General features: G+C 33.6%; 6 protein-coding genes across 13 annotated transcripts in view; 4 read left to right on the forward strand and 2 right to left on the reverse strand.

The window, feature by feature from the left end:
* Positions 1–4,853, forward strand: part of LOC107911885 (uncharacterized) — a 5,767-nt gene extending 914 nt beyond the window's left edge. The window contains exons 3-6 of the mRNA XM_016839855.2: positions 375–481; positions 684–951; positions 1,270–1,414; positions 4,366–4,853. Coding sequence (XP_016695344.1) covers positions 398–481; positions 684–951; positions 1,270–1,414; position 4,366 — 498 coding nt within the window. The 5' untranslated portion in view covers positions 375–397 and the 3' untranslated portion in view covers positions 4,367–4,853. The remainder of the gene's footprint in view (positions 1–374; positions 482–683; positions 952–1,269; positions 1,415–4,365) is intronic.
* Positions 4,854–4,972: 119 nt separating this feature from the next.
* On the reverse strand, positions 4,973–7,693 carry LOC107911883 (squamosa promoter-binding-like protein 7). Of its 2 annotated transcripts, none has more exons than XM_041080880.1 (3): positions 6,563–7,693; positions 6,103–6,176; positions 4,973–5,637 (listed from the first exon to the last, which is right to left on the reverse strand). In XM_041080880.1, the coding sequence occupies exons 1-3, from the start codon at positions 7,258–7,260 to the stop codon at positions 5,192–5,194; spliced, it is 1,218 nt and encodes a 405-aa protein (XP_040936814.1). In that variant the 5' UTR covers positions 7,261–7,693; the 3' UTR covers positions 4,973–5,191. The 2 variants fall into 2 exon arrangements, with proteins under 2 accessions (XP_040936814.1, XP_040936813.1); XM_041080879.1 differs by having other exon boundaries at positions 6,103–6,221; positions 6,563–7,688.
* An 8,799-nt stretch (positions 7,694–16,492) lies between these two features.
* On the forward strand, positions 16,493–18,007 carry LOC107911886 (metalloendoproteinase 4-MMP). The gene has a single exon (XM_016839857.2). It carries the CDS (start codon positions 16,570–16,572, stop codon positions 17,635–17,637), a length of 1,068 nt encoding a protein of 355 aa, XP_016695346.2. The 5' UTR covers positions 16,493–16,569; the 3' UTR covers positions 17,638–18,007.
* A 14,917-nt stretch (positions 18,008–32,924) lies between these two features.
* Positions 32,925–50,055, forward strand: LOC107911887 (CCR4-NOT transcription complex subunit 1). 5 transcript variants are annotated; one of them, XM_041080884.1, is made up of 52 exons: positions 33,104–33,232; positions 33,493–33,538; positions 33,649–33,946; positions 34,069–34,297; positions 34,414–34,753; positions 34,866–34,979; positions 35,055–35,183; positions 35,259–35,450; positions 35,548–35,742; positions 35,972–36,109; positions 36,201–36,323; positions 36,417–36,670; positions 36,954–37,057; positions 37,446–37,540; positions 37,662–37,898; positions 38,427–38,618; positions 38,697–38,778; positions 38,884–38,951; positions 39,681–39,826; positions 39,967–40,075; positions 40,161–40,307; positions 40,448–40,495; positions 40,575–40,703; positions 40,836–41,075; positions 41,153–41,293; positions 41,385–41,470; positions 41,558–41,663; positions 42,082–42,177; positions 42,264–42,416; positions 42,805–42,978; positions 43,078–43,292; positions 43,365–43,500; positions 43,579–43,704; positions 44,000–44,044; positions 44,174–44,251; positions 44,344–44,460; positions 44,838–44,964; positions 45,040–45,140; positions 45,238–45,375; positions 45,564–45,647; positions 46,052–46,198; positions 46,303–46,434; positions 46,531–46,578; positions 46,659–46,805; positions 46,881–46,942; positions 47,805–47,958; positions 48,056–48,247; positions 48,351–48,455; positions 48,691–48,828; positions 49,069–49,305; positions 49,457–49,558; positions 49,659–50,055. In XM_041080884.1, the coding sequence occupies exons 3-52, from the start codon at positions 33,778–33,780 to the stop codon at positions 49,806–49,808; spliced, it is 7,017 nt and encodes a 2,338-aa protein (XP_040936818.1). In that variant the 5' UTR covers positions 33,104–33,232; positions 33,493–33,538; positions 33,649–33,777; the 3' UTR covers positions 49,809–50,055. The 5 variants fall into 5 exon arrangements, with proteins under 5 accessions (XP_016695348.2, XP_016695352.2, XP_040936816.1 ...); XM_016839859.2 differs by lacking the exon at positions 33,493–33,538 and having other exon boundaries at positions 32,925–33,232; XM_016839863.2 differs by lacking the exon at positions 33,493–33,538 and having other exon boundaries at positions 32,925–33,232; positions 38,427–38,615.
* Positions 50,056–51,038: 983 nt separating this feature from the next.
* On the reverse strand, positions 51,039–52,123 carry LOC107911888 (protein transport protein Sec61 subunit beta). 2 transcript variants are annotated; one of them, XM_016839864.2, is made up of 2 exons: positions 51,972–52,123; positions 51,039–51,375 (listed from the first exon to the last, which is right to left on the reverse strand). In XM_016839864.2, the coding sequence occupies exon 2, from the start codon at positions 51,371–51,373 to the stop codon at positions 51,134–51,136; it is 240 nt and encodes a 79-aa protein (XP_016695353.1). In that variant the 5' UTR covers positions 51,374–51,375; positions 51,972–52,123; the 3' UTR covers positions 51,039–51,133. The 2 variants fall into 2 exon arrangements, with proteins under 2 accessions (XP_016695353.1, XP_040936820.1); XM_041080886.1 differs by having other exon boundaries at positions 52,020–52,065.
* Positions 52,124–56,168: 4,045 nt separating this feature from the next.
* LOC107911889 (transcription factor UNE10) lies at positions 56,169–60,324 on the forward strand. 2 transcript variants are annotated; one of them, XM_016839866.2, is made up of 6 exons: positions 56,169–56,835; positions 56,933–57,626; positions 57,756–57,851; positions 57,972–58,037; positions 59,495–59,869; positions 59,949–60,324. In XM_016839866.2, the coding sequence occupies exons 1-6, from the start codon at positions 56,735–56,737 to the stop codon at positions 60,030–60,032; spliced, it is 1,416 nt and encodes a 471-aa protein (XP_016695355.1). In that variant the 5' UTR covers positions 56,169–56,734; the 3' UTR covers positions 60,033–60,324. The 2 variants fall into 2 exon arrangements, with proteins under 2 accessions (XP_016695355.1, XP_040936821.1); XM_041080887.1 differs by having other exon boundaries at positions 56,202–56,835; positions 56,933–57,650.
* Positions 60,325–60,948: the final 624 nt, after the last annotated feature.

Genomic DNA, 60,948 nt, shown 5'->3' on the forward strand with positions numbered 1-60,948 from the left:
TTGGCATGCTATTTTGATTTTTATTAGATTAAAGTAAGTAATTTTGAATTTTCGGTTATTGGATTAGAGTAAGTTGTTTTTTATTTTTCTTGCTTTAATATATTACTGTTCACGTATTTATGTTTTATCACTCTTTTTACGAAAAAACCTGATGTAATTACCAAACCAGAGAGTATTCAATCTAAGCTGGTTCCTCGGGTTTTGCATCTTAATCTTAATGCTTTGTTTTGCCTTAAATATCTAAAGTTGTTGTTTCTTCTCATTGCCTCTTTCTATTTTCCTTCATTGAGAAAGGAAAAAAAAATCTTTACTTTTCGTTGAACCAATTTGAGCAAGATTCTTTTCAGTTTTACTTGAATGTTGTTCAATTTCAGGGTTATTTTTAGGGGATTAAGAAATGGATGAGAATATGAAGCAACTCCAGCAAAGCTTGATTGAGCTTGAAACTGAAGCTGAACATTTAGTATTAGCCAGGCACCAGGTAAGCCTTAGTTTATAGTCAGACTCTTAAGTTCCTAGAACAGATAAGTTCACCAGGCCAATAAAATTATATATCTAGGTAACTGTTTAAAACTTATTTGATTCCTTCATAAAAAGTTAAAAGAAATTACCATTTGTATGATACGAATTTTAATTTTTCAAGTAACTGGATGTGTTAAAAGCTATATTAATTTGAAATGCAGCTGGTTGAAAATGATAAAGTGAGAAATGGGAACAGAGAAGCACTTACTGCACTGAGGAAGAGGGCTCGGACAACAAAAACTAGTGTCCCATCTCCCTTTGAGTCGATGATGAAGAATATCGGGAACCCTGCATCAAGACCTTTGGTAAAAGAGGTTTGTGCTACTTGTGGCAACCATGACTCAAATGAGCAGACATGGATGATGTTCCCAGGAACTGATGTTTTTGCCAAGATACCATTTCATGCTGCTCACACTATTTTGGAGACAGGTTTGTTGTTCAAGTTAATTTATTTCGAAGACTTGGGTGTTTACTTTGTTTAGAAGATTATGCTAGTGTTACTGTTTACTAAGAAATTCTGAATAGAGCTTTGTTGAGTAGTTGAATAGATTGGGTTTTATTGCTTGAGATCACCTCAATCAATTCTAGTTGTTGTTATTGTTTGCAGTAACATTATTGTAAGAATCGAGGGCTTAGAACATGATTTCAGAGTTCTAGTTAACAGTCACTAGATTTTTTCCATAGTTCTCTTCATGATTCATGTGCAATGTGCATGTATTATTAATTCTTGTCCTTGCTGTTATTCAGATCAAGCACGGCTGGACCATGAAGCTCAGAAACTTCAAAGCTATGTTAAGGAGAAATCCTTTTTTATATCAGAAAAAGGTGTCCTCGCTGACAAGATCAGTCCTGGTGTGCTTAGATCCTTAGTAGCGTTAAAAGATAAACCATGGTAAGTAGAATTGAGTAGATATGGGTCTATCTCTATCCTTTGTAGTAACAAACCATATTTCTCCTATTCTGTGCAACAGCTTTAGTCATAGGTTTTTCCGATTATGTCTTCATTCATTTTATGGAAAATACTTAGACAGCTGGTTGCCATGGAAATCATGATGGATGGATTTGTATGGTGAAAAAGCTAGCAAATTGGCACACAAAATTTCAGTCGTCTTTTGCTTTCAATCTGCGGAAATGAAAATCATATTCTACTTATTATTCCTTTTTGAGTTGTAATAGCCTAATTTTCAGTGGTGTCGGAACAGTGATTCGAGATCACTAAATCCGACAAATGAGTAGTAAATATTATTAATTTAGTGAGTATAAGTTAAATGTGAAGTTAAGAAAAATTTTGAAATAGTGAAATGTACTAAAAATATATATATTAAAATAATTAAAATTGAAAACTAAGTATTGAGACCTCAGGAATTTTAAATCGAACCATAAATATTTTTATAAATATTTATGGAGTGTTAATAAGTTAGTATTAAAGTTTCGTCAAGAAATTTTAAAGTACTGATAGCTAATTGAACAAAAAGAATTAAATTGTATCAAATGCAAAATTGTGGGAAATGATTAAATAGCTTAAATGATAAAAGAAAGAGGGTTTAAAAGGCAAATATACCCAAAGTCTATTTGGGCTGGACGGTAAGAGCATGAAATCACCAAGAAAATAAGGAGAATTAAGGGTAAAATTAGAAAATTGCAAAATTTACTTAATAAAATTAGGACTAAAGTGGAATTATCTAGATTTTCTCTTTATTTTTCTGCATTCTCATCAGCAAAAACACCATGGAAGAGTTTCCTTAAGCTGGTTTTTCATATTTTTACTGCAAGTATGTTCAATTCTTGATTATTTCTTGAAATTTTTGTGTTTTTGTGACTTTTACAACTAGGTCCATTTGTTGAATTCATTAGTTCTTGATTCTATGAAAGAAATTAAAAGTTTCTATGAATATGTGCTGGAAGTATATGATGATTTGACATAGAATTAGAGTTTTAAATTGTTTATATGCTGATTTTATTGAAAGAATTTAATAGAAAGTGAATGTTTGGGACCTAAATTGTAAAAGAGTTTGAAGTTAGAGTTTTATGTGGAAATTCTGAATTTCAATAGTTATGAAATAACTTATAATGTCTAGGAAAAGTATTAATTGAGAAAATTAGTTTAATTGAGCGGTTAATTAAGTAAGGACTGAATTGTATGAACTGTGAAATTTGGGGCAAAATGAAAATCAACATTTTACACTAAAAGAGTTTTGGAGAGCAGCAATAGTCTAACTTTGAAAAATCTCCAAAAATTGTAGAAATCTAATTAGAGGATGAATAAAATATGAAATTAAAACTTATTGAGTTTAGTTTCTTATAGAAGAAACGGTGTAAGCAATGGAATTGTAAATCATGAGATATAATAAGTTTTGTGAGATAATGTTAGAATGATTTCGGGTTCCCCTGTTCTGACTTTGGAAAATCATCAAAAATTAGAGAAAAATAATTAAGGGATTAAATTTATATGTTTAAAATCCTTAAAGAGTCTATTTTCAATATAAATAAGCGGGAATATCATCCGAATCTCATACGATGAGATAATTAATTCTTAGTTAAGAATGGTCGGAACTGTCAGACAGCAAAATAGGCGCAACTTTAAAGAATAAACTGTACTTATTGGCTAAACCAAAAATTCTGAAAATTTTATGGTAATAAGATAAATAAGTCTAGTTTCAGGGAAAATTAGCGAGTTCTGTAGCTTAAGATATAAATAATTTAGTGACTATAACGCAAATGGACAGTTCTGAATATACATAAGTAAATAGTGAATTATTGATAATGTTACTTGTTGCATGTTATATAAATTAAGGATGTGGAATGGAGAGGAGGAGGAAAATATGTATGAATATTCAGCTAGCATGGTTAATTTGTATGTTTTAGGCTCATGGACTAAATTGAATAAAAGTAAAATTTATGGGCAATTTTGTAAAAAAAATGTTAGAAATGACCAATTTGCATGAAATGGATTATTTTATTATTTAAATTACAAAATTAAATGAAATTATTAATTTAGCTCAAGATCAGGGAAAAACATGTTTTAAGGATTAAATTGAAAAGTGTTGAAATTATGAAAAATTCTGACATTTTATAGAATTTATAGGTTGTTATCAATTTGTGTGAGAATAACGGTTGGAAATAAGGATTAAATTGCAATAATTTTATTTTATTTTAACCTAAGGATGAAATCGTCATTAATTAAAAGTTTAGGGGTAAAATGATAATTTTGTTTAGAGCATTAGTTGAATGTATTATAACATGAAATAAATGAAAACGAGGATTAAATTTCTTTATAAAGATCCGGATGACTTGAATACGAGACTTGAACATGGAAAAGAAAAGATATCGAATTAATGAAATATCTGATGAAAGAATCGGTAACTCCGGTAATGCTCCGTAACTCTATTCCGGTGACGGATTTGGGTTAGAGACGTTACATTGAGTGACTTACGAAGCAGACTTCATGATGCATTTCTCAGAGTCATGGTTTATTTCACATTGTAGTGATTTGTTGTCCTCAAATATGCTACTTCACTAGTGCATTCATCACAAAAGCTGAAGTCTACATGTGCTTTTTTATCCTTTTGTTGAGTGGTGTGAGGTTGCTTTTTTCACATTGTAATGCAATAGACATGTTTTCACATGGTTCTTTGACCCCTTCCAGTCCTTCCACTCGCCAGCCGCCACTAGCAAAAACAAAGGCCAGGCCAGTAATAGTTGTTTATCTCAAGCATCGTCTTGCATACTAGTCTTTTCTTTAGATTATTTATGCTATTTACAACTACCACTGTTGTTGTGCAAGTTGAAAAGGGTGTAGCAAATAATAATCAGGCTATTGATTGAGCTTGTTCCTTTCTGCAGATTTGTTAGATATATGCCTGATGTGAGGAAGCAATCACACAAATAGGAAAGTACTTTTATCGAAGTGAACATTGCACTTTTCAGAGGGGCTGGCAATGAAGTTGGTTTGAATTGTCTTTGAGCAGAAATGTCTGTAGAAAAAGGAGCGTGGAGGAAATTTACCAATCACTGCTGGCACTGTGAACATTGGTTTTATCAAATATGAACATCATCTTTGAATCTAACTCGAGGATAAGCACCTGGTGCTTGGCCATATTGTAAGGACTCTTTCAAAGCATTAATAGATTCACCTTAACAAATGGTTCATCATTCCTGTTTATTTTAAAATGTTTATCTGGGACCAGGGTTAATTTTTATTTTATTTTATGTAATTGTATTATTGTTGTTAGCTGATGAGATGAGGGGCTAAGAATATGGCATTGTATGATACCGAGCTGCTCTTGTCGGGCTTATTATTCTCAGTACAATAATATATATTTTATATATTAGCTTCTCATTGTCATGAACTTTTGGTAGGAAGACGTGGCCTATTTTGTGTCCTTCGTGTGACAGGCGATTCAAAGCTCAAAACCCAACACCGACCAACCGTTTCAAATGAGTCAATGCAGACGGGCAAATCCCTCCAAATGCATTTATGAAATTAACTGTTCCAGAACAAATTCATATCCCTACATGATTGAATAACAATAAATGTGAGAGAAAAGTGAAATGTTACAAAGCGATGCGCATTGTCCTCGATCAGACTTCAATTCTCTGATAAGAAAAACCAACCAAGTTTTTGACTATTACAACAAGCCTAACTTTAATAAATAATGGGAATTTCCATTCAAACAACGTGTGTTCCCTGCAAGGAATTCCACAACTCCGAACACTCTTGTTCCTCATCCTCAGATTTCCCCCTCACAAACATTCCCGATGCCGAGCTTGATGCTTGCATCAGATTTAATGTTAACTCAGCACCAGTTTCCTGAAACTTTTCCCAACCTTGAGGGGGCGCTGGTAATAAGGAATGCTGCTCGGCCATTGTAGAACTGAACACGCCAAGGTCTTCCATCCCACGGTGGTTCAATTGCCAGCCTCGATCAAGTACCACCTGCCGAGCCAGGACAGCAGCACGATTTTCAGCGATCAGCTCTTGCAAGGCAGCACTAGATCTCGATGAGAGATCGGATGGGGAGATCCATGAATCAGCCCTAGATGACAGAAGAGAGAGAGCACGTCCTTTCGGCAACGATAGGTGGTATGGAAATCTCCCAGTCATCAATTTAGCATCTGTTTGAGGACATACCGTTACACTTCCAAGATTTCCCAATTCATAATTAAACTTCTACACTACCGTGATGACAAGTACTCGATTAGTGTAAAGCGAACAAGAATGTGCTTGCTTTGATTAAACCATCAACGTAAAGAGATCAAAGGGAATATCTAAACAATGTAAACCAGTTCATGGCTTCAGTCAATTGTGAAATGCAATTTCAGCATCAGACCAGCCTTATTCAAACTACAGGGATTCAACTGTGTGACCAGCTCAGCTGATAGAAATCTTGCGCAGATTAAAAAGGAAATCAAACCCAACGAAGCAACCCGAAGTCTGAATTTCTCTCTTTTTTTTTTAAGAAAAAAATTTTAACAAAAAAAAAAATCCCCAATGGACTTTAAAAAACAAAACTATCCATAAACAGCACTATCATAGAAATTAAAGAATAGACTAAAAAGAGCAAAAAAAAAAAACAGTACCTTGAGCAGAGTTCCTGGAAGCAGAATCATGAGAGCCTTTTCTCCTACGCTCATTGTGGCCTGCCAATCTCCTTCTGCAACTCCTCTTCGAGTCGTCAAATTCTGACACCACATGAAACCTATACCCATTTCCCCATTTATCCATCACCTCTTTATAATTTACCATACATTTCTTACTACTTTCATTTCCCTATCCTATCATCACCCATAATTTACAATTCCATACAAAAATAGCAAGTAAATTACTCTTTTAATGCGTTAAATTTATCTAAATTAATTCTTCAAGATATAATTATAAATCATATCTTCCACAACTGAACTAGTTTAAAAAAGCAATGAAAAGAAAATGTAGGTTAGATAAAATGGGAAATACGACTTAAAAGCTCCAAGAACTGCCAGGCAGATTCTTTTTAGCCCTAAGATGAAAAAAGACAAAGCAAAGGAAGAAGAAAAGGGTCACCTGCTACACTGTTGACAAAAACGTTGCTCTATCCCTAGCACCACCACCTTGGGTGCCTTAGAGTGCATCTCACAAACTTTATGCCTCCGGTGATACTCTTTAGCATTCACCAGAGCAACGTCACAACCTTCAACTTGACACCGTGGTACCGTCGACGCTGGACTCCCCATGACGGCTATAGGTGACGAAGGCTCAACTCCACCACTTACGCTGCCGCTGCCGCAACCAATATTGTTATTGTAGTAGGGATTACCTTTCTTTCCAATTGAGAACCCACCGACGAGGTGTCGCTCGGTCAAGGATGTAGAATCCTCGAAGTAGTGCCTCTTCCCAAGCTTCAAGCAAACAAGATGGGGGTCGGGGTGCATATGAGACCCATCGCCGGCATAAAGAGAGTGTTCCTGGTTCAAGTGATGGGCAAGAGTAGCATTGACGTGGTGAGGAAGGAACATGAGTGCAGGGGCGGCAGTGTTGGCCACCGGGAGTGTGGAGGAAGGTGATGAGATCATCTCCGCCCTGCTGCTGCTAGTAGTAGAGGTAGTTGAGGCGTACAAATCGAAGGCGTTGATATTATCGTTGCCTCCCCATTCGAATCTCGTACTTGTAGGATTAAGCTCCCGTAAGTCCCAAGCGAGATTAATGCTGTTATTACCAGTTTGCCCTTTGTTCCCCAAGAACATGCTCCCGCCATTTTCCATAATCTCTGCCTTTACACTTGCACTTGAAGCTAGCAGTGTCCTATATATATATGTACTATATATTTAAGAGGTAGGGGTAGATAGCTTTATGGTTTCTTTTCTTTTTTTTTTTTGGAGGGGGGGGGGGCTGTTTGATTACCTTTGCCGGTTTTGCGTACGCAGAGAGGACTGGAGCATAGTCTGATTGTTTCACACAAAAGAAGAATTTTCTTTTCTAAAAAAACAAAAAAAAAAAGAAAAAGAAATAAAGAGGGAGAAGCTTTAAAAGGATAGAGAAATAATAACTAAGAGAAAGTAAATGAAGGGTTAGGTTCTTGGTTATTATTTGGGTGTGTAAAGTCTAATGGGGGGAGGAGATGAGTGATGGAGGTTGAGAAAGAGAAAGCTGCAAGATTTACAGAAGCGGAAGTTGCTGAAAAGGTCGAGAGAGACAAATGGCTGATGACATAAGACTCCAAAATGTATCAGATTTTTTAATTTCATTTTTCTAAAAAAAAAAATACTTAGGGAATCTGATTTTTATTTTATATGATGATTATATATTTTATATCCCTTTTATTATACATTAAAATTATTTTTTTAAACATTTATAGTTCTTTCCTTCATCAATTTTTTTATTAAAAATGTAACGTATCTTATTACAATACTTAAAATTTAAATTTATAATATAATTAATAGTTATTTGGCACAGTAGTAAAATATACTATATTTTAATAAAAGATATAAATTCAATATTTAAAAATTATATTATTGATACAGATAATAATAAATCTTAAATATGTATCATAAAACGAACACAAAAAAATTAAAAAATATAATGTTATTTAATATATACTCATGTATGTTAAATTATTTTATTTGATTCAATAAACTAACGGAATATAATATTACTAAAACACATTAAAAGAAGTTATTAAACCATACTCAACTACATAAAGATAGAAAAAAAAAAGGAATTAAGACAATAATATACATAATTTTCAATTTCTCAAAAAAAATAATTAATAATAAAATATTATAATTTATTAAAATCAAGGTAATGTAATCCATAAAATGTAACGCGATAGATAAATGTTAATTTTTCTCAAGTACTACCACTGCTAATAATAATTAAGGTCATCTACATCGTACGAGATTAGGTGGTAAAAAAATGAGTTTATATTTTAAATAAAAATATTCTAATTTTTTCTACTATAATTTATGTTGGTCAAAAGAGGAATAAAAAATTTTAAATTCTATTTTATGATTAGAGAAAAATATTTAAGAAATGGTCTATAAGTATGACGAAATTCAAAATGAATTAATTATTAAATTCTAATTTGGTAAATGATTTTTTTTAAATGACAACAAGTCAATCAATTAACAACTAAAAAATAAGTTACAAATACTTAAATATAAATATTAACTTAAAAATAACTACATTGTATTATTGAGACTTAAATAATAATAAAATAAGGATAAATTTGATATAAACTAGTACTCTATAAGGATTAGGGGATATTAAGAATCTAAAATTATCAACAAAAAGTAATATCTAAAATTCAAACGATAATATCATTACGAAATTTTACATTACTATCTATTGAGTAATTATTTGTATAATTAATTAAAAGGAATATTCGAACATTTATATATATTATCAATCATTTATTTGTAAATAATAATTATTTATTATTTATTATTTTCTTTTAAAATCGAAAAAGCATACTGCATTTGTTTTATCTTACAGAGATGTCGTTGCACAGCGTGTACTGTGCATGGATTTCCTCCTACCGTTTTCCTATAAATGCGAGTTGAAATGTCAAATTTTAATTGAGTTTAAGCTTTTCAATTTTTTATTTATTTATTTATACATTTCTAGTTGAAAATAGAGAAGTGCTTTTCTAGTAATTGAATTTTGAACTTAATCTCCAACGAAAACATCTATATTCACATTTTACATAAATATCAAAAATATATATAAACTTTAATATAATATATTAATTATACGTATTAAATTTTAATTTTAATTTTAATTTAAATGTCTGCATAAATATTTTATTTTATTGTAATTATACATATCTATCAAATTATTTTTATATTTGTTGATTTTATTGGTTGTGATGGAAAAAAGTTAAAACGCTTGTTGTTGCTAAATCTTCATTAATCACCAGCAATTTCTCTTGGAAGATGGGTTGATCGTTGATATTCGAATGGTGATTTATTGTCGTTTTCTTAATTTATTTTTATTTTTAGAGCACTTAAGAATAATAAATTATTTCACAAGTTAGTTTCCACACATGTTGTTTTTAAAATTTATATGTTCCTTTATTGTTTCTCGTGTTTAACAATTCTTTCCTTTTTCTCGTATATTGTATTGTACAAGTTCTAATCTTGCTCATGCAAGTGTTTTTAGGATGGAATTGTCGTCATCTTCTCTAATTTAGTGGATACTCTATTCTTTTGCTATTTCTGTCTATTGTTTTTTTACTTTCTAGACTACTTCCCTTATTATAATAGGTGCTTACAATCGCCTTAAATATGACAGTTTTGAGTTGTAACAAATTGGTTGTCAACGTACTATAATGTTGTTTTCTTTGTTGAAGCTAAAGCATTTTTCTTATTAACGAAGTTTGTCTTTTATTACAAGTGTTTATTGTTTCTTTTTTGTCCCAAATTTTTAGGTCTCGTTCATAAAAACAATGAATTAATTTGATTATTAATTGAGAATTAGTAACCCTAATCACGAGAAATGGCAATTGTGGTAAATGAAGCAATAAGAAAAGGAGATGTTGATATCCTAAAGGAAAAAGTTGAGACAAATCCTCAGAACCAGACTGCGTTTTGCCAAAAAGAAATAAATAAAACATTAAAAAGAAAAGTCCTGCTTGCACTGATCAATTATTTCATCTTCTGGTTGGCAGATTGCAGCAAAATAAGAGCAGTAGAAACGCTTCAGAACCACGCGCCTTCTATTATTTCAGGAATAGAAACTTTTTTAGTCAAAATTTATACCACAAAAAATATATATATTACTCGTAAACTCCTACAACACCAGCTGCCTGACAATGATGGGCACTTGTCAATATCACGTGGCATTATTAACCCAAATGGCCATTATTAAGTTAAGGGTAAAAAACAATTTCCCTTCAAGTTTATGTCTATTAATTTTAAATTATATTCTTATTATTGATTTATGCATTTTTTATTTATTAATTTTTAGTTTTAATTATAAGATGATAAAATTTTAATTTGTTATAAAATTAATATATTTAACTTTAATTTAAAATTAAATAAATTTAATACAATTATACATTAACAATAAGTTGAATTCATTAAATTATTTTAGATAAAATTAATTAGTTACTGTTTTTTAAAAGATTTTGATTGAAATATAAATGTAAAAGAATAGTTAATTATACAACTAATTTAAATTTTAAATAGTTAACATTTATTTATATAATAAGTTGTTAAAAAACAAAAAAAAAAGTATGATTATCACTTTTTTTTAAATAAACTCAAAGTCGATAACTATTTAGGTTAAGGACAACATTAATTTTTTAATGTTATATTTGGTAAGATTATTGTTTTTTATACATATTTTAGTATATGGGTTAGTAATAAACGAACTCAATTGATAATATTTAACTACTCTCATGATTTATTTTAGCCAAAAGAAAGAAATTTTTCACTTATATTGAAGAGATCTTATTTTTTACAATAGTTTTTATACATATTTTTATTTTCAAGTTTAAATTTATATATTCTTTATTTTGTATTTAATTATTGTAATAATTAGGGGTGATGCTAAAAATTTTGTGGGGGATCTGAATTAAGTTGTATAATTTTAGGATAGTAAAAATACAATTTTGTCATTTTAAGCCTATATCTTTATATTTTTTAAAGGATTAAATCAATTTTTTTATCATTTTTGGAGGACCAAAGTGCATTTTTACCATTATTAATTAAAAAGTTTATAAAATATAAATGAGTTAAAAGGGAAATTTTTCATTTTAAGAGGAACCAAGCGCCAACTCCTGGCTCCGCCCTAATAATACATATGTAATAAATAAGTTTTTTTTCTCATGTTATTACACTAGTAATCAAACAATGCAAAGAATTTTAAGATATTAGGTTCAAGTCTTATTCTATATAAATCATATGTGCGTTCCGGTCCATATTAACTCAGGTTTAGATCTCATCATATTCAGGGCTTGTATGTACATATTAATCATTAAAAATATATTATTTTAATATATAATTATATTAGAATATAATGTAATTTTAATTCAGTAATAATTTATATATTTTTATAACTAACTAAGTTATTTATTTTTAATTGTAATTTAATTGAAAATAAAGATTAAAAATAAGGAATAGATAAATTAATAAGTAATTAATAAAAGGTAAAACATTCCTTTTAATTTAAAATTGATTTAATAGATAAACTTTTGGAATTAAATGAATTTTTTATCAAAGGTTAAGTAGGGCTTTTAATACTTTTCCCTAGCTAAGTTAATTAGAGGTTGACACGACTGGAGTTCGACCATGGCATTAAATATATGTCATTTTTAATTAAAATTTAAAAGTACTTTTTAAAATAATGATAAAATATAAGAATATAAAAAAATTATTATTATTTAAATAAATTTAAATTTTCAAACTGATAATGAACATGGACTAAAATTTTTGGCTTTTTATTTGTTGTGAAATCTTTAAAACCAGAACAAAAGCTGTGGCGTGAGGTGTGAAGTTTCTTCCAGTGAAGGTTGGGTCGTTGCTGCCCGCTGACCAACCAAGTTCCATCATAAAAGATTCTGAACTGAAACATCGGGCTCGGGGTATCCTAATCTTATTATGAGATCCCAAAAAAATAAATAATGACGTTATATCTAAACACGTGTACGGCCACGATGGTCCTACTTTTGCATAATATTTGCTCCCTATCTATCCGATAATAGTATATTAATTTGAAGAAAAAAATTGTGGAACCAGACATGGGAGTGTGTTCAGTGAAAAAGCAAGGAAGAAACTCCCACTTTGTACTTGCTTAGGTGGGTTCGTGACACGTGGGCATCAACAAACTTGATTGAGGATCCATTTTTCTAAAATTTCATTTCCCCCCCCTCCTCTCGCCCAATCCCGGTACTTAAACAGAGTCGGAGAACATTGTTTCTTTTAATGAAACACAAGCAAATAAGGGTTTATAAAAGAGAAGGAAAAAGGAGATAAAAATGATGCTTCCATCTCAGGAAAGAGGGGACCAATTTTCATATCTTTATGTTTATTTTTTGTTGTTGTTTTAGGCTTACATGAAGACAACCAAGGGGACCATTCGAATAGTCCCTCTGATCATCAAAATTATATACACAAATACATATGTGTCCTCAAATCTATAAAAGGAACATTCTCTTATTGCTTTTCCAAGTGTTTGGATTCCAACGAATAAACAAATCTAGATTGCTATGCTTATTTATTGCGTTCCATAAAATGTAGACGAAAAAGACCACGTTCAGAACAATCTATCAATTTCACAAAAAATTGAAAGTGATATTTACAAATTATCTATCAAATAGGGTTGGAATAAAACATCAACTTTAATGTTAGTAAAAATATTTATAATTATAATTTAGCATATACTTCTTCAAACAAATAATTATTTCCCTCGTCAGAAGGACTTTCTTATGCATAGCTAATGTTTTGAGCAGTAAATTATGGACTTAATTGATTAATTTCACATGGAAGACCGACCTGGTTTTTTTTTTTTTTTTAAACTTAGTGAGAATGATGAAATAGCTTTCTGATATCCCAATGAGGTAAAAAAAATCTACCTCAAACTAAGGAAAATTGAATTGATACTCGATAAAGCAGGTAGTGAATGAGACCTTTCACTCAAAAGAAAAGGACTGGAGAAAAGCTTTACTGCAAGATATATAAATTATTGGTTCCTGCTAAACTAATTAATAAATACGATATAAAAAAAGAAAAAAATGTGTATTATTCTATAATGTTGGAGAGAATATGTTCTTGGGGTCATTGTCATATCGAAGATAGCATCATAATAGTCATTCATGTTGCAAGAAATGGTAAGCTTTGGATGACAAGTGAAGCTTTATTCCTGTCATCTAAATGGGGGAAAAAGAAAGATGCATGGTGATCACAATAGCTTATGAAATGCCATAATTGGATGCCATACAATCTGTTTAATTTAGATAGTTCAATCCTAAATTTTAGTATCATGATTAGTATATAAGATTGAAGCAAAATTTGTCAAATAACTAAAGCATGATTAAAATAAATTGTAAACATAATTATGAAGTGGGATGGGTGTACCCCAAGATGAGCAGAACCATAGATTTTGAAGCAAAGGTGAGTGGTGCTGAGTCAGGAAGGGGCCCTTTCTCTGAGTAACTCATAAAATAACTCATCATCTCCAAATATCACCCTCAATGAAGGGACTGCCTCAATTATTTCAGCACTCTCTCTCTCCCTTTTCTTTACTTTTTTATATATTTTTTATTTATTTTACAACAAATGTCTGGACACAGGGTTACTTCTTTTATTTCACCATAAATCTAAGTCTGTTAAAAAGTTTCATATTGTGCTACCAAAGTACTTAGCTAGAGAATGAAGATCAACCTAGGAACAGAAATAATTATGACATTATATGAAGAAAAAGAATGAAATGTATTTAAATTTTGCTAATATTTGATGAAAATATATAAATATACCACAATTTAAAATACAATCATAATTGAAAGATGGGATACAGATACCTCCCTAGTGCCATAACTGACGAAAACCCAGAAAGTCGCTGGGCATTCTTTTGAAATGATTTTTCATGGATTACATTCCTTTATACTCAATGGGCCATCGTCCAGTAATAATCGACTGGTGCTGCATAGGCTTTCAATATTTGGGCCTTTTAACATTTTATATTAGTAACTATCCAAATAAGGTTTTACCCAAAAAAATCATCCTAACAAGGACTTAATGGATAATGATTATAAAGTAAAGGTGACAGTCTCAACAAAAGAAAGGGAATCAAGGAAGAATATGTGAAATAAGGTTATATTAATTCCAAAACCATTTGCATTTCTCAAAGATGACGTGAAGTTTTGGAAGCTTTGTCTACTGACTGTAAGCCATTTTGATATAAAACGAAACTAAATCATTCTTGAAATAGATAATTTGAAGAAATGCACAGAATTTTAGTAACTGATTTATTATACATTAAATTATGTCGGGTGGGACATTCACTTAAGCCCGCGTCTATTGTTTTCATTAGTTAGTCGAGTGCGGACGGCGGGGTATTGGCTCCGTCAGTGGTGCTGACCGTTTGTTTTACTCTTTATACAGTTATACTAGCATCAATAAATTGGGGTTGGGAGCTTCTCTTTTTCTTTGCATATACAGAGTTGGTCGGGGAGAGCTCATTAGAGGCGACTTGTAGTTTAGTGTTCCTTTCTATTTGTTTTCTTGTTTTCTTTAGGGTTTGTTTTTTTTTCCTTTTGTTGTACTTGTTTGTTGGTTTTTGTTTTGTTGTAAGGTGTGATTTTATTTCTTTAATAAATTCCAACCCTTTCACTAAAAAAAATTAAATATTTTTATTCATTTTGTATAAACACGTAAAAAGAAGAAAACATTCTCATGAGAATATAATTTACTAATTGGAAGATTAATATAGATACAGAGAAAAAGTGGGAAAAGGAAGGGATAACTAATATCACTTTAAGGAACACCATGCAGTAAGTAGTTGCCTAAAATGGTAGATCCATCCATGTCAGTCATGTTCTTTACTTTTTGGAAAGGATATGGAGTGATTTACACGTTCGGAAGCAGCGAAAGGCAGCAGAGAAGTATTTTTCATGAGATTGTGAAGTTGAGGAACCGATGATGGAGTCGTACAGCAGCAACAATGATAAGTCTTAACGACCACTTACACTTGCACACACTACTTCCAGTTGCTTGCAATCTGTATATAGCCTTTTGCCTCACCTTCAAGAGAAAACAATACTACACCTATAGTTTGTTAGGCACTGACATGACATGCCCCCCTTCCTTCGTCCTTTGCCCATAAATCTACTATTTATTATTATTTAATTTTTTCCCCTTATTTTGGGTCCACACCTTCTCAGCTAAATTAGTTATATATGTAAAAAAAATTATTAATTGATAAATAAGTTAATTTTTTAAAAATTTAAATAAATAAATTATTTTTTTGAGAGTTAGACGAACTTTTACACACTCTCTTAAAAATGATTTAATTCCTTAAATTTTTAAAAATCAATCTATATGATTAATTAACATACAATTTCAACATATATAACTATTTTAAACCATATTCTTCTGTCTATTTACCTTGAGGAACATATATTACACAATTACCATCCAAGTCATTGGAAGTTTTTTTGTTTGTACCCTCAAAAAAGGTTCATATTATTGTAGCTTAAACCAATTGAGTAAAAACTAAGATTAATAGATATTAAATCCTTTGACTTTGACAATTTAGACACACACTTAACTGCGTGTTGAATTATGATTTAAGTAATAGAAGCATTTTGCGTTGTTTAATTGACGACAAGTTAATTCAATATCCATACACATCTTGTACTATTATATTAATAAGATTATTTCATTACTAAAATGGTTAATTTAGTCATTATATGAAAATTTAAATCTTATGCGATATAGTTTAAAATGAAAAATTAAATAAAAATAAACTTTGTAAAAATTTTAATTTTGATGTTTTAAAACATTTTACGGTTGCTTTATTGTAAACTTTCTTTTTTAGATAATACCTTTTTTTCTTAGTTTTAACTTTAAAAAGTTAAGTTGTAACATTCTACTTTTCTTTTAAGATTTTCATTTCAAATTATATCACATAAAATTTGATGTATTATTTAATAGTTTTAACAATAGAAATACCTAATTGATATAACATTGATAGTTTGAATAATGTTTTAAAGTTTATAGGATCAATTTAGAATAAAGTTCATACTTTAGGGATATCCAATGCAATTAACTAAAAAAAGATTGCGTAATTATGAAGCTCTTTAAAGTTAGAATCAACCACCAAAGATTGAGGAACATCCTTCCAAAATGGTCATTATTTCAGTACAACATTGTAAGTACAAACTGTAATTACGAATCAATCTATCCATTATTATATCCCACAATTAAACAAAGAAAAAGATATAATCATGAAGCTATTATATTTTCAAAATTTCTAATTATTCACTAACCACTTCATAATTACAAATTTGGTTCTTTCTTTATAACAACGCTTCCTTCCACGCCAATACCCCCCAAATACAACATTCCCTTATCATGCGTTTACCATCCACTCACCCTCTTTCCCTTCTCTTCATCTTCTTTCTCCACAACTTGCCACCGTACATGGCGGCAAGACCAGTGCCAGAGTTCCCATTCAGGGAACTAACTGTTTCAACTGTCGATAAGTACTATCGCTACAATAGATTCCTCAGTTCCGAGAGAGGCAGACATGTCAGTGGCATGTCAGAGATCAAGAAATACTTACGTTACTTCGGTTATTTAACATCACCTGATTATAATGTATCAGATGATATATTCGATGCTCAGTTTGAATCTGCTATCAAGCATTATCAATCAAGGCTTGGCCTTCTGGTTACGGGTAAGCTCGATTACGGTACGCTCTCTCAAATTTTAGCTCCGAGATGTGGTATCCCCGACGGAGAATCATCATCTCCCACGTTGCATGTAAAGAAAAACTACGTGTTCTTTCCCGGGAAACCTCGATGGGCGCGTTCCATTCCAATGACTCTAACGTATGGAATCTCCCCCGACAATTTGATCCATTACTTGAGCTTATCGGATATAAGGAAAACCTTTAAACAAGCTTTCTCGAGATGGGCATCGGTTATTCCGGTCAGTTTCGTAGAAACGGATGATTATGGGTTCGCTGATATCAAAATAGGGTTCTACACTGGTGATCATGGAGATGGGGAGCCGTTTGATGGGGTGTTGGGGATCCTGGCCCACTCGTTTTCACCTGAGAGCGGGAGGTTTCATCTCGACGCAGCCGAGACGTGGGCCGTTGATTTCGGAGTGCAGAAATCGACTGTAGCTGTGGATTTAGAATCAGTGGCGATTCATGAGATCGGTCATTTGTTGGGTTTAGCTCATAGCCCAGTAAAAAATGCTGTTATGTATCCGAGCTTGAAGCCTAGGGAAAAGAAAGTCGATTTATCGATAGATGATATAGAAGGAGTCCAATCTCTCTATGGATCAAACCCTAATTTTACATTTGGTTCTTTGTTGGAATCTGACACTTCAGCAAATCAAGCCATTGGTTTGAGATTTGAACCATCTTTTTGGGCGGCCATGTTCTTGGCAGCTTCTTTCTTCTGCATCTAGCTTCCTTTTTTGTTTTAAATTTAGAAGGTGATTGGCTTTTGATTATCTGATCTCCATAATAGGAGCTAGCATTCCAGACCCTTGAAATAGGGTAAAATTTTACAGTCATACGAGGAAACTCCCTGATCAAATGGAGAAGATTTATGACTCTATATCCCTATATAGAGGCGTTTGTGTCCCCATTTAATATAATGGGACGGCCCTTTGAGAGCATAACATGACATAGTTTTTAATTATGTATTTCTTTTTAAACATATTGTGAAAGTGATTGTTGCAATCAATTGCAAAACTATTGATCACGTGTAACATGTCATCAGTAGTACTGTAGTTACAGATTTATCAAAAAAAAAAAACAATGGTTAAAGCTCGAGTTTAATTCCAACCTTTTCATTCCCCGTCTCCAATTATAAAAGAAAAAGAAAAAAAAAGTAAAGCAGTTCATAAAATACGTTGGAAATTTTTAGTATTATTATTGTTCGGAAGCAAATGAAACAAAAGTTCGAAGCCGTCAGAAACAAAACCCACACTGAACAAAGTTGGGTCCAACATCAGCGTAGAGTTGCTGTTTCTTCAAAACAAGGCCCAAGAGATAACTCCTTGTTCTATCGAATTGATTAATGAAGTCTATAAAATTCAAGTTCACAGTATTACTATTTGTTGGAAATTAACATATTTTAAAGCAATTCTGTCTCACTCCCACGTTTTTTTAAGAAGATATTGAGATTTTTGTTTATAAATCATCATATTTTTTTGTTCGATGAGAGGTTGGACTCGTGCATTGGACTAAAAAATTAATAAAATATATATTCGAACCTTTTTTTAATTCTTTTTTACTCGATTTTTTAAAGTTCAATAAATACAAATTACTTAACTAGAAATATCTATATTTAGCCGAGCAAAAAATAGCTTAACTGATTGAATTTATATTTAGTCAAGTTTAAATACCATGGCTCACTTTCATTCTAAACACGCCTCAATAACCTTTTTCTTTTCCTCGCACTCATCTTCTTCACTTTTTCGAGATTGTTGAGTATTCATCTATTGTAATATATTGTTATTCATGCTCCCATTTTATAATGGAATAGCTTGTTAAGTCCTAGAAATTATTGAGCACGCACATGATGGAATAGTCTTCTTGCAAAGTTGTTGACCTTGATTGTAATGTTTAAACTTGGTATTTTTGTCATGGATCGGCTCTCCCGGTTGTGAAACTTTTGATAAAGAACTAACTCTAATACCAATTATTAGGCCCAAAAATACCAAGAGAGAGGTGAATTGGTATTTTAAAAATCTTTGCAAACTTTTCTAAATGATAAGGAAAAGGAAAAAAAGCTTAGACAATTCAATTTATAGTGATTTGGTCCTAATTGCTTAGCTCCACTATCTTAATATACCTCAACCAATATTTTTTTTCCAATTCACTATACATGAATTATTACCCTTTCAATCCCTATCTTATTCACAGGACTAATATAGAACCTTCCTCTTGGTTTTTATGGCTTTACTAAATCCCTTTAGCATTTGTCGCTTAATTAGAAATTTTTACAATATACAAAGAGAAAATAAGAAAACTAAAACAATGAACCTGTAGTAGGTGTGTGTGAATGGAATGTATTTCTCCTTGATTTCTATGCTTGGATGTTTATCTCTTGTATCTTGATGTGTGTATATATAACAAGGGAAAAATTGTGATCGTTTATAGTCGTTGGGATAGTTTCTAGCTGTTGGAAACATTGTAGATAGACTTGTATAAATACAACTCATGAGATGTATGGGTAAAAGTGGACTTGTATCAAGAGAAGGCCCTTTGAGTATCGGTAGAAGTCTGAATGAATGTTTAGGGTACTCTCTAACTTGCTTCTATCGGTAAGACTTCCTCCAAATATCGATACAACTTCTCAGATTTGTACAAAATGATTTTAAAACACTTAAAAACATTTTATATTGATTCAAAAACATTTAGATAAATTATAACACATTTAAAACATGTTTTGAGTGTTTTCGCAAGTCTTTGAAAATGTTTTTCAAAATTTTTAATAATTATTTTCATCAAATGACTTAGGAAATGTAAATAAAATTTATCTTAAATATTATTATATCAAAAGATTGAGACATCAAAGCTAACACACCTCTCTATAAAAGCAAAATTTTTGGTAGACAAATGGAATTATTATAAAGAGGAATGATTGTATTTTTACCTTTAATATGGGATGAGCCAAAACCAAGTTTAGAAACTAAAATTTTAATAATATATTAAAATTGAACACTGGGTTTAACTTGAGTTTTATTTAATTGTTAAAGTTATATTAAATTTTTAACTATTATGATAGTTTATTATTATTTGTCATGTTATAACACTAGAATGAATATATAAATTTAATTTATTTATTTTTAAAATTATTACTTTGAATTATATGTTTATATATATATATGAGCTGAATTTATTTTAAATTTGATTTATGATGAATATATATTGAATTGATTACAGAACTAAAATAAAATTTTGAGAAAAGGAAGAGAAAAAAGGAAATTGTTTTGTGTGTGGCAAATCCACAATTGGTTGTTGGAAATAAATGTGATAATGAGAAAACGCATGTCTAGGAATGATTCTGAATAGGAAAGACTTGGTACTTAAGAGTGTCATGTACATAACCTCTTTTGGTTAGAAAATTCATCAACTATGCTTACTATTTTATTATCCAACTGTGATGACAAATTGGGCCACACTATAACTCTGTGTAAAAATTAAGAAATGAGAAATAATAATCCTACTAAGCCAAATGTCAATTTGGTTGAAGTAGATGATATAATTTTTGTGGTTATTTTTCAAATAAATATTATGACTAATATGAAATAGTAAGTGATGGACAATGGTGGCTCGAAGCACATTTGTGGCAATTAAAAATACTTTTGTGTCCTACTCTCAAGTGGAAGAAAGAGAATATGTTGTCTATTTTAAAAACTTTTGAAATTGCAAATGTGTTTTGAAAAGGTGATGTTTGGGGTGCTTCATATTCTTAAAGTTATAATTGATTTGGTTTCCTTGGGATTATTTGAAAAGTTGAGGTAAAAGTTTCCTTCAAATGTGACAAGGTAATAATGACTAAAAATATACATTTGTGAGAAAGGGCTTTTGTAACCATATATTATTTGTTGTTTGATTTAAAAATTATCAATGAGAATGCTAGTATATTTACTTGCTTGTAATCCATGTGGCTTGCTAATAATAGAATTTGTAAATATTTGTCGTTGTGCAACAAAATCAGAGCATTAAAATACTTGTTAAAAAGTATGATTGTTAATTCAAATATACTAAAAAATTATTTGTATATCATTGAGATGTTAGATTCTTTTTATAGCTTAAAACAAGCACCTAAATATTAACATGAGAAATTTGATGAAATATTAGTAAACAATTATTTTTTTTCTATTGAAGTAGATAAATGTATATATACAATACTTGTTGATAGTAACTATATGATTATTTATTTGTATGTTGATGATTTGTTAATATTTAGTACTAATTACAAGCTAGTGATTGAGACAAAAATATTTATTGCTTTTGAATTTGACATGAAATACATAAAGAAGCAAATGTTATATTGAGTGTTAAAATTGTAAGGAAAGGTGATAGCACAAATATATGAGAAGAACATTATATTGAGAAACTACAAAAGAACTTTAGGCACTTTGATGTCAAACTAGTGAATACTCCTTATGATGCTAGCTCTCAGTTGAGGAAAAATAAATGTGAGTGCAACACCCCAATACTTAACCTAATCATTGGATCTAAGTTACAATGTGTCACATTTGTTGTTGGAGTAACTATGACTAACCATATTCAATTTACGCTATTAAATGATCAATTTCAACCCAATCATGCATACAATAAAATATACAATAATTTTCGAGTTTTATACGAGCTTACGAGAGCTTTAAAACTAACTCGAGGTCAAAATAGGATCAAGTTGTAAGAACTTCAAAATATCGAGTTGACGTCATGACATCAAGAGGTTCCTCGTCGCAGCGCAACATATTGAGTAGGTCTCGTCACAGCAGCCAAAGCCCGATATCGCGCCATGACATGACAACCTGGTTTCTTCGCAATGTGACATACTAACTTTAAATGGTCAAGTTTTGGTACTTGTTTACATTCACCTATAAACTTAAAATTCACTTGCAATACAATTTCAAAACCCAAACACATCTCCAATGAATTCTAACACAATTAACATATCATTCATACTTGTAAAGTTCAAAGATACATGTTGAAATCTCACATTTGTACCATTCTTAGCATTTACCAAATCCACATATTCATCCATATGTATAGATAACCAAAATGGTTGCAATTGAGCTCTTTTCATTATCAATTATTACTACAAGGAATAAAGCTATTGATCATGTCAAGTTACCATTTAAACATTAAATGTTTACATTTTAAACCAAGCTGACTCTACTTAGGTACATGCCATATAACGAACCAGAAAGAGACTTTACAAACATTGATGAGTCAGGAATCTCAGACTAGATGTTGGGTTCAATACTCGGAACCTTGAGATGTATCTAAACCTGCACATGGGAAAACAAATTGTACGCTGAGCAATAAAGTTCAATGTTATTTCCATGATTCAAGTCAAAATAATACAAGTTTCAATCAATTGCATACATTCAATTTCATATTCTAATATCAATCAATTCATATAGATTCATGTTGATCCTCAATCAACATATCAACATATATATGTATACCACAATTTGCACAATCTCTATCAAATGGATCAACTATACATTACTTAAATTATCAATCTAGGTGACCGTAAAATACAATTACCATTAATGTCAATAATATTTGCATTTTTAATCAATTCTCAACATCTAATCATATCACATTTCATTTCTGAATTGAATCATTTCATTTGTTATCTTATCATATCGGCCTTGAGCTTGCTAATTGGTTCGCATGGTCTTTCACATGCTATTGATAATCAAACATCGTTTATAAATACCTATAATTCAACTTATAACATTTAATCACTTTCTAAATATCAATCAATCAACCAATTCACAATTTATATTCCGTATTAGCATAGCTCGTACCCGAATGGATACACGAATACCAACCAACACACTAATTTAACACCCAGTGCTTCATCGGAACGTCCGAAGTAAATAGATTGTGCCAATGCTCATCGGTATAACTGAAATAAAAGTTGTACCCTGCACTAATCATAACCTTCTATTTCTTATTTCTATCGAAATTACATAACAATTTTTTATTTTATTAAATTTGATTCATAATGTACAAAATTATCAATTGAGCTTTACAATTTAGTTATTATTAACATCTAAGATTAATCTCTATCAAATTTTCACCAATTTCATCTATTTCTCAATTATGACAACTTCTTAAAACTTTAACAGTTTTACAAATTGGCACATGAGCTAGCTAAATCAAGCTCCCATGACCTCAAATCTATAAAAATTAAAAAATGGCAAGGGACGTACTTGAATTTTTAGCCAAAAGTTGAGAAATGTTTGAAGCTTTCTTTGTTTCTTTAGCTACGGAGGACGAAAAGGAAGAAGATGAAATGTTTTCATGTTCCCTTCCACTTTATTTGATATATATGATTATGATTATAATTTAATTAATCGTTTTTCTTAATTAATCAAAATATAACATTATCGTCCACTATATTTAATTTGATCATTGTCTAATTGCCATTTTAGACATTTTGTTAATTGTAATTTAAGTCCCTAAGTCATTTCCTAATTAAAAATCTATAATGATTGGACTTTTACAATTTAGTCATTGGGCGTTAACTAACCATATTTTTTACTAAATTGCTAATCTAAATTTTAATTCATCTATAGACTAACTCTGTCAATATCCCTATTTAATATTTACAAACTTGGTTTACAAAAATAAGATCCTGAAATCACATTTTTTGACACCACTAGAAAATGGGTCATTCAGTGAACCTATTACTTAATCAGAGTATGCACAAATTATTGGAAGTTTGATGCAACTAATGGATTTTACTTGAAAATATATAACATACATTGTATGTTGACTAATTAGATACACATTACCCAACTCATGAACATTGGGATGCTATAGTTAGACCTGCAAAATATTTTGAAAATACCATGAATTATGATATCTTATTCAATGAATTTCCCACTGTATTGGAAGGATACAATGATGCTAACTGGATTTTAGATTTATTTAAGATAAAATTCACCAGTGATTACATATTCACCCTTAGTGCCCTAGGATCTAGTGCCTTTAGTGTAGTGATTACGTATATGTATTTGTAATTTTTTCGAACAAATTTGTTCAATAAAACTCCACCATTATCATTAATATTTTTTCTATATCGACCTCAATGGTTTTTGCACACAAAAGCAAAAGGAATGCAAATATTAACTCATTAATTATATAATGTTTATATAATACTGAGTTGCATTATGTGGACAAATCTTAATGCGAGAAGACAACTTGTATTAGTTGATAATCTAAACAAGTCTTTTGTTTATTCTAGACTAAGTAAATCGATTAAAAAACTAATATTTCATTTACCAAGTCCAAATGGAGAGATATCTTATCTCGGGTATCGGAGCAAATGGCTTTGAGAAGATAGATACATAGATGTGATGCTCATATTATGGCTTACCATAATCCTGAGTAAGTAATGGACTATGTGTGAATGACTCGTATGCTTTTGATGTACTGATAGCTTGAATTCAATTTGTAATAGAGTTAAAAGTTGATACGTTAGATATATGATTTCTGCATGTCTTAACTCCACTTACAATAGTGGAATTCATAGCCCAACAAAGGGTAAATTATATCAACTCATCAGTATTACATGATAGATGGAAAGTAATGTGGCCACGGGTCATTATTCAAAAGACAAATGATTTAATTACTATTCGTTACTAATTGACTTTTCACAAAGGAAGATGTAACAATCGTCACGAGATAAAATTGGATCACATTGGAAGAATAAAATTATCCTAATAAGATTAAGGATGCCTTATGAGGGTAAAACACATATGACAAGGTCATTAGTTGAGCATCTGATAAAGTAGCTTTCATAATGGTATATAATAGGGAGAGCTCAATTATGATACTTTAGTGGAATGACTCTATGACTAAATAATGTTGTAATTAATAGACAAATAGTCAAAACTTAATTATAAATTATTTGAGCCCTGATTATATATGCTCAATTGATCCATCCGCTAGCTCGATATAACCTTGATGGTTTGCATTAATTGATGATATGGAAAAAAAAGTGAAACGACAAATTAGAGAAACAGACCACATATATCATTATTTGTGGTGAATGTGTTTTCAAGTTATGAACAAGATATGGCTTGTGAATTAATTAATTTTTTCGAAATATTATTTATTTAGTTTGAAATTAAATAATTGAAGTTCAAAGTGAAAATGAATTAATAAACTCTTCATAGTTTTATGAGAGCAAGTTTATTAAATTAATTTGTTCATAAATTATAATACGATACAGTTGTCATGATTTTAATGAGATTAAAATCAGGTTAAGAAAATAATATCATTAGTTTAATTGATTATATTAATTAAATGAATAAATAATATTTTTGGGCATAAGAAAAATATTTATTGGGATGGAAAAAATATATAAGTTGGTTTAAAAACCATATAACACATATAATTGATCCGATAAATGACAATGCCCAAATAGGCTCGATTTTATAATGAGGGGAGACAAAGCCTAATCCAAAAGAAGGCACAGCGTCGTCCCACCTTATACACTCCAAGTAGGATTTGATTTTTCCTATTAAAATATTATTATCCTATTATGAGTTGTTCAGTTGAAATTCTTGTTATTTTTTTATAAACAGAGACTAAGGGCTAAGTTAACCATACACTTCATATACGTCGATATTCTATCAACATATAGAGAAGCTATTTTCTTAAATAAATTCTATCTTTTGAAAAAAAATCGTCTTTCAACTTTTTAGCCCTCAAAGTTTCACTGAAGTGTTCATTATTTTGCGTATAGAGTTCATACTTAGCAAACCGAGGTCAATGATAGCGGAGAAAGCCGAGTGGTTGAAAGCTGGGAATAACTTAGTCCACTTAATCCAAAATACATGTATTATTGGGTTAAAGGGTTTATTATCGATTTTAAAGAAAATTTTTAAAATTCCGCTGTGCTTAATTCCACTATTTTCAAACAGATATTTTCAATAATTGATATTAGAATTAAGTTATGTAATATTTATAATGTAAATCGGTTTATCATATTTTTGAAACTTTCTTTTGTTTGAATAAATTTTGATAAAGTGTGATTTTTTTTTTGCATATAAACATATTTTGGGTTGTATGTAAGATTGCATGAATATTTTTATTTTATAAATTGTTATAAAGTAAAATTTCCAAAAAATATGGTTTTAAAATTTAGTTTAGTTATATTTTAAGTTATTTTTTTGGGTTTATAATTAAAGGCGTGGTTTAGCCTCTGCACGTTTGAAGCATTTTCCCTCGCAACCGCACCACAACAATCTGTTTGGATTGCAACAATGCAGTACAATCAAGAAGTTTTAACGCACTGGAGGCTTTTTTTTTTCTTTTCCCTACCGGAGCTCTTTGCTCCAGCTAAAAATTTCAACACCCAAAAATAGATAATTTTGTTGTGAAAAAATAAAGAAAGAATAAACTAAAATGTGATAGAAGAAAGAGTGTAGAGAGAATATATAAGAGAGAGTGTATATTCTTTTTATATATTTTTTTCATGAGTACATGAGCCCCATATATATAGGGGTTAAAAGTAACTCTCTAATTATTATAGGGCATTTAAAGGGTCATGACCTTTTATCTCCCATATTAATGGGGTATAGGAAAAGTCTCATAACTTATGGGGTATAGGAAGAGTTTTATAACTTATGGGGTTGATAATGACATCCACATAAATATTTCATAACACTCCCCCTTGGATGTTCGTTATCTAATTATGCCTCGTTAAAATCTTACTAAGAAAAACCCAGTAGGACAAAAACTTAGTGAATGAAAAAGAGTACATAATTATACGCTTGATATGCTGCCTCATTAAAAACCTTACCTGGAAACCCAGTGGGATAAAACCAAGGTTAAGGGAAAAAGAGTACAGCACGTATTAACTCCCCCTAATGGCTACATCACTTGAGATCTCGAAGGTGACGCATTCCAATATAGTAAACAAGCTTCTGAAACACTGATATAGGAAACGCCTTAGTGAATAAATCTGTTAAATTCTCACTTGAACTGATCTGCTTAACTTTTATCTCCTTAATATTCTGGAGGTCATGAGTGAAGAAGAATTTTGGTGCAATGTGTTTTGTTCTGTCACCTTTGATGTATCCACTATCGAGCTGACCAATACATGCTGTGTTGTCTTCAAACAAGACAGTTGTAGCTTCCTTTCCAGATGATAAACCACAATTATTCCTTATATGCTGAATCATAGATCTTAGCCATACATATTCACGACTTACTTCATGGATTGCTAAGATTTCTGCATGATTAGACGAGGTTGCTACAATTGTTTGCTTCATTGAGTGCCAAGAGATTGCAGTACCTCCATATGTAAAAATATATCCAGTTTGTGATTTTCCATTATGAGGGTCTGACATAAATCCTGCATCTGCAAAACCAATCAACTCTATCTTGGATTTATTAGGGAAAAATAGACCCATATTCTTTGTGCCTTGGAGATAACGAAATATCTGTTTTACTCCAGTCCAATGTCTCCGAGTTGGGCATGAGCTAAATCTTGCTAGCAAATTTACAGAAAAAGATATATCAGGTCGGGTATGGCTAGCAATATACATTAATGCCCCAATTGCACTGAGGTATGACACTTCAGGACCAAGAAAATCTTCACTATCTTCCCGATGACGGAAAGGGTCTTTACTTGGATCAAGTGATCTTACAACCATCGGGGTAGTTATTGGATGTGCCTTATCCATATAAAATCTCTTTAGCACCTTTTCAATATACGTTAATTGATGCACAATGATTCATTCTTTTAAGTGCTCGATTTGTAACCCCAAACAAAATTTCGTTCTTCCAAGGTCTTTCATTTCAAATTCTTTCTTCAAGCACTCAACAGTCTTTTGGATCTCTTCAGGAGTTCCAATGATATTCAAATCATCAACATATACCGTAATAATTACATATCCAGATCCAAACTTCTTAATGAAAATGCATGGGCAAATTGGATCATTCTTGTATCCTTCTTTCAACAAATACTCGCTTAGGCGATTATACCACTTGCGTCCGGATTGTTTCAATCCATAAAGGGATTTGTGCAATTTGATCGAATAATGTTCTCTAGAACCTGAACTCACTGCTTCAGGCAGTTTAAATCCTTCAGGGAGTTTCATATAAATGTTAGTATCCAGTGGGCCATACAAATAAGCTGTTACTACATCCATTAGGCGTAAATCAAGCCATTCTCTTATAGCCAGACTTATCAAAAATCTAAATGTAGTTGCATCCACCACAGGAGAATATGTCTCCTCATAATCAATTCTAGGTCTTTGTGAGAATCCTTGTGCAACTAAACGTGCTTTATACCTTACAATTTCACTATTTTCATTTCTTTTACGCACAAAAACCCATTTATATCCCACTGGTTTCACACCTGTAGGTATACGGACTAAAGGTCTAAACACTTCTCTTTTCGCTAGCGATTTCAATTCATTTTCAGTTGCTTCTTTCCATTTTGGCTAATCATCTCTTTGTTTACATTCATCAATCGATTTTGGTTCATAATCCTCTTTATTATTTATAACATCTAGTGCTACATTGCATGCAAAAATATCATCAACGTCGATTTGATTTCGGTTCCATTTTATACCGGACATGACATAATCAATAGAGATCTCTTCATTATCAGGTACCTGATTTTCTTCTGAAACTATTCTTCCAGTCATGTCTATAGTCTCTTCAGGAGATCCCAGTATAATCATTTTTTCTTTGATTTCGCCATAATTAATCTTTGCTCATTTCTTTTTTCGAGGATTCTTATCTTTGGAACTAATTGGTCTACCACGCTTCAGGCGTGTATTAAACTCAGTAGCAACTAGATTTTGTCCTTCTGGGACATCAAGTTTTATTGGAGCATTCACAGCTGGTATATGTGACTTAGTCACTTTTTTTGGGTCAGAAAATGCGTCTGGCAATTCATTAGCTAAACTTTGTAAATGAATAATCTTTTGAACTTCTAAATCACATTGCTTAGTGCGAGGATCAAGATGAGCTAATGACAACTCTTTCCAACTAATTTTCTTATCCAGCTGTTTGATTTCTCCCCCTAATGTTGGAAAAATTGACTCGTCAAAATGACAATCTGCAAAACGAGTCGTAAATAGATTCCCTATAAATGGTTCTAGATATTTAATTATGGATAGGGATTCAAATCCAACATATATACCCAACCTTCTTTGAGGTCCCATATTAGTTCTATGTGGTGGAGCAATTGGAACATATACGGCACATCCAAATGTTCTTAGATGGGAAATATTTGGTTCCTGACCATGAACTATTTGTAAGGGGAAGACTTTATGATAACTTGTTGGCCTGATGCGAATTAATGCAACTGCATGTAAAATTGCATGCCTCCAAGCAGTGATTGGGAGTTTTAACTTCATAAGTAATGGCATTGCTATCAATTGAAGTCGTTTTATTAAAGATTCTGCTAGACCATTTTGTGTGTGAACATGAGCTACAGGATGTTCAACACTTATTCCAATGGACATGCAATAGTTATTAAAAGACTGAGAAGTAAATTCACCAGCATTATCAAGACGGATGGTCTTAATAGGAAAATTTGGGAAATTGGCTCGTAATCGAATCAATTGATCAAGCAATCTCGCAAATGCCAGGTTGCGAGTTGATAACAAAGATACATGAGACCATTTACTCGATGCATCGATTAAAACTATAAAGTACCTAAATGGTCCACATCGGGGATGTATAGGCCCATATATATCCCTTTGAATTCGCTCAAGAAAAGTAAGTGGTTTGTTATTTATCTTAGCTGGTGATGGTCGGATTATTAATTTCCCCAGTGAACATGCAACACATGTAATGTTTTGAAGAATCTGTTAGCTTTTCAATGAATGTCCACATGAATTTTCAATTATTTTTTGCATCATTATTGAACCGGGATGGCCTAACCGATCATGCCAAAGAACAAAGTCATTAGTAAACTTCTGGTTTACTATAGCATGTGTTCCTATAGAACTGATCTTTGTGTAGTACAAACCAGTAAATAATGCATGCAATTTCTCAACAATTTGTTTATTGCCTTGAGCAATACTCGTAATTTGAAGGAATTCACAATTTCCTTCGTTTAAAGTCTCAATATGATATCCATTTTGGCGAATATCTTTAAAACTCAATAAATTTCTTTGAGACTCAGGGGAGTATAATGCATTAATAATTTCAATTTTTGTTCCCCTTGGTAATAAAATAATTGCTCTTCCGGAGCCTTCTATAATAGTTGTACTACCGAACACTTTCTTCTTTCATTATTAAATGAGAAAAATATCTCTTGTCTTTCAATATGGTGTGAGTAGTTGCACTGTCTGCTAGACATATATTTTCACCATTCATAGCTGATTGCCTTTGCGAGATAATGTTCTTCAAAGAAACAAAATAACCACAAAATGTCACACATAATGGTGAAAACAAGTATTCAAAGTTCAAATTACTAAAAGGTCTATAAAACAAAATTATCACATAAAACATAGCACTAGTAAAGGTCATAACATCATTATTAAAGTTGCTAAATGAAACATAGAGTAGTAGAGGTTTATTTTATTATTTATCGAAATTTGTGGCCTTAATAATTTCCTTCAGGGGTAGAAAGAAAATTAGCCACTTCTAAGTGGGTTGCATTGCCATCATCAAAATCACCTTCGCCATCTTTATACACAAGATTGGTTTCTACTTTCTTTTCCTTCTGTTTTATGGACTGTTGATAAAGATCAACTAGATGCTTTTGTGTGCGACACACACGAGACCAACGTCCTTTTCCTCCATAACGATAGCATACATTAGTCACATTTTCACCTTTTTCTTTCTCTTCCCTGTTACCATTTTTCCGATCCCACTTCTGGTAGGAATGTGAATTTTTAAAATGTCCGCGGCCACGCCCTCGGCTACGACCACGACCACGCACACTACTATTTACATGGTGTGTTTTTTTTTAATTCTTGCCCATTGTGTAAACTCACATTCGCTCCAGAGAATGGAGCAGAGCCAGTTGGGCGTAATTCGTGGTTTTTCATTAGCAGCTCGTTGTTTTGCTCCGCCACTAGGAGACAAAAAAATTAATTCAGAATATTTCTGGAAGCCTTTTTCACGATATTGTGTCTGCAGGACAACATTATTTGCATGGAAAGTTGAGTATGTCTTTTCTAACATTTCTGCATCAGTAATCTTCTCTCGACATAAATTCAATTGTGAAGTGATTCTGAACATGGCCGAGTTATAATCACTAACAGACTTAAAGTCTTGTAATCTTAAATTCAGCCACTCATAGCGAGCTTTAGGCACACAACTTTCTGGTGGTCATATCTTTCCTTTAAATTGGCCCAAAGAATTTGAGGGTTATTAACAATCAAATATTCGGTCTTTAGACCTTCATGGAGGTGATGGCGAAGGAAAATCATGGCCTTGGCCTTATCTTGTGTACTTTCTTCATTTCCCTCATTAATAGTCTCACCAAGACACTTTGCATAATTTCAGCATCTAGTACCCATGATAAATAGTTATTTCCAGTGATGTCCAGAGCCACAAATTCGAGTTTTGTAAGATTTGACATTATAAACTATAAGACAAAATATACAAGTCAATAATGTAAAATAAAACATGTTAATATGCAAATGAAATAACACATATGCAAATGAAATAGATCAACTTGTTACCCTTACTTCACCTAAGCGTCCTTCGGCAATCTTTAAGGAAAAATTTGTTAGCCTTGATTTCTTGTATTAGAGACTCGTGCTGATAACGTGTTGTGAAATAATAAAGAAAGAATAAACTAAAATGTGATAGAAGAAAGAGTGTAGAGAGAATATATAAGAGAGAGTGTATCTTCTTTTTATATATATTTTTCATGAGTAAATGAGCCCCATATATATAGGGGTTAAAAGTAACTATCTAATTATTATAGGGCATGTAAAGGGTCATGACCTTTTATCTCCCATATTAATGGGTATAAGAAAAGTCTCATAACTTATGGGGTATAGGAAGAGTTTTATAATTTATGGGGTTGATAATGACATCCACGTAAATATTTCATAACAAATTTTATATTTATATCATGTTTTGTCTTTTTTTCCATTCTTTTAATTTTTATTGTCTTTTCCTTCACATTCTTTTTTCTTGTTGCGGCTTCACATTCTTTTTTTAATTCTTAATTTAAAATAAAATAGTATTTATTATATAATTAATTAATACATATTATTAACAATATAATTTGTATTTATTATATAAAATATAATTAACAATAATTGTCATTTTATCTATTAAACAATTTAAATTTATTATATAATTAATTAATATATTTATAATTAAATATCGAAAGATACATTTTAATATTTTTATTAAATAAATTTTTAAATTCACATATTTTTAATAATTTTGTAAAAGTAAAATAATTTAAAAATTTTGAGAAAGCGTGGACACATAACTTAAAACAACCAAGACAAATGAAACTGTTGAATTAAGTTTTTATTGTATATGTATATTTATTTTTATAAATTTTAATAATTTATTAATTAAATTGAACGAATCAATCAGATCGATGAACAGGTGATCTGGCGAGTTTGATTAACGATTCAATTCTGAAAATTTTGACTCTAACCAACTAAAGTAATGCATGTGTTATATAAATTTAAATTATCTACGAAAGTTTGAACTCATTATTTCTTATGTTATAACAAACTATTTTAACACTCATCTAATAAATAAAATTTTTGATTAAGTATTAATTCGATTGACATAAATATTATTATTGTAAAAATATATATGTTTGAATGCACTAAAACGTGTTTATATATTTTTTATTTATAAATTTTTATTTTGTGCAAATCAAAACGAAAATAATAGTCTAAGTACTAAAAGTGGAAAAAAATTAAGTATAATTTAAACCTTAATATAATTGCATTTTACCTTTTTTTATATGATTAAGCTATCTTCGAGTCTATTTCATGAGCTATAAAAATTAAACATTTCGGAATTAGTTAGTCTCCCTCTCACTTCACCAAACGCAACTTTTGTCCCAATTCTAACATCCAAACAGCTCTCGACTCTCTCACTTATTCTCAACGGTTCTCTCAGTCTCCCTGATCTTGAGAGCCCCTCTAACCGCGCCACTCCTAACCTAATCCCTCTCTTTTCTCTTATATTTGTTTTACACTCACCGTAAACCCTCGTGATCCGTCTCTCCTGACCATGCTCAACCTTTCGTCCACGCTCTCAACTCACGTTCGGTTCCTGCTCCAGTCCTTGACCGAAGCCAACGCCGACTCAGTTTCTCGAGACCTCTGCCAGGTTTTCCCCCTTTCTCAATCAACTTTTTTGTAGTCATTTACGCCTATTGGGATTTTTTTTGCTGTTGCATTTCTAATGATTTGTCTGGTCACTCCAAAAACCCTAAAATTACGCAAAAGTAACTGTTAGATTTAATGTATGCTAATAGAATTAGGTTGAGTTGGGATCTAGTTGACACTCATTGCTTGATCACGTTGTAGCTCTTTCTTTACACGATTAACTAGTTTGGTGCCGTCTTATACGTAGGATTTTATGTACAGGAATGTTAAGGAAGACTAAGATCTAAGATACCGCTGATTTGTCAAGGTGTCAAGAGACATAACTAGCAGGCTTGGATGGGGGTTTTTGTTTGATACTTTTCAATTTAATGCAGTTTTCTGGATAACATGCTGATGTTGCCTGTTTATTCTTGGCAGTTCATCGAATATGGTATAGAGGGAAGCATTCTGGTGTTGCAGACCTGCTTAGATTGCTTGAACTCTCACAAGACAGATTCAAAGAATTTGCAATCTGAACAAGTTGTAGCATCGATTTTTAGACATGCAATGGACAAGCCAAATTTTTGTACTGTCTTCTGTCAGTCACTAAGAAGTATGGATATCAGTGAGAACTTTTTGGAGAATTTCTCAAAAGCAATGCAGTTTTCCATGTCTGAGAAAATTGGCATTGGTCTTGCTTTATCTGGTTCTGAAAATCCTGATATAAAAATCTGTGGTAAGTTACATTGTTTGAATGGGCATTGACTTGTTAAATGGATGTACCGTTGATTAGTTTAAGTTAGGTTCTTAGACACTGCTGATCAAAATGATGAAAGTGGAGCTTTTGCATTTTTCTAGGGAAGAATTTCTGTATGGCTCAGATTGAGGAACTGAACTTGAATACTGCCTCTTTCGATTCTACTGAGCAAATTCAGAATGTAGTTATGTTCCTCCAGTGCTCTGGTGCTCTTTCCAAGCATGTAGATTCCTTTATGCAGATGTTATCTCTAGTTCAAGCTAACGGTGCTGCACAGTTTATTTTGACTCCAATACTTTCAGATGAATCACATGGGGCTAATTTCTCAAGGTGTTCTTCTCATCTAAAACTGCAGTTAATCATGCAAGCTTCAGTGTCATGTTGTCTGTTAGTTTTTTAATCACTCTGTGATAATATATCTTTTGTTCACTTTATTTATTCTGCAGGAAAATGGATTTCTTCAATGAATCTGGAGAAAATGATTTTGATGCACTTTTAGAAGAAATGGAGAAGGAAATGAGCATGGCTGATATCATTAAGGAACTAGGCTATGGATGCACTGTTGATGTTGCACACTGCAAAGAAATTTTATCTCTTTGCTTACCTCTAACAGAGATGACTATAGCTAGAATACTTGGCACGATTGTCCTCACCTATGCAGGGCTTGAGGACAACCAAACCATGTTTTCAACATTTAGCCTGGCCCTTGGTTGCAACACCTCATATGATTTGCCTTCATTGAGCTCCTGGAACATTGATGTTCTCGTAAAAACTATAAAGCAATTTGTGAGTAATACCTTTTTTTGCTTTATGCGGTTCTTGACGTCTTTTGATTTACCAATAGCCCTTTCCTCAAGGAGCATATTTTCTTTATTTTTGTAACGCATGCTGAATACAGGCTCCTGGTACCAACTGGATTCGTGTTATTGAAAACCTGGATCATGAGGGGTTCTACATTCCTAGTGAAGCAGCATTCACTTTTTTCATGTCTGTATATCAACATGCATGCCAGGTATTGTGATTTTGTTTTAGTGTGAAGTTGCTTGCTTGTTGTATTGCTTTAGTTTTTTTATCGTTCTTTGTGCAGGACCCCTTTCCACTCCATGCCATTTGTGGGTCCATGTGGAAGAATAGTGAAGGTCAGCTATCTTTTCTAAAATATGCTGTATCAGCAGTGCCAGATGTATTTACCTTTGACCATTCTTCGAGGAAGCTGGTAAGAGCTATGTAAATGTAGTCTTTCCTTTTCTTGTCGCTATATTTGCAGTAGGAATAATGTTCAATCTTTCAGGCCTATATGGATGCAGTGTACGGCCATAAGCTTCACCTTGCAAATGAAAATCATGCCTGGCTGTGTCTTGACCTCTTAGATGTGCTATGTCAACTAGCTGAAAGGGGTCACACCATCTTTGTTCGATCAATGCTTGACTACCCCTTAAAACACTGCCCTGAAGTCCTGCTTCTTGGGATGGCACATGTTAATGTAAATGTCCACAATCTCAATATGTTCTCATGCTGTCTGATGTTTCTTTTTTGTATCTTTAACTTTTGGTTAATAAATCTTGTGCCTATGCTTGCAGACTGCTTATAATCTCCTCCTGCATGATGTAACTTCCACAGTTTTCCCAATGATAATTAAGAATGCTCTGGGTGCTGGTATGGTACTTGAACTATGGAATGTGAAGGCTAATCTTGTCTTGCGGGGATTTGTAGAAGTACACAACAGTGAGCCAGACGGCATGATTAGAATTTTGGAAGTTTGTCAAGAGTTAAAGGTAATTTGGATTTTCAATTATGTTTCTTTCCTTCTGCGTCACACTGTGAGGTAAAACATTTATTCTGCATCAGACTGCTGCTAATGTCAAATTGTTCCTTCTCTTTCACTCTCTCTCTCTTTTTAAGTTTTCAGTAGTGTTCTGATATTTCATTCCTTAGAAAGTACATTTATTTGAATGTGATAATTTATTTTTGGTAATTTCTCTGGTATCTTATTTGTTTTTGCAGATTCTATCATCAGTGCTGGAGATGATACCTTTTCCTTCTGGCATTAGATTAGCAGTCCTTGCTTCCAGGAAAGAGGTCATAGATTTTGAAAAGTGGTTGAGTAGTAACCTGAATACATATAAAGATGTTTTCTTGGAGGTGATATCAAGTCCTTCTCCAGCCTTTATGATTACTGAAGCTAATTTGATCCTAAGAATGTTTTGGCTGACATGTCTGATGCAACTTTCAGGAGTGCCTAAAGTTCTTGAAGGAGATACAGTTTGGTGGATCACAAGAGTTTTCTGCCACACCTTTCCATCATAGTACTGCTGTTTTGAATCTTTATTTGGAAGCTAGTTCTACCATTATCAAGGTACTACTGTTAATTGGTTATTCTTGTAATCCACATCTGGTATATTTTTTTTTTGGAAACTAACTGCTTTTCCTGTGTATGTATCCTGTGCAGGTTCTTAAAGCTAATACTGGGGTGATAGCCTCTACTCAGCTTCTCGAGGAAATGGAAAGGTTGCATGTGACAATAATGGATTCTACTCCAAAGTTGCAAAATGGTGGGTCCACAGAGTCTTCAACCTCTGATGGATATGGAGATGATATTGAGGCAGAAGCAAACTCTTACTTTCATCAAATGTTTTCTGAACAGTTGACTACTGATGCAATGGTTCAAATGCTTGCCCGATTCAAGGATTCTTCTGTGAGAAGGTATGTTGTTGCTTCAGTACCATTCCTAGGTTTTGCTTTCATTGCTCCAAAAATATTCTCAGATTCAGTACCACTCTTGTCTATTGGCATGCCTAATAGGTTATGTGATTGTACTAGTTTCGATGCATCTGGTTGATATATATATATTTTTGGTTAAGGAAGGCATTCATCATGTCTCTATGCCACATTCTATATCTGCTTTAACATTTATCATTATTTGAAAATTTGGATTTACTAGAAAATTTCATTCCTAAGACATGGTTCAATGAGCTGTTTATAACAGGGAACAACTGATATTTGAGTGCATGATTGCGAATCTGTTTGAAGAATACCGATTTTTCCCCAAGTATCCAGAAAGACAGCTCAAAATTGCTGCAGTTCTCTTTGGTGAGTTATATAATACAATATAATCCTAATATACCAATTTTTATCCTAGCTGTTCAGGGCCATTCTGGCTGTTACATTAGCTATATGTTTCATGTGTAAGACTTTGTTGCTGTTTTAGTGTTCAAATTTTGCCATCACTTTTGTCTTTCTTTGGTTATCATGATCCATCTGGATAAATGTTTTTAAAAGTATGTGCAAAATATATGTAAAGCTCTAGTTGTTTAGTCTATAACTTACTTATCCTTTTATTTGATTCAGCTTGCTATATAGTTTTCTGACCTACAAATATATTCTTTTTTTTTTGTTAATGTGGTGTGGATAAAATTTTTAGGCTCTTTTATCAAGCCCGCCTTTTTATTAAACTTATTTCATGCTTTTGGAATTTCAGGCTCTGTTATCAAGCATCAACTTGTAACTCACCTCACTCTTGGAATTGCCTTGCGTTGTGTTCTAGATGCATTGCGTAAACCTGCAGATTCAAAAGTTAGTTATTTCTTAGCATTAGTGTTGTCTTCTTTCTCATCTTTGGTTTCTTGCCGATGAAGGTGTAAAGGAGTAATTTAGTTGTTATTAATGAATTACTGATGGTCTATCTCATGTACAGATGTTTTTGTTTGGAACCAAGGCCTTGGAGCAGTTTGTGGATCGTCTGATTGAGTGGCCGCAGTATTGCAACCATATTTTACAGATATCTCACCTGCGTGCCACTCATTCAGAGCTTGTTGCTTTCATTGAACGAGCTCTTATCAGGATTTCATCAGGTCACTTGGAGTCAGATGGGAGCAACAATCCTTCTGTTCATCACCAGGCTTCCTCTCAGGTGACCCCAGTAAACGGGGAGGTAAATCGTGGTGTTTTTTTGTTGTTGCATATGTAGAATTTAAATTTACAAATAATGATGTCACAAAATAGATATTAGGTTGGCGATAATATATAATTAAATATTGGCTCATTTTGCTGGCTATAAATGATATCTTATTTGGTTTGCATCTAAGAGTTCAGCAGGATATAATATGGTGATACAATAATATTAAGATTCTGTCATTCAAGAATTTAGCTGTTAAATCAGTTGTTTCTTTTCTCTTTATAGCCTGCATTGAAGTTTATTCTTTTTAGATCCATGCATGTATAAGTATTAAAAATAAATAAAGAGATGCTTTTGAGTTGGTGCAGCAAACTCAAGAGAAGTTTATAATGTACGATGTGTTTGGCTGTAGAAGTTTAATATGATAAAAAATCTGTAACTTGCTGATGATCTGGTCGCCATTGTGTTAGGATTTCCCCGTATTTCGGGCCAATGATCTTTTTATTTGATCTATGCAATCTGAGTTATTGCTTTCTTTTCTAATATTTGGAGTCACCATTTCAGTTAAATAGCTCTAGCATCGCTCAGCCAGGGCCACAACTTTCTTCTCAACTTCAGCTTCCAAGACATGATAGTTCTCATGATGATCGTATTAAAGCCCCTGCTGCATCTTCCAATGATGTGAAACCACTGGTGTCTTCTGTAGGGCAGCCTTCAGTTGCTCCCTTGAGTGATGCTTCTAGTATTCAGAAAGTAGTATGCCTCTTGACTTATTATTTTGTGATGTATGTGGGATCTTGTTATCTACAGCTAATATTGTTCCTTAAATTTCAGTCGCAAAGTGTAGGCAGTGGTTCGTCTATGCTGTCTGCTTCCCCTGGTTTTGTTCGATCTTCTCGGGGCGTTACTTCTACTAGTAATAATTTTCCATAACTTTGTTGGGATGTTTCATTTGCAGTCTTCCATAAAACATTGATACTTTTACGTGCACTTATGCAACAATCTTTTGTTTTTATTACAGGGTTTGGCTCTGCTTTGAACATTGAAACACTAGTTGCTGCTGCCGAGAGAAGAGAGACGCCCATAGAGGTATTTGATGAGCTGTTATTGTCAACCATCTAATTTGTATATGGAAAATTGTTTTAATTTTTTATTAATCAGTATGAATATCACAGTTCTATGTTTTTTGCTCCTGCTATTAACGACATGGAAACAATTAAAAGATTTCATATTTATAGATGATGTTATCTATTTAAACCGTATGTAATTGTGGTCTGGGCTATGATGAAAGAAAAGGATTTAGAATTTGCTACAATGGAAGTGCCAAAAACATTCAAGTTAGCTATTAGTTCCAATCTGGTGTGGCTGTAAGAATTGTTGTGTTTGGAACCATTGATGTTCTTCCCTACCTGGCTCAGACTTACATGGTTTGCAGGTGAAAGATAGAATGAGTAAACAGGTGGAAAAGTACGTGATTATGCATCATCTTGTTTGGGAGTGGACTGGGTGGAGCAAATAGAGAGTCTATATAATGTCATCATTTTACCCTAAAGTTGTTAAAATAGTCTTTTAGGAGAAAAGGGGTTCGTGTAAAGCTTGTAAGTGGACTATTTGACTCTTAAATGCTCCCAAACAGAGGGTCTCTAAAAAGTGATTTGTTGGGGGGTTTTAGTTTGCCTCCATCCCCTTCCCTCCCATAAAAAACTCCCAAGCCAGCTAGGATATTCCCTTTACTCCGTTCTAGTTCTCTTCCATCAAAACAGACTATTAATCCACTCAATGATGATCATGGAATGTTGAATTTTGCTTTATTTGTAGGCTCCGGCATCTGAGATTCAAGACAAGATATCATTCATAATCAATAATATTTCGGTTGCAAATATTGAAGCTAAAGGAAAAGAGTTCACTGAAATCCTGCAAGAGCAGTACTATCCTTGGTTTGCCCAATACATGGTTATGAAAAGGTCAGACTTAGATACTTTATTTAACATAAATGTTCATGCCTCTTTCTGTATGGTATGCCATTGATTATTCAACTGAACTGTTTATATTTCCTGCTCATTTTTCTACTATTGAATTAACTTATTCATGTGCTTTATTGCAGAGCAAGCATTGAGCCAAATTTTCATGATTTGTATTTGAAGTTTCTTGACAAAGTTAACTCAAAGGCTTTGACTAAGGCGATCATCCAGGCTACATATGAGAACTGCAAGGTTTCTGTTGTTTAATTAATTTAGCCACGCAGAATAATTTGACCAATAACTGAAAAAATGATTTATTATCCCATATACTGTTTAGGTTTTGTTGGGATCTGAGCTTATAAAATCAAGCTCTGAAGAGCGGTCGTTGCTAAAAAATTTGGGTAGTTGGCTTGGGAAGTTAACAATTGGCCGAAATCAAGTCCTGAGAGCTCGTGAAATAGATCCCAAATCTCTGATTATAGAGGTACTTGTTTCTTAAGTTTAAACTTTTAGTTGATTATACAACCTATTGTTTCAGTTTTTCTTATGCCCATCTATGACATCTGGTCTACTGATCTATCAATTGATTTGAATTTATTCATTTTTTACTTTTGCTTTTTCCAGGCGTATGAGAAGGGGCTAATGATTGCAGTTATCCCATTTACATCAAAGGTATGATTATTTATAAAATTAACTGATTTCTTGTGCTGACCTTAAGTTTGGGTTATCATAAATATGTTACATTTTGCAGATTCTTGAGCCGTGTCAAAGCAGTCTGGCATACCAACCCCCTAATCCTTGGACCATGGGCATTCTGTCATTACTAGCTGAGATTTACTCAATGCCGAACTTGAAAATGAATCTCAAGTTTGACATAGAGGTACTGTTATATATTTTAAGCATGCCATATGAAGATGAGGTCTTTTTTCTTCAATATTGTGGTTTTCCTCACAGAAGCTTGGTAATCATTTAATTTATCTGCTTATTGTGTTTTTTCTCTTTGGCTTTTTAGGTTCTATTCAAGAACCTTGGTGTGGATATGAAGGACATTTCACCGACTTCTCTTCTCAAGGATCGTAAAAGAGAACTCGAGGGGAATCCTGATTTTTCTAATAAAGATGTCGGGGTATCCCAAGCCCCAGTGGTTGCAGAAGTTAAATCTGGAATAATTTCTCCACTTAATCATGTTGATTTATCTCTTGAGGGTGCTAGTCCACCAAATTCTGGTGGCCCCACACATTTGTTATCACAGGTTTGATTTTTTATTTTTGCAGTTGCTATTAGTAGTTAATTACATGTGTTAATATTTATTTCTTGGAGTTATTTTAGTATGCTGGGCCCTTGCGTCTTTCTTCTGGTGCATTGGTGGAGGATGAAAAACTAGCTGCTTTAGGCCTGTCTGATCAGCTTCCTTCTGCACAAGGACTATTTCAAGCCACTCCATCACAGTCACCTTTTTCTGTTAGTCAGGTATGGCTGTTTTTTGTTTTCATTCTTCCATGTTCAAAGAATTGTTAACTTTTTTTATTATTTAGATTCTTCACCCTTGTCTTCTTTGCAGCTGTCCACGTCAATTCCTAACATTGGAACTCATGTTATTATCAATCAGAAGCTCAGTTCTCTAGGCTTGCACATGCACTTCCAGAGGTTTTATGCTGTTGTCATATCATTTCCTGCTTTTTCTATACATTGCTTGGTGCCTTGGTGATTAACTCTGCATATAATGTGATGCAGGGTAGTTCCAATTGCAATGGACAGAGCTATCAAAGAGATTGTAGCTGGTATTGTTCAGCGCAGTGTTTCTATAGCAACTCAAACAACCAAGGAGCTTGTTTTAAAGGTCTGAAATGTCAAGTCAATGAAGCTTAGATCCAAGTACTTTTAAATTTATTCAATCCATTTTGTTAAGGCAATAAGATGACTTTCCTTTTTTTTATCTCCATATTGGTTTACTGCCTTTAGCTCATTTTCAGAAACTGTCTTGTTACTTTTCTGTATTTTCTAGTATTTGTTCTTATTAGAGTTCAATTTTGTTTCTCTTGTTCATCTATATAAAGCTTTTATTTCTTCTCACAATCATTGGATATATTTTCTTTTAAGTTTATGTTTGTATGATTTATAATTGTCTCCTAGAAGTTATAGGGAGCATATTCCTGAAATGCCTGGGTATCATCTTGGAATGATTACAACCAACTTTTTGAACAAGTCATTGAATCACTATTCTTAGTCTTAAATCACTTTAATCAAATGCAATTTAGGATTATGCTATGGAATCAGACGAGACACGGATCTATAATGCTGCACACTTGATGGTTGCAAGTTTGGCTGGAAGTCTAGCGCATGTTACATGCAAGGTTTTATCTCATATCTTGTATTTTCTGTTATTCCATGCCTTGTCAACTTTATTGTATGGTTTTAATATGTTGTTTTGATGTTCTAGGAACCTTTACGTGGCTCTATATCAAGTCAGCTGAGGAATTCACTTCAGGGTTTGAGTGTTGGGAGTGATCTTCTAGAACAAGCTGTTCAGCTTGTTACTAATGATAACCTTGATCTTGGCTGTGCAGTGATTGAACAGGCTGCTACTGATAAGGTCATATGGTTGCTTTTGATCAATAGTATTTTGTGCATACGTGTTTCATTGAGCTAAGTTTTGCAGATAGGCTTGGTTTGATTTTCATGGATTGACTCTTACCTTGGTTCTTAAGTTGGTTTCTGTAATATCTATGAATCTCATGGATTTGGTTCATAAGTAGGGTTCATTAGTGACTCTTAACTGTTCTAATGAAAATGTTCATCAGATATTGGTTTCTAGGCTTCCTTTTTCACAGTAATGCATTATTCATGTGGTAGTTTTTTTCTGCATAGAGGTGGGATTTTAGAAAATTGGCATAGAGTTAATGTGTTTTAACTGATCTTCTGTTCTTGGTTCTAACTTTATCCCCCTCCCCGCTCTCCTTCTATATGACTTTAATATATAGGCAATACAAACAATTGATGGAGAGATAGCTACTCAACTTTCTTTAAGAAGAAAGCATAGAGATCCCACATTTTTTGATCCAAGCATGTATGGACAAGGTTCTGTGGGTGTTGTGCCTGAGGCTCTTCGACCTAAACCAGGTCACTTGTCTCTCTCTCAGCAGCGAGTGTACGAGGTAGTCTTGAATAACCATTTGAACAAGGATTACTTTGGTTCGAGAAGGAAGGCACTGATAGTTGATCCTTCCTGCTTGTTTGTCCTCTTTATCCTGTAGGACTTTGTTCGGCTTCCTTGGCAAAATCAATCTGGCCAGAATTCACATTCTATGTCTGCTAGTCCTTCAAGCTTATCTGGTGATGCTGGTCTAACCGGCACATTTGGTTCAACATCAGGGCAAGGTACCCCTGGTTACACATCTGGCCCTGGAACTCTGGGACAATTGGATGTTACTTCTGAGGCAATTGAAACTTCGTCAGCTGCTCTTTTAAGGTGGGTCAGTTTAAATGATACTTTGGTCTCTTTGATTTTTTCTGCTTTTGTAGCTGATAAAATCTGTTTCAGTGCTTCCTCAATTCATATTGGCGCAGGAGCTGCTCTTACCCAGCAGACTACTGAAAACGATCCCCTCAATGCTTCATTCCCTTCAACAACTTTGGCCCCTGAATTGCATTCAGTGGAGACCACTGATGCAGTAAAAGTGAGAAACTTTGTATGGATGAATTTTGTGCTAGTAGTCATTATTTTTTACTGACGCATGCTCCCAACTGGTTGCTAGGAACTGGGACCTACACCACAGCCGTTACCTTCATCTGCCGTAACCGAGCGTCTTGGAAGTAGCATCTCGGAGGCTTCATTGAGCACAAGGGATGCATTGGATAAATTTCAGCTTGTTGCTCTGAAGGTTGAATGCAACTCCATTTTTTTTTCCTGCCTTATTTATCCTGCTATCTTTTGGGTTCTGGGAGAATTTGGTTGGATCAGTGAATGACTTTGATGTCTGCAACTATCAACTTCTTCCTGTATTTATTTTCCATATTCCTTTTCACATTCAAATATTGTGATAAATGCACAATATCCCTTAGACTATAGCTGCCATCCCTCTTACTCTTGTGCTTGTACTACTTGAGTTTGAGTTTTTCCTATTAAACATTGAAATCTGTCAAAATATGTTTCTGACTCTTTGTCAAACCATTCAGTTGGAAAGTTTGGTGACGACTGATGGCAGAGAAGCTGACATTGAGGTATTGTTAACTTTCTTCAACTTCCATGTACTGCAGCTATGTATTTTATGTTATTTATGTATCAGCAATGAACTTTCTTTTTGTTTGGTTATATTATTTGAGCACTGTTTTATGACATTTTTATTTTAGGGACTGATCTCCGAGGTAGCTGAAATCATACTCAGATGTGTAAGTCGGGATGAGGCTGCACTTGCTGTGGCTCAAAAGGTATTCTACTGATTGTGGGGGGAATTTTTATTTTTTGGTTATTTATTTTATATTGTGAAATTGCTTGATTTTGTTTCTCAATGCATATGCAGGTTTTCAAAGGCTTATATGAGAATGCATCCAATAGTCTTCATGTCAATGCTCATCTTGCTATTCTGGCAGCTGTCCGTGATGTTTGCAAGCTTGCTGTTAAGGAGCTTACTAGTTGGGTATGCTCTGTTCTGCATTTGGAAGGAGGCTTGTTTTCCTTGGTGTATAAAACAGTGAAGTTGCATTAGTTGCCTGTAAATATTAGTTATGGAGTCCTATAGCTCCATTGCTTTGGATTCTAAACTTGTTACATGTTTTATTTGTAAAGAGAGTACGAGTAACTGCTATAACAGTTGGCTGTCTATAGTGGTTAATCTCTTGCCGTTGTTAGGACTTCATTTTAATGGGTAAAATGATGTATTCTGGCTAAGTTTTTCCATGGTATTCTGCATTTGGTGGCTTTTTGCATAACTTATTGGTTTGTTCTGTTGTAGTGGCTAGATATGTCTGGAATTATCTCTCAATCTGTGTTGATTGTTCAATTCTTCTCTTACAGGTGATATATTCGGATGAGGAGCGAAAGTTCAACAAAGATATCACAGTTGGCCTTATTCGAAGTGAATTGCTGAACCTTGCAGAGTACAACGTTCTTATGGCAAAACTTATTGATGGGGGAAGGAATAGTATGTACACAAGTAATTTTCCCTTTAGTGAAGTTATTTCTGCTAATCCCAACTCATGCAATCCATTAACTGCAGAAGCTGCTACGGAATTTGCGATGTCACTTCTTCAAACTTTGGTTACTGATGAATCCAGAGTCATCTCAGAACTCCACAATCTTGTTGATGCTCTGGCAAAGGTGGGTCTTATCTTTCTCTCTTTCCCTCCCTCTCTATCTCTTTTGTTTTCCCACTTGATTATTTTGGTATGGTCTCTTAATTGTTATGATCGTGCAGGTTGCTTCAAAACCTGGATCTTCTGAATCATTGCAACATTTGATTGAGATGATCAGAAATCCTTCTGCAAGTATGGCAGTTTTATCCAGTGCTTCTATTGGAAAGGAGGATAAGACTAGGCAGTCTAGAGACAAAAAGGTTGCCCTCTCATGTGTTATATTGTTTAATTCTTTTTCCTTTCTTTTGTTGATGTAAAAGAGGAGTCGCAGTTGCAGGGTTTGGGAGAGGAATTAATAAAATTTTTTAAGTTATAGCTTAATTTGTTATTGTTTAATTCGTACATATACTAAGATTATGTCTGAGCTCAAATCTTTTTCTTGAAGCAGGCACCTGGGCACACACCAGCTAGCAGGGAAGATAATAGTAATATAGAGGCTCTAGAACCAGATCCTGCAGGCTTCAAGGAGCAGGTGACTATTTGTTTCAGTATCTAAGAAGGCATAATGCTTTGTGCATATTATAGATTTCACTTCATACTGTTGGAGTGAAAATTCTAAGTTGGTTTTAAGGGTGTTCAAGATATAAACCTATGGGTATTAATTAACAAAAATGCCTGTTAAAAATCTCATATAATTGGATCTGCACCAATGTTTGAAAGTGGTGATGCAAGTACTCCTTGCAAGCCTGCACTATTCCTATTGGCGTACTTTAGTCATTTATCTTTCTTACTCTTTTCTCTCCTCCCTTTCTCCCAATAAAACTCTTTTTTTTCTATGCCCTGTGTTCACCGTCCTCTCTTCTTTTCTCCTACATGGCAGGAAAAGTGGTATATCACTCAATTCCTGTGTTAATTTTCTTTCTATATATTTTGTAGGTTTCCATGTTGTTTGCAGAATGGTACCAGATCTGTGAGCTTCCTGGTGCAAATGATGGACCTTGTAATCATTACATTGTACAATTGCATCAAAATGGACTGCTTAAAGGGGATGATATGACAGAACGTTTTTTCCGTATTATCACGGTGAAATTCCCCCTTGCCTCTTCTTTCCCCCCTTTGTGTTACATATAAATTAACAAGAGAACTCAGGAGATCCGAACTAATTTTTTAGTTTTACTTCATGCTAGGAACTTTCTGTTGCACATTGCCTATCTTCTGAATTCATGAATTCTGGCACATTACAATCACCTCAGCAAGTGCAAACTCTCTCTTTCCTGGCCATTGATATTTATGCAAAACTTGTGGTGTCAATCCTTAAGGTCCTACTATATCCTCTTTTTCATTATATTAATATGATCTACGTTTCATTTGCATTAAAATGTTTTAACTTGTCCTCTGTTTGGAAATTTCTTTAGTTTTGCCCAGTGGAACAGGGATCAAGTAAACTCTTTCTTATGTCCAAGGTGAAAATTATTTAACTTTTATTTGTATCTTTTGATTTTGTTTTGCAAAAATATGTAATGATATTGATGGTGCTGAACAGATTTTGACTGTGACTGTAAGACTTATTCAAAAAGAGGCTGAGGATAAGAAAGCAGCTTTTAATCCAAGACCATATTTCAGATTATTTATTAATTGGCTGTTAGATCTTGGTTCCTTGGACCCTGTCCCTGATGGTGCAAATTTTCAGGTACCATTCATCTGCATATGCTTAGCCAAGATAGTTTGCCATTGAATAGCCTAATTATTTTTGTGTTTATTGCAGATCTTGACTGCCTTTGCCAATGCATTTCATGCTCTCCATCCCCTTAAAGTTCCTGCTTTCAGGTTTGAATTGAGTTCATTTATGCTACTTTGGTTACTAGTGTAGTAACATGAGGAAAAAGTTTATTTAACACATGTTCTAAAATAGTCATGAAAGAAAGAATTGTTAGTACAAGTTTAAACATGCAATTAAAAAGATGAGTAAAAACTCTTGTATAAAATAAGACCTCTTCAAAATAAGCGAAAAGTTTTCCTTCTCTTTGCCCGAAAAGTTTTCCTTCTCTTTGCCACAAACAAGGCATTAGAGTGGCTAAAAATTACTAATTGCGAGTAGTTTATAGCTAAACAGTGATAAAACATGTGAAAAAAATAATACTCCAACCAAATGTAGCATTACTTTTTAATATATGCAAGAATATGCTTTTAGGATGTCCTGTCTCCTCTTGAAAAGCATCATTTAGATACAATTTTTAGTCTTGAGTAAAAAAATTTCCTTGTGAAGGGTTGGTTTAGTCATCATATTCTTATTTCCTTGAGTGGATACCTTATAGTGAGTTGGCTTAACTTGTAGTATGGTTTATGATAAATGGGCATTCTGGGTTAAGGTACCTGGTAGCTACAATTAAATGCTTCTGTTACTGTTTTATTTCTCACGAATCATTCAGTATAGCTAAACTATCTAATGTCCAAAAAATAATTACCTGGATGCTTTTATGCACTTTCCTATCCCCACCAACTTTGCTTTTGATTAATGCTTTAAGGAGCACTTCCATGAAGACTATCCTGAGAACACTGCATCCGGTAGGATGAAGTTGGAAAACCAATAACTTGTTGAGCATTAATATTTGGCATGCACATTTACAATCTGGAAGATGCTATTTGTAAGTCCTGTTACTTAAGTTCATTGCTTGCTTTGCTGTTATAGTTTTGCATGGCTGGAGCTTGTCAGTCACAGAAGTTTCATGCCAAAATTGCTCACCGGGAATGGTCAGAAGGGTTGGCCCTATATCCAACGATTGCTGGTAGACTTGCTTCAATTCCTGGAGCCGTTTTTGAGGAATGCTGAGCTCGGAGTGCCGGTTTGCCTCTTTCTAAGGACTTTTTTGATTATTTGTTTTCATTGTAAACAAATTATGATGGTCCTACTGATTCTCTCTTGTATTATATGCATATTAGGTTCATTTTCTGTATAAAGGCACACTCAGGGTGCTGCTGGTTCTACTTCATGACTTCCCTGAGTTCCTGTGTGATTGTCATTTTACCTTCTGTGATGTGATTCCTCCGAGCTGCATACAGATGCGAAATATTATCCTTAGTGCTTTTCCACGCAATATGAGGTTACCAGATCCATCTACTCCCAACTTAAAGGTGTTAGTTCATCATGCTCTCTCCCTCTCCCTCTCCCCCCCTCCTTTCCTCTTCGTATTGTTTAGTTTAATCAAGAAAGTAATTCTGTAATCATTGTGTGCAGATTGATTTGCTTCCGGAAATCAGAGAACCCCCTCGCATCCTTTCTGAGGTTGATGCTGCTCTGAAGGCAAAACAGATGAAGGCTGATGTAGATGAGTATCTCAAGGTTCTCAAATTAACTATTAATTTTGTGCTGGACTCATGAACTTGTTTCTTACCTTTCCCTAAACGTTTTGGTTTCTTGGTTGTTTACATCAACCTATTTCTCTTATCTAACATTTTCAGATTTGAGAACCATTCTTCTCTCCTACTTTTCACTGGAATTTTTATTACTGTCAAAGGTCCATTGAATTAACCTTTTTAAATTATTCGCTAAAAATTTTCTGAAAAATTCTCTGCAGATGAGGCCACAAGGAGGATCTACATTTCTAACTGAACTGAAACAAAGACTACTCCTTTCACCAAGCGAGGCAGCATCAGCTGGTACCCATTATAATGTTCCATTAATCAACTCACTGGTGCTATATGTCGGTATGCAGGTATTCTAAAGTTTCTTCTACTTTTCTAGATGTTATCATTTAGTAATCAATTTTTATCTTCACTATGCATAACATGTATTAATTTGCTAGGTATTTTGTTTTTAATCTCATCCAGTTAATTGGAATGAGGCCTTATTATGGAATCCTTCTAATGATATGGTGAAAAATGTAGAATGACATGTTTCTTCTGAAAATATATCATCTGGCATTTACTGAGTACTTGTGGAAAACTACTTTTAGGCAATTCAGCAACTGCAGTCGAGAGTACCTCATGCACAGTCAGCAGCAAGCACTGCTCCAATGAGTGTGTTCTTAGTTAGTGCTGCCTTAGATATTTTCCAGACTCTAATAGCAGACCTTGATTCCGAGGGGCGTTATCTTTTTCTCAATGCAATTGCGAACCAATTGCGATATCCAAACAACCATACACATTACTTCTCCTTCATCTTACTATACTTATTTGCCGAAGCGAATCAGGTAAGAACTTCTGTTTCATGGTAGTAAATTATTATTGCATTTCTAATGGACTGAGGATAAAACTTTTCTTTCTACAGGAAGAACTTCTGTTTCATGGTAGTAAATTATTATTGCATTTCTAATGGACTGAGGATAACTTTTCTTTCTACAGGAAATTATCCAAGAGCAAATCACAAGAGTTTTGTTGGAACGGCTGATTGTTAATAAACCTCATCCTTGGGGTCTCCTCATTACCTTCATTGAGCTCATAAAGGTAAAAATTGATTCTGAATGTGACATCATCTTTTAGTTTTTCTGGTATGTAATATGAAGTCAAAACTGTTCCATGTTTTTTTTTTCTCTTTTAATTTCAGAATCCTAGATACAACTTCTGGAATCGATCTTTCATAAGGTGTGCACCCGAGATTGAAAAACTCTTTGAATCTGTTGCAAGATCATGTGGGGGCTTGAAACCTGTGGACGACAGTATCGATTCTGGTTGGGTTTCTGACAACGCACACTAGCCAGTTAAAAACTCTTTTCAATGCCATAATGTAATAGGACTGTAATTTTAGAGTATCTGTAAACTGTACAAGTCTTACTATTGTTATTGTCCCTTAGAATTCTGTATTACAAGCCAGTTAAAACTTATTCCAAATTACTGCCTTCTTATTCATTGTTGTAAATGGCATGCCGAGGACTGCAAGTTCATTTTATACATTTAGAAGTATACAAAAATTGTGAATTAAGCACCCCATTGGTTTAGGCTAATTTGTCCGTTAATCTTAGATTCTTTCTTAGTAGATTTTGATAATTTTGGATAACCGGGGATACCTAGTCATTCCCTAGTCCGTCAAATATATATTAAGGAAAGTCGGGGCCAATCAAATTAAATCAGGCTCGGCAGGAAAACTGAACCACAACAATGAACAAAATATAACTCACCTATTCGCACTTCTCCTAGAACAAGAGGGAGGGACATCAGGGGCCGCTGTCCTTTCTGCAACTCCGAACCTGAATCCATTCCCCATCTTTCAAGGGATTGCAACTTAATGCAAGATTATGTAGACTGCTCCCTTTCCCGCCTGCAGTTTGGCTCAAATGAAATCTTACGTCAATACTATCTTCCCTCACCGTTGGCCTACTTTGTTCATAGCATTTGGATTGCGAGAAAAGCTATCATTTTTTTATGAACCTTTGAATGAAAACATGATTATTTCTAGAGCCATGTCTCTCGCGGTTGTCTTTTAATTCAGAAAACAAGGGCTGTCCGTCCACCATACAGGTTGAGTTTAAATGGTCAGCGCCTAGCTTAGGTAGTTTAAACTTGACGGTGTTGACTCTTGATTTGGAAAGCCAAGCGCTACTGGTTCAGATGATATTATACATGATCACTATGGGCATTGGATTGTTGGTTGCCATCATTTCCTTTACTTGCCAAATTCTGAATATTTCTCATGTCATTGTTGAATTGGATGCTATTGTTATTATTGATCTCATTAGACCTCTAGAAAATAAATGTTCATGGCAAATTAAATAAATGTTCCCTTATTTGACCAAAGAAGGAAACTACGACAAAAGCAATGAAACTAGTGCTCATGGCAAGCACTGCATTTTAGATAACCAGGTGATACCTAGTCATTTGCCAGTCTGTCATATATCCATCAGCCTGCTACATAATTGCTTGGAAGGCTTCTCCTATTATGCATTATTAAGGAAAGTCTGGGTTAATCAAATGAAATCAAATCCAGGAATAAGGAAAACTGAAAAATTATAACAATGGGAAGTGTTTGCTCCTGTTAAGACCAAAAAAAAAGAAAAAGTGTTTGCTACACGCTTGGAATACTTCCTAGTCCCTACGAACAAACTTGCCCATGATATGGAGAACTGCAACAAAAGCAATGAAACCAATGCTCATTACAAGCACCACATTTGGAGAGATCTTGAGTCCTGGAGCATCATCGGTGTAGAACTGAAGCATAGTACCAGCAGCCCCTCCCGAGGCACCCCCACCGCTTGTTGTTCTCCTCCTGCGCAGGCTTGCTGCTGCTGCTGCACTTCCTCTTGGTGGAGCTGTTCCCGTTGCCATCTCTGTTAAACAACCCACCAATCTTCACAACTAAAAATTGGTATATACACTAGCAAACACATCACGTTTCTTGATAAGAGCATTAATAAAGAATGGATATCAGGCAATACACAATTTACAAGGTGAGACCTAAACGATTTTCCCATTAGAATTACAAGTCAAGGAAATAAAGCAAGGCTGAAATTCCCAAAGTTCATAAAGCTCCCCTATGAATTATCAATAAATTCAGCCTAAACCATCCAATCCTAAACAAGATATATAATAACATAGTCGATTGAACCCCAATAAGTTTGTGTACCAAATCTTCATGCTGTAAGCCAATTTAATTATTCTAATTGACCAACAGGAGGATTTCCATCCATCCAAATTTAAGATCTGATCAAATCACAATCTCATTCAATTTAAAGGGTTCACGCATGCACTTAATCCTACTGAACTATAATGTGCAAATAAAAGTAAAAGAGTAGGTTCTGAGAAAGTATTTCTAAAGTGGATCGATCTAATCCTATCGGAGGCAAAATGAGAGATCAAGACATCGCTTAGAGAAACTCATCATCCGACATCTAATGGAAGGTAAAAGGGAAGGAGAAGAACTCGCCTGAGTGGAGTCGGAATTCAGATCCAGTAAGTTTTAGGAGACGCCTACCTGTACTGCCCTGTTTAATATATCCTTGACTAAAGTTCCGTTCGAATGTAGACAGTGGGCTTTTTCATTTCCTATATATATGCTGTCCCACCAACGGAACTGGTAGGCACCTCCACGCAGCTTTGACCAATCGCTTTCAGCCACGTCATCATATAGAGTCCCAAACAAATCTGCCTGCGGAATGATTATGTCTACGCGTGAGGCTGTGTGGGCTAAGTTGGCTCAATTGCACATATATTTCTCCTTCAATGTTGTGGAATGGATTAATCATTTTCAAATGTAAATAATTTTAATCCCAAAGTAAAACTTGGGAGTATTTTATCCTCTACCTTGAATGAAGAAAGAAGTTGTGGAGACCCAAATGAGGTTTAAAAGTGGATCAGTGAAAAAAGAATAAAATTCATGCATATGATGGCGATGGGTGCAAATAGTGATGACAACTAATGAAATCGATATCCATAACAAAGCTTAAAAGGAGTCATTGTCGGTAAGACAATTACAGAAAACGGAAAGGGGCTTGGCTTTTAGGGTGTAGACTTCTCACTACCGGATTTTAATAATGAGATTTCTTTTTAAAATTAAAATTTTTTTTATAGGAGGTTTACTGAAATTTTGAAATGTTTTAAGGAGATTTCAACTTTTTTGGAAAGTCCGCCCCTATAGGGTTGTTATCCACGCATGATTAATGTTTGGAGGTTGGAATGTCAACTTCAAGACATTGTGCAGATAAATGTGACTCAGCCCTCATTCCCGACTACCACCATTTTCCCTTCCGTATTGAGCTTAAAATCTGAGATTTTATTACATTTAACCTTAAAAATATGCATGAAATGACCAGATTATACAGTACATGGCTGCTTAAACCACCACCCATTGTGAAATATGTAAGTTTATTCACCTCCCTACTTTTCTTAATCAACCACACTCTAATTTAAATATGTCATATGGAATCACTCTTACAAGAGGTGAGACTCTTATATGTTTGGGATTAAATTGGATCCTGTACTTATAAGTGTTTTGGTGGAAAATTTAAGACATTAGACTTGATGACGTAGTTTTATAACTCGATTTATTGGTGGATAGGACAGTCATTATGGGGGCAATGGGCATTGTTGATTGGAGCATAATTTGCAAGCAACTATTACGCAAGGTGGTAAACAAGTTTAGTTGTAGCTGGATAGAGATGAAATGATCAAAAAATAATTTCAATTATATCGATAACTCCACGAGTTTCGTTGAAAGAGAACAATGCACACAAGCATTCATCCTGAAGTTAATTAAAGGTATTCTAATGCTCGATAAATTTTGAAAACTGATGCATTTAAGGTAGCAACTACAACTAGTCAACTTAAAAGAAGCAGGGCGACTTAGTTGGGGAGCAACTATGTTTGCAACATTATATCGAGGGATGTGTTGAGTGACAGACACACAAAAAATTAAAATCGATGGTTGCATACTCCTTCAGTCATGGACATGGTATTAACTATCATTTTTACGTCCTAGAGTAAACGTCCCTTATGTATTCCCACTCATAATAAGGTAAAAATTCATTCAATAATATAATTATCATATTTTTGAAATAATATATTATTTGAATAGATGGAATAATGATGCGAGTCATGTGGGTATAACGAACGAGCTCGAAGATATCCGACTATCATTAGATCAACGATCAAAAGTCGATGTTAATTTTTTAAATTTCAAATCATATAATATTTACGTAAGGATTTGAAATTCAATATTAGGTGCTTAATAAAATTTATAATTTCGTATTATTGTTTGAATGGATTCCATACACTAATCCGTGAATTCAAGAATGCATCCCGACTGAATTTTTAGCAAATCGCAATATATGGCACGTCAAGTTGTCATTGATAGCTTTTTGCGACGATTGAGATGCACGAATCCGATCGAGTGATGCACGAATTTGATTTGAAAAATGCAACGAAAAATAGGTTTAAGGGAAAACCTGAGTTTTAATTTTTTTTTTCAAAAACAATAACTTGTTGTGTTATCTAAAGTAATAAATATATATATCAAAATCATACATTTATGATTCATCAAGGATAAACGCTTTGATCAAATAGTCTTTTTCATTATCCTTAAGCTCACGTTTGCTGAGTGTAATTTACAAAATTATCAGTGAGGCAATTTCATAATTTCTCTAAATTTTTAGGTCAAGTTGTAAATAACGATAATATTTCTAGAAATTTTCTCTTTACAACTTTTTTAAATTCAAGTGTATGAGAATAATGACTCATATGCTCTTTATATATAATGAGAGTTTAGAAAGAGTTCAACAAGGATTAAAATTAATCACATTAATATTAAATTAATAAAATATTATCTATATAAATATTAATTTAAATTTAATATCTCATATTAATATTAAATTCATTAAAACAATATAATCTTTGGAAAAGTTAATTTGAAATTAAATTACCCGGTACAATCCCATTAGGAGTATATTTTTTATAGTTGTTCTACCATCGTCGCAACTGTCGTGCCCGGCGGTGCCATTGTCAGTGCCACTTCTCCCTGTCACCCCGAACCGTCATTGTTTTGCCTGAATGGGCCTAGAAAATTTGATTTTTGGCGGTTCAACCATTTTTTTTATTTTGGTCTCAAGTTTTTGTTCTCGAGTTCAATTTTCGATCTTGGGTACTATTTTCAAGTTCAAATACTCATTGGGTCAATTGTCTAACTTGAAAATTAATTTTTAAAAATATTATATTAATTTTAATTAATTTGATTAATTTAATTTTACTTTATCAAAATTAGTTTTCCAAAAAATCACTAAGATGTTCCAAATTATTTTTTCAATAAAATTTTTAAATCAAATTCTCTAGTTGAACAATTCTCACGACCATCTAATTTAATTCCACATTGAATAAATTGACTCAATTAAATTATTTCCAAAGTCATAGAATTTTCTTCTGATTCAAATACAGTCCAATCAAGTTTTTGTTGAGTTAGCGGATGGACCAATTGGACATATACAATTAGACTCGAGTAATTGCAATTATGTCCAGAAGTATCTTTTCGGTAATTCAAAATTTAGTTAATCATGGAGTCAATCTATAAGAAGAACCATGATTGAAAACTCCTTATTGTCTACTCTTTGCGAAAACAATTCATGTAACTATTTTATCCAATGACATCGTCATGTGCGTGTTATCCTTATATGATGTCCTTGATTCTTCTGAGTTATATCCGCTCACTTAATACAATTCTATTTATTTCATTGTCACCATTGTGTCTTCTTAATGATTAATATTATCACTGTCAACTAATTACTGTGATAAATTGCGCGTTCGAGAACAAGCAACTCGTGGCCATATTCCATATTTATCAATCCACATAATGTCAATGAGAGGATATCATTAACTCTTTAATCTAGTTATGAATTCTATTGTTGCTAGTAAAGGCATGCCACACACAAATCATGTACTCAACTTATCGACTATCGACTCAATCATCTTTAAAGTATAAGCTTCCATTTATATCAAAGCAAATGAGTTACATACACATAATTAGTGACTAACTCGGGATTTAGATAAATCACACAATGAGCCTTACAAGTGAATTAATTCACAATCAGATTCAAAATTAATTTAACTTGGGTCTAGTTAAATAAAATCTATGTCAAAACTTTCAACATTATTATTATTATTATTTACATAACTACAGAGTAAATATTTTTTAATTTTAAAATCACGTATTAGTAAATTTAATAAAATAATTTTAACATAAATTAAATTTTAAAAATTAAAAAAATTCTCAAAATAGAAGTATGAAATCTAAATTTTAAATATATAAACAATCTTGTCTAGTAAAGAAATAAAAAATCGAAGGTGGAAAACCATATAATTAATAGATAGTTGACTAACAGCATTTCAACTCCAAACACACTTCTAGCGATATCTAAAATTCGTTTGTGCAGCATTTGAAAGATGAAGAGAGGCTTATTATAAGCCCCGCATATAGAGTAGATCCAGCACAGCTTTTTGCACGTGGAAGTGATACACGTGTCAAGTTACTAGAGTGGCTGGCTAATCTATTCCTCAGACATCAGAGTTCCACGTGTACAAATCATAATGGGTTCTGAATTATATAAATTTATTATATAACAGTTCTCAGGCTCAGTTGAGTTCTGGCATAGGCACAGCTACTCCACCATGTCAGGGGTCGGTCCCGCATTTTCACTTCCCACTTCAATCATCAATGTTGTTGGTTCCTTTTATTTATCCCGCACCGCATTTCACTCCATTTCATTTCTTCAACTTTCCTAGTCGTCCCTTTTGGCCTCATTTTCTGTGGCTGTCTCTGCCACCTCGAATACATTGACATTACTATACACCAACCTGTTAGTAGTAGTCCTAACCCAGCCAGCCAGACTCCAGTTACCCCGTCATCAACATCGTCATTTCCCCCTCCATATTTAATTTTTGGTTATTTCAACCGCTTCCCCCTCTTTTTTTGTATTAACTATATACATATATATATATGGACCAGAATCCTTCTCACTCTTCAATTGATTGTGATAAATGATAATTCTTATCTCCATTATAATAAAAGCTAGGCAACCCCATTTATTTTTCATTATGCCTCTTGTGTGAAACATGAAATTTATGAAGCAAAGCCGATTGTACGTCAAGCCCCTCCCACACACCAAATCCTGCAACTAGTTCTGAAAAAAGAAAGTTTGGTTAAAAATGAGTCAGTGTGTTCCCAGTTGGGATCTGGACGATCATCATGTCACTGCACGCCATTCCTTACGCTCTAACTCCAACTCCACCGCCCCTGATGTTCACATGTACTAACTTTCTCGCTTTCTCTACTCCCTTATATCTATATATGCACACACACATGTATGTACTTTTGTTGATGTATGTATGTGATTTACTTTGCAGGTCGGACTACGAAGTGGCAGAATTAACATGGGAAAATGGCCAACTAGCCATGCATGGTTTAGGTCCGGCACGTGTGCCGGCTAAACCCTTAGTTTCCAACCCTCCCTCGAAGTACACTTGGGATAAACCAAGGGCTAATGGCACTTTGGAGTCCATAGTGAACCAGGCCACTCGCGTTCCGTATCTTAAGGTTTCTCTTGATGGTGACCGGGATGAACTTGTACCCTGTTTGAACCAACACCGTGAGGCAGCGGCGTCATCTGCCGCCATGGCTATGGATGCTTTGGTTCCTTGCTCGAAAAGGACGGAGGGCCGGCCCTCCCACGCGATGGAATCTATACCAGGACTCGGAAGAACTTGCTTGGTGGGAGGCTCCACCAGGGTGGGATCCTGTAGTGGGCCGGCCGGTACCCATGACGACGAGGTACTTGTTAGCGGGAAAAGCACACGGGCGGCGCGTGCTCCTCTAATGCCAGAGTGGAGCAGCAAGGAACAAAGTGCAAGCGCCAGTGCCACGTTCGGGAAAGACCGAGACAGCCGATACGTTACTTTGGATACGTATGAGAAAGATTTTGGTATGGGTTTCACTTCTACTTCCCTTGGCTCTCCTGAAAACGCAAGCTCTACGAAACCCTGCACCAAGGCCACCACCACTGCTGATGATCATGATTCTGTTTGTCACAGTAGACCCCAGGCAAAGTTCTTCCCATTTAATTATGTAATTGCATGTCCAAAATATTTTTTTCTCCTTTTTTTTTTTGTGCGTGTGCGTGTGCGTGTGCGTGTGTGTGTTTGTGAATTTTGTTTTTTGGTTATGTTAAAGAGGAAGGAATTTGAGGAAGACAAGAAGGAAACTGGGAAATCTTCAGTTTCAAACAAAAGGAGCAGAGCTGCTGCTATCCATAACCAGTCTGAACGTGTATGCTCTCTCATCCTTGAATTTATTTTGAATTTTTTCAACAAATTAAATATAAATGCTATAATACACGCATTGTAGAAGTTTATAAGTCTTTAATTAATTGTTTGGGTGGTTTCCCAGAAAAGAAGAGACAAGATTAATCAAAGGATGAAGACATTACAGAAGCTGGTTCCCAATTCCAGCAAGGTATGAATTTTTATCTCAGCTTTTATCAGTAAACTACAACGCAAACCTAGTTTTAATGGCTAAAAATCACTGCAAAATTGGACAAGTATCAAAACAAGAAACAGTAACAGTAGTTGAATGGCAATAATTCTTGTGTGCGGTTACTTTTCACAAGTTTCCATATTAGGACTCTTATCAACATCTCATCAGTACTTCACGCGTTGACATGAAACAACCTGCATTTTCTATCACTACATATACCTTACAACTTTGCATACTAGTATTTTAATATTTTATGCTTTTCTATTTCTTTTGTATATATCTAAAAAGAATTAGGATTTATATCCATGACTTTGTATAAAGTTGAAAAAGAAAAATTGAAGCTTATCTATAGAGATCGCTAACAAACTATAAAGGCGTAATGGACCCCACCTAGGGTTATACAATAATAGAAAAAACAGAACACAACTGCTGACGAATAAAATTGTAGAAGCACCTGTCTTGGTGTTATTTCTACCAGTCTAGCAAGTTGCTACCTTTCACTGTCAATTAATTATTTTGTGGGCGGAGGTTTCTCCATTTTTGGTCTTCAATGTACTTTTTGGTGGGTTTTCCATGGATTTATCCTTAAATAAAAATAAAAGAAAGAAAAAAAACTTTCTTTTTTATCTGTTCCAAAGGAGAGTTACCCTTTACTAAAAGACTTGAAACAACTTGAGCCACTCGCACGGGACAAACTTTTTGTGTCCTCGTCTGTAAGATTCTCTTAAAAGTAAAACATATCGTACGTGTACGTGTATATGTATATGTATATGTATATGTATACATGTACTTAAGATTCCCTTGCTTGCATCCTCTTCAGATTAGTCTAGTTTACTGTTGTAGGTGCTATAAAAGAATAATTAGCATGGCTTATATGATATTAGATGTAAATTTAGAAACCATCCCATGAATTTCAATCTCTAACATTACTTCAAATGATTAGTCTTCACTGGACAGCTGCCGTCTGCAGACATAGAAAGCTAGTTACAACTTTTTTTTTTGGGGGGGGGGGTGTTCAAATGGTTGTGGGAATTTCGGGGCTTTTTCAATAATCCTACGCCACATAATATTTGCCATGGGGACAACTTGACATAAGATTGTCGGTGTGGAGATCACAATAACCTGTTACCACTTACCACTTAAAACACCCTTCATGGTAGGCCCATGTTGCTCCTGGTTATGTTTCAACTCTGTCACTGCCACGTACATAGTCTATATTAGGGTCAACTTAATCGTATAGGGAAGTAATTTTAGTGGACCTTTCCGAGTTGGTCATGCATGCAATACTAATACTAATATAGCGACACATAGAGTGAACGTGTAGAAATTTGTCGTGCAGAAAGTTACATTGAGCGCTTCTAAATGAACTATTTTATAATTAGTACTGGTATAATTCATGTTTGAACTATGTTAATTTCATTTTTGTTTCACTACAGACAGACAAAGCTTCGATGCTAGACGAAGTGATTGAATATCTGAAACAACTGCAAGCACAAGTTCAAATGATGAACAGGATGAACATACCACAGATGATGTTGCCGATGGCAATGCAACAGCAACTCCAAATGTCGATGATGGCCCCAGCGATGGGGATGGGGATGGGGATGGGTATGGGCATGGGCATGGGCATGGGTGTCATGGACATCAACACTATGGGCCGTCCCAACATCACCGGCATCTCACCTGTTATGCCTAATCCTTTCATGGCTATGACCTCCTGGGATGGCTCCGGTGAGAGGTTACAACAAGCTGCCTCAGCAGCAGCCATGATGCCAGACCCGCTTTCCACATTCCTGGCTTGCCAACCACAGGTGACATTTGTTTCCCATCATGTATGTGTGTACCTTTTAAGTATTTTGCTTTCTAAGATTAATTCGAACTTTGTTGCAGCCGATGACCATGGATGCTTACAGTCGGCTGGCCGCCATGTATCAGCAGATGCAACAACCACCAGCGTCTGGTTCTAAGAGCTAAGCTTCAAGCCAGTACTTTTTAGCTAATCTTTTCTATACAGAAACCTGAAGTTGGGTTTCAATTCTTATACATTTCCCTAGCGTTTAGGGTTTGGTACAATCTAGTTCATGTAGTTATTTCTTAATTACAAGCGTGTGAGTGGTAATTATTTTGATTGCTTAATTTGTAGTATGAAAGGATCCCATGAGCCAAGAGCTTGGTATCTTTCCTTTTCGTCAAGGCAACCATTGTATTTAGTGTTCACATTTTTTTTCTTCCAGAGTTTCGTATAATTAATTACTTTAAAACTCCACCTGATTTTTGTTACATTAATTATTGAACTTCATCTAATAATGCTTATTATCTTTATAGAAGATGCAGTAACCTCTTTTATAAAAAAAATGAAAAAAGAGAGAGTAGAGTTTCAAGCCAGAAATCAAATCCTTGTGAGATTGGGCATTCTCATAATCTCATCATTAAAGCCTTACCTAGTAAAACACCAAACTCGAGTCTTGTTCTGATTTGGTCGACTACCTCTAATGTAATTGAATGGTGGTGGGTAATCAATCAATATCTTCAATTTTTTTGTCAAATTTTCAATGTCTTAATGAGACACCTTAACGTGTAGTGTTCGTAAAAAGATGAACATTTAAATGATTAGTCGCTCATTTTGTCAACTTGTATTCAGGAATCACCACAGGTTTTTATTTTCCAATGGGTTCCACACAAATTTCCATTTTACCATTTCTTGAATGACTTGGGCCTTTTGGATAAAATCTTGAGAGTCGCCGATTTGCAGCCCTTATATATATTAGAAAATTATTTTCTTTTTACATTTTTCCCACTCTTTTTGGGAGCCTTTGAGTACAGTTGCAGGTGCCCTTTTCTCAAACTTACAAAACAAAAACTGATGATTTTCATGAATATTTGACCTTCT

The sequence above is a fragment of the Gossypium hirsutum genome, chromosome A11, assembly GCF_007990345.1.
Source record: "Gossypium hirsutum isolate 1008001.06 chromosome A11, Gossypium_hirsutum_v2.1, whole genome shotgun sequence".
Classification (NCBI taxonomy): Eukaryota; Viridiplantae; Streptophyta; class Magnoliopsida; order Malvales; family Malvaceae; genus Gossypium; species Gossypium hirsutum.

Bases quoted from the DNA above. Each gene is read 5' to 3' on its own strand.
- LOC107911883 (XM_041080879.1), bottom strand. From the start codon at position 7,260: ATGGAAAATGGCGGGAGCATGTTCTTGGGGAACAAAGGGCAAACTGGT. The intron at 6,222-6,562 runs GTGACCCTTTTC...AAATGGGTATAG, and splicing joins TTTTGTCAACAGTGTAGCAG to GTTTCATGTGGTGTCAGAAT. The intron at 5,638-6,102 runs GTACTGTTTTTT...GTCCTCAAACAG, and splicing joins TTCCAGGAACTCTGCTCAAG to ATGCTAAATTGATGACTGGG.
- LOC107911886 (XM_016839857.2), top strand. From the start codon at position 16,570: ATGCGTTTACCATCCACTCACCCTCTTTCCCTTCTCTTCATCTTCTTT.
- LOC107911887 (XM_016839859.2), top strand. From the start codon at position 33,134: ATGCTCAACCTTTCGTCCACGCTCTCAACTCACGTTCGGTTCCTGCTC. The intron at 36,671-36,953 runs GTATGTTGTTGC...TGTTTATAACAG, and splicing joins AAGGATTCTTCTGTGAGAAG to GGAACAACTGATATTTGAGT. The intron at 38,619-38,696 runs GTATGCCTCTTG...CTTAAATTTCAG, and splicing joins CTTCTAGTATTCAGAAAGTA to TCGCAAAGTGTAGGCAGTGG.
- LOC107911888 (XM_016839864.2), bottom strand. From the start codon at position 51,373: ATGGCAACGGGAACAGCTCCACCAAGAGGAAGTGCAGCAGCAGCAGCA.
- LOC107911889 (XM_041080887.1), top strand. From the start codon at position 56,735: ATGAGTCAGTGTGTTCCCAGTTGGGATCTGGACGATCATCATGTCACT. The intron at 57,651-57,755 runs GTAATTGCATGT...GTTATGTTAAAG, and splicing joins AGTTCTTCCCATTTAATTAT to AGGAAGGAATTTGAGGAAGA. The intron at 57,852-57,971 runs GTATGCTCTCTC...GTGGTTTCCCAG, and splicing joins TCCATAACCAGTCTGAACGT to AAAAGAAGAGACAAGATTAA.